Source organism: Miscanthus floridulus, chromosome 18, assembly GCF_019320115.1.
Source record: "Miscanthus floridulus cultivar M001 chromosome 18, ASM1932011v1, whole genome shotgun sequence".
Taxonomy (NCBI): Eukaryota; Viridiplantae; Streptophyta; class Magnoliopsida; order Poales; family Poaceae; genus Miscanthus; species Miscanthus floridulus.
In genome coordinates, this window is record NC_089597.1 from 64,997,777 (window position 1) to 65,068,972 (window position 71,196).

At 48.6% G+C, this 71,196-nt stretch overlaps 2 protein-coding genes and 2 non-coding genes across 6 annotated transcripts; all 4 read left to right on the top strand.

The window, feature by feature from the left end:
• The first annotated feature begins 8,543 nt into the window (after window positions 1–8,543).
• On the top strand, window positions 8,544–8,650 carry LOC136524930 (small nucleolar RNA R71). Its single transcript, XR_010776277.1, has one exon. It is a non-coding gene; the product is annotated as a small nucleolar RNA R71 (small nucleolar RNA).
• A 13,068-nt stretch (window positions 8,651–21,718) lies between these two features.
• On the top strand, window positions 21,719–21,826 carry LOC136524971 (small nucleolar RNA R71). Its single transcript, XR_010776314.1, has one exon. It is a non-coding gene; the product is annotated as a small nucleolar RNA R71 (small nucleolar RNA).
• Window positions 21,827–25,613: 3,787 nt separating this feature from the next.
• Window positions 25,614–53,303, top strand: LOC136519931 (uncharacterized exonuclease domain-containing protein At3g15140-like). Of its 2 annotated transcripts, XM_066513310.1 has the most exons (7): window positions 25,614–26,291; window positions 46,464–46,666; window positions 46,756–46,779; window positions 47,016–47,096; window positions 52,419–52,544; window positions 52,737–52,860; window positions 52,984–53,303. In XM_066513310.1, the coding sequence occupies exons 1-7, from the start codon at window positions 25,956–25,958 to the stop codon at window positions 53,179–53,181; spliced, it is 1,092 nt and encodes a 363-aa protein (XP_066369407.1). In that variant the 5' UTR covers window positions 25,614–25,955; the 3' UTR covers window positions 53,182–53,303. The 2 variants fall into 2 exon arrangements, with proteins under 2 accessions (XP_066369407.1, XP_066369408.1); XM_066513311.1 differs by lacking the exon at window positions 46,756–46,779.
• On the top strand, window positions 34,443–35,456 carry LOC136519932 (uncharacterized). Of its 2 annotated transcripts, XM_066513314.1 has the most exons (3): window positions 34,443–34,726; window positions 34,796–34,912; window positions 34,990–35,456. In XM_066513314.1, exons 1-3 carry the CDS (start codon window positions 34,456–34,458, stop codon window positions 35,430–35,432), a joined length of 831 nt encoding a protein of 276 aa, XP_066369411.1. In that variant the 5' UTR covers window positions 34,443–34,455; the 3' UTR covers window positions 35,433–35,456. The 2 variants fall into 2 exon arrangements, with proteins under 2 accessions (XP_066369411.1, XP_066369410.1); XM_066513313.1 differs by having other exon boundaries at window positions 34,443–34,912.
• Window positions 53,304–71,196: the final 17,893 nt, after the last annotated feature.

Sequence of the window (71,196 nt, forward strand, 5' to 3'; positions counted from 1 at the left end):
CCCCACTGCTTGAACTAGATTGAGGTCAAGTTATCAGCTCTACCTTTGAATGGCAGTCTTTGGTAGATTCATTAAGTTACTGATATTGCTTATTGCTTTCATTGTTTATCTAATTACAGCAATATCACTCTGTCCGATTGAGATTGATCTGGATTGGCCTTATATCTTATTTAACCCATCGTTTACTAATCTTAAACTGATCTAATCTACATCTTAAACGATGAGTTATGTTTTTATTGGCTATTTTATATCAATCTTAATCGTAAATAGTGTGCGGTTAAGGCATGTTCGATCTTGAGTAGATCTATTGGTTAGCGAGAACCGTTCCATGGCCCGTTATCACGGCCTGTGGGATTCTGCCTCTCACCCCACTGTTAGCACTGTGGAGTGGGGATCGTTAGTTGATAGATCCGTTCCTGAGAAGGCATGACCTTAACTTGCGCTATGCCTGAATCGGCTATTTAGCCGATATCGAATGCTTTCACGAACAGCTCACATCACGAGATCGTTGAAGTAGAGATAAGTTGAAAGATGTATTAGCCCCATGATCTTGTTATTGTATTACGGCCTGCATGATTCTGCCTCATGCCCCACTGATATTAGTAATGAGTTAGGGTCATCAAGTCTATTGTTGTTTCTACGGCCTGCATGATTCTACCTCATGCCCCACCGGTCATGGTGATAGATGAGGTCTAACATGTTCATTAAATTTATCTTTATTAGATGGTTGAGTGGTGTTGAATTGTTTCTTTACATAAACAGGAGTTCGGTTACTTGTAATCATTGGCTCAGTATAAACCGACCATCATCGATATCTTATTGCCATTGATTAATGTTTGCTTAAATGATATTTATTATGAATGATAACCGATTCTTCTTACACGACCCCATGAGCTCTAACTGACTTATTCTCATGAATATACTGGGATCGGCTATTTAGCCGATTTCCTTTCACATCGGCTCTCACAGCCGTACTTTCAGAACTGTCTGGCAACACCGGCAAGTTCCGCCCTTAATTACTAATGAACTTTCTCTCCTTGTCAATTGCAGGGTCAAATTGACTGGCACACCTCGAGAGGATTGCGCAGGATCAACCACCCCTGTGCTGAAGCTAGGCGGATCTGCTCCATCAAGCGGACCCTTCTGGCTTGCTGCGTGTGTCCTCGGCACGGGACGAAATTCTTTGTCGATAGGAATTTTTATAATGTTCCTAATTCTATAATATTTTTGTACTCCTTTGATCATGAATCTCTCTTTTGAAGAAATGCATTTTATTTGAAAGTATGGACTATCTTTATTTCTTTCTTTCTTTCTTTCTTTTTCTTCTCTTCATGCTCTTTGGCATGCTTTCTTTTTTTCTCTCTCATGCCTTTTGGCATGGATATTTTTTCTTTTCTCTCTCCTTTTTTTAGCATAGCCCATACTTTTCTTTTTGGCTTATGAAACTTTAGAAAGAGAGACTCATGATAAATGAATGGAGTAATTATTTGGTGGATGAAAAGACATGTTTTTTCGTAACTCTCAGTGTAAGAGTCAGCAGTTTATTTGTGGGTGTACGTGTGTCTTGATCATGGGCGCACAGTGTTCGCCTAAACGGCCTAAATGGCTGATTAAACGGCCAGTAAACGATAAATGGTGGTAAACTATTTTGTTTAGGGGGTAAATGGAAATTAAACGGTTGACCATTTAAATGGTAAAAAACGGGAAAACGGTCTAAACGACCTAAACGAAATGGAGATAAACAGCTATTAAATAGGCTAAACAATTGTTTAAACGGCTGTTTAGGCGAACACGAGGTAAATCTAGTTCAGTTTTGTATTGATAAATTTGTATACTTAAGTTTATTATATTTATAAATGTGTACACTTGATATATTACATGCATAAATATCTATATTTGGTTCTTTTCACATGCATAAATATATATACATACCAAAATAATTGATTTTTACTCGGATAAATATGTATAAATGCTAGAATACTTGATTTTCTACATGCATATATATAATTATATGTATTTTTTTTAAGTACAAAACCGTTTAGACCGTTTAACTTTGTTGAAACATCATGTAAACAGCCTAAACGCTAAACGAAGGGCGACCGTGTAAAGACCGTTTACCGTTTAAGAAAACATTGTGGGCGCATGACGAGAATCTCAACAAGGGTCACAAACAATTGGACAAAGCTCAATGCAGTAACAAGTAGTATATGACTAAGATTTTTGTATTTGAATATTGTCATATAGCCTTGGTAGGTATTCATAATCATTGAGGAACTTTTGAATTTTAGCATTTTTGAAATTAAAAACTCTGGATGTCTAGGTTTTCTTAGAACAAATTTATAGCAAATTCTATTTGTACCATATCATAACTCGCAACAACTTAGAAAAGGAGCATGGTTTGCAACCCATAAGTTTTCTAGTTTTTAAGATGAGACATTTTTAGCCAACAAACTTAAATCTTGGGGAATACTAAGTTACAGCCTAGGCACATATGATTATAGACAGAGCAACTTTTCCTCATTTCAACTTAGGAGAAACTAAATATTCCTAAAACACATATGAAGAGTAGAATTCATAATTTTTGTTGTTTTTATCATATTTCATTTTTTGGTATTTTTAATTTTTTAATTTTTTTTTAAATGCCAATAATTAAATAAATGTAGAAAATGAAAATGTGAAAAATAAAAGATACAAGTTACCTTTTGCGGGGTCCTCCCCCAAGCTAGCTCGAGGCCTATGGTCCAAGATTGCTTTGTGACGGCTCCGAGGTAAGTTATTGGTTTTTATTATGTATATTTTTATATGATTTTACTAATAAGTTTATTCCATGTCTATACTTAGTAGTTTTGGTACAATGATCAAACTAGACATAATGTTTAATTTGATTAAGGTGGGCTAATTAATCTAAGCACTATGCTTAATTTAAAAAACCTATGAAAGTATGATTGCACAAAAAATCATACCCAAAACCAAAACATACTTGTATAGAGCATGGTAGGATAGTGAGGATTTATTTAAGTGAAGTTATATGAAAGTTGAGCTAATTATTGTTATTTTTTTTCTTTTAACATGCATAACTATAGTTTTATTATCTAGAAATTATGATCATAAAAGATAACTACCGACTTACCTTCGGTAAGGGTTCATTGTTTAAAGTCTAATGAGCATGACTCTTCTCCCTTCATTTCTTGCTCGATGAAGGTACATCCGTGTCCGGAGAAGTGGACGTGGATAACTGCACTTTGTTTGGTCTCCACGCCATTTTGTTTGATTTGGGTGGTGTAGTGGTGGACTTTGGAGCTTCCTCTTTTTGTTTCCACACCGTTTTCTTCTTTGGTGGTGTGGGAACAACCTTCAGAGTTTCTTCTTTTTGCTTTGGGTTGTTCTTCTTTAGCTTCGGCCTCTTTTTATTTTCTTTATTCTTTTTGACGAGGCTGTCCACCAGTTGAGGTTGTATCTCAACCTCCTTAATGCCTTGTGGATTTGGCCCGCACTTGATTCTGATCATGGAACATTGCTCCTGTTGGGGCCGAAAGTCAAACTTTTCTTCTTTGCCATTGATATTGAAGCGGATTTCTCTTACTCCAACATCAATTTGTGCTCCCGCGATGCTTAAGAAGGGTCGCCCAAGGATGAGGGGCGACTCTTTTGTTGTTTCCATATCTAGCACTACGAAGTCGTCTGGGACAAAGTAACTCTAGATTTTCACTGGGATATCTTCAGCAATCCCTACCGGATAGAGGACTATCGAGTTCACCGGTTGGAGCATCATTGGCATTGGCGCTAAATGCATGAAGTTTAGCTTGTCAAATACGACCTTAGGCATTACACTGACGCTAGCCCCTAGATCGCACAAGGCATGATCAAACCGCTAGGCCCCGATTGAGCACGTGATTGTGGAGCACCCAGTGTCTTTCTTTTTCTCAGGTAGACGGTTGAGTATAGCTGCGCTACACTCTTCCGTCAGCTTTACGACCTTCGTGGATGGCAATGGTCGCTTGTTGTTGATGATACATTTGATGTACTTTGCGTAAGAAGGTACATGTGAGACGTCCATAAGGGGGACGCTCACATGTATCTTATCTATCATCTCGACAAAATGAGAAAATTGCTCGTCCACGGCTTGCTTTCTATTTTTTGTAGGAAACGGCAAGTAGCTGGTGTCGATGAAGTCTTGTGGTGCCATTTCCTTTTCTTCTTGATCTTTTTGTGTTTTCGTTGATGAAGAAGATCCCTCCTCCTGTTGCCCTTGTGCTTTCCCTGTTTTATTGTTAGGGTTCGGTGGATCACGAGTGGACTTACCACCCCTCGTGGTCACTACATTAACCTTTTCAAGGAAATTGTCGGGTTGCCCCTGGATCTTCCCTTCATTATTAACAGGAATAGCGACAGCAATTTGATTTAACTATGTTTCTATCATTTTATTAAAGCTCAATTGATTTTTGACAGAGGAAGATAGATCTTCTATTTTTGAGTTAATATTTTCTAGCATTTTGTCATTATATGTTAGCTTTTTAGTAAGTCTTTCATTTATTTTAACTTGACCTAGAACTAGGTCTTTCAAGGATGGTTGATTCGAATTGAAATTTGAGCTAAAATTCGAATTACCTCCTTGTGGGTATTGACGGTCACTAACACCCATTTTGACCATAAACATTTCACCCAAAAGCATGGCAAAGTAAGGTAAATCACATCACATGTGAAGAATTTTGTTTATAATTCACCTAGTTTCACTTGTACTTGTAGAATTATTTGTATGCAGGAAATATGGCAAAATTTGGCCAAAATGGTGACAAACATGGACCAAGGAAGCAAGTGGACATGGCAAGAGGCCTTGGGCCCGCTGCCTGGCACTACAAGGGAGTCGCCTGGCCCCTCAAGTGGCCCTACCACGTCACCGATCCATGGGAGCTGCTCCTAAGCCAATCACAAGCTTCCATTCAAGTCAGTTTGATCAACGGACAAGATTTGATGCCGGTGGATTCATGGGCCCATTGTCATAGACTTGGGAGCTCTCCACCGACTTACCTACCAAGTTTCACCATGTGTTGGTTTCACAACCGCATTGGAGGAGCAACCATAGCGCTACAATGCAATGGTGGTGGATCCTAGGGCTGGCCAGCGCCCCCTAGCGCCGCCCAGCTAAAAGGTCCTAATGGCTAGAGGGGCGGTGAATAGCTTATTAAAAATTCCTACAACAATACTTAACAAACTGGTTAGACAAGTCACCTACCACAATTCTAGTTTCTATTATTTCTAGCCACACAATGACTATGGCACTATACTAAGTTAGTGTGCTCTCAAAGGCTAACTAAAGAGCCACACTAACCAAACTAACAAGCCCTCACAACTAGCTACACTAAAGAGCTTGATAACTAGTTTGTGGTAATGTAAAGTGAGAGAGCAAGATAGTGATATCGCCATGTTGAGGAATGAACCAATCAATCACAAGAATGAAAACCAATGAAGACCAATCACCTTGAAGTCAAATGATGACACAATGATTTTTATCGAGGTTCACTTGCTTGCCGACAAGCTAGTCCTCGTTATAGCGATTCACTCACTTGGAGGTTCACGCACTAATTGACATCACACGCCAAACCCTCAATAGGGTGTCGCACAACCAACACAAGATGAGGATCACACAAGCCACGAGCAATTCACTAGAGTACCTTTTGGCTCTCCGCTGGGGAAAGGTCAAGAACCCCTCACAATCACCACGATAGGAGCCGGAGACAATCACCAATCTTCGCTTGACGATCCTCGCTGCTCCAAGCTGTCTAGGTGGTGGCAACCACCAAGAGTAATAAGCAAATCCCGCAGCGAAACACGAACACCAAGTGCCTCTAGATGCAAACACTCAAACAATGCACTTGGATTCACTCCTAATCTCACAAAGATGATGAATCTATGATGGAGATGAATGGGAGGGCTTTGGCTAAGCTCACAAGGTTGTTATGTCAATACAAATGGCCAAGAGAGTGAGCTAGAGCCAGCCATGGGGCTTAAATAGAAGCCCCCCACAAAATAGAGTCGTTGTACCCCTTCACTAGGCATTGCTCGGGGTGACCGGACGCTCCGGCCAGATTGACTGGACGCACCCTGCCAGCGTTCAGTCAACGGATGGCTGCCACGTCATCTCTCTCTTCAAATACTGAGCACCCGATCCCAATGGTCAAGTGATGACCAGACGTAGTATAGTGCCACGACTGGACGCAGGACCCCAGCGTCTGGTCACTTCTAGTAAGGTTCCAGCTATGACCGAACGCGTCAGTTAGATCACGACCGAACGTAGGACCCAAGCGTTCGGTAACTTCCAGTAAGCCTCCACTCATGACCAGACGTGTCCGGTCATGACCGACCGGACTCACCCAGCGTCCGGTCACTCACTTCTCCTCTGTGTGCTACCACGTCAGCAGGACCGGACGTGTCTCGCCAGCGTCTAGTCATGAAGTGACCCAGCGTCCGATCGAAGACCGACGCCAGTGTCTTCACTGCTTCCACTAACCGAACGCACCGGTCTAGTTGAGGCCAACGTCCGGTGCACTCTGTGAAACCCTATCTTTTCTGTACAGTGCGCTGGTGGCACCGTTGGACTATCTACACTCTACGGGCGGACACTCCGCCGGTGAAGTTTCTTACCCTTGCTCCCAAGTGCTAAACACAATGTGTATCACCTTTGTGTATGTGTGTTAGCATATTTTTCACAAACATTTTCAAGGGTGTTAGCACTCCACTAGATCCTAAATGCATATGCAATGAGTTAGAGCATCTAGTGGCACTTTGATAACCGTATTTTGATACGAGTTTCATTCCTCTTAATAGTATGGCTATTGAACCTAAATGTGATCACACTCACTAAGTGTCTTGATCACCGAAATGAAAAGGCTCCTACCATTTATACCTTTGCCTTGAGCCTTTTATTTTTCTTTTACTTCTTTTCCAAGTCCAAGCACTTGATCATCACCATGGCAACACCATCATCATGCCTTGATCTTCATTTGCTTCACCACTTGGAGTAGTGCTACCTATCTCATAATCACTTTGATAAACTAGATTAGCACTTAGGGTTTCATCAATTCACCAAAACCAAACTAGAGCTTTCACCAGCATCCTATGTCCTCCACTGACCTTGCCACTACCTACAAATACCCCCCTGCCTCTCTATACTATAAATAGAGGGTGTGGAGCTCGGTGGAGAAGTGCCCCATTCATTTCCAAGCTCTCTAAGCTTCTCTTAGCTTTCTAGCTTAGCTTAGCTATAGAGTAGTAGTCTAGTAGTGGAGTAGAGCAAGAGCGGAGCTACTCTCAGAGTCCAAAAGAGTCTTCTGGGTCTGGTATAGCTCCTTTGTAATTCTTTCATTTCAACATTTACTTTATTTATTTAAGTACTTTATTCTAGTATTATTGCTTTGCTTTACTTTAAGTACTTAGTCATTAGTGTCCATCATTAGTGAGCTTAGGTGCTTGTTGTTTGGCATTAGTAGCATAGGTTATCTTATAATTAGTAGTCTTTCGTTAGTACCGGTTCCACCGTCTGGTTAGGGTGCTTTGATCTTATTTCATCAGAGCTCGGATCGAAGTAGTAAGTTTATAGATTAAGCGTGGTTCTTAGGCTATAGATTACCTGTGGATACGGCTAGGCCTCGGGATAGATTGTGGTAGGTGGCAAGTGGTGACAACCTTGTTCATCCTCTGTATTCCACCAAGATAGGTCTAGTTATTAAATCGTAGGGCTCATGGCAGACCTTGCCTATTTAACTCTCCTAGTTAGTAGGCGAGCTATGCCCCAAAGTACTATCGTATTTCTCCTAGTCATTTGTTTACCTTAGTTACTAGAAAAATAAATCGCTCACTCTCCCACCTAGCTATCTCTAGGTTAGCTTGTATTTAGTAGTTAGTTTAGGTAGTTTACATTCATCCTTCACTATCGTTCACCTACCTAGAATCAACTTTAGCCTTCCTTTAGCAAATCCTAGTCCAATTATAAATTCTAGCCTTCCGCCTTTCTATGGGAAAATATAAATTCGACACTTGGTACTCACTGAGCGAAGTGCTTCGTGACAGTTCTGTGCGCTTGTGGAATCCTCCAATAGTTGTTAAGAAATATCAACATCGGGCGGGATTGATTGTTCCACCCATTGTTATTCTGTCAGAACCCATTGTTGATATATGCGGCGTCTTCACGGGTCTCGGGGCAATCATTCCCCGAGTGTTCGACTTCACCACAAACCTCACATGTCATATGTTAGTCCATGGCCTGGACGATGCTCTTCATTGCTTCTTTATCAGCGGCACGTTAGTCTAGTCTTAGCAATAGGTCCATTTTTGCGGCAAGCATATCTGTCTCCTTAATGGTATGCATGCCTTTTTGTTGTTTTCTTTCTTCCCCATAGCTTTGATTGGACACCATCTTGTCGATGAGAGCCATGGCTCTATCGATGGTGAGGGAAAGAAATGTGCCTCCAGCAGCTGCATCTATGTGCCCCTTCAACATGGGCGTCAGCCCCTCGTAGAAGTTCTGGAGCACAATCCAATTCTCTATCCCGTGGTGTAGGCAGGCTTGGATGTAATCCTATATCCTCTCCCATGCCTCAGGGATAGATTCCATGGAATTCTGCTAGAAGTTTGAAATTCTCCCCCTCAGGGCATTGGTTTTGCCCATGGGGAAGAACTTTGCGAGGAACGTCGTAGAACATTTGTCCCATGTGTTGACGGTTTTCTTGTCCTTGTAAAACCACTACTTTGCCTTCCCCACGAGGGAGAAGGGAAACAGATGGAGCCTGATGCTTGCTGGTGCGACATCTTTTATGACTGATTGTGTCGCACAGCTCAAGGAAGTGCTGAAGGTGTGCACTTGCGTCCTCACTAGGCAAACCATAGAACTAGTTTGCCTGCACCATCATTATGGGCATATTGGCAACAGTAGGGGTGGAGTAGTCGCGGAGTGACTTGGCCATGAGTGAAGTAGCGGACAGGTGCTGGGGTGACTGGTTCACTTGCCGACGGAGTAGCAGAAGAAGAAGTGGCATGGGACTGGTTCTTCCTTAGGAGTGCCTCCGGATTATCGGTGTAGTTTTTCGGCAGGTTGTAACCGGTCATACACTATCCTGTTTTCATCCACAATAGGAGAAAACAAGCAGAGTTAGCCTGCACAAACTATGGCTACCATTCATGCATATGATCATGATCATGTCCTACTAGATTCTTTTAACCTTGCCTTCCACGGCAACTGCGCCAGAAATGCTTATTGGCATTTCTTAGTGCAATCACCAAGTATGGAGATGGAATCCATTCCTAGCAACGGCACTAGAAATGCATGTTGGTATTTCTTAGCACCATCACTAAGATTTAGATAAATCTTAGCAACGCTGCCAAGGAACACCAACATGATAGTTCTTAACGATTACAGAAGCAATATCCGCAAGCACACGGATCTATCGTTGTAGCATTTCACCCGAAAGTATTCAGGGTATCATTATTTATATTTTCCCAAAGGAAGGCATGGTATAAAGCTTCTAGCATGGATATGAACAAGATTACATGCTTGCATAGTCAACCAAAGTTTATAACAGGGGTAAAAATGGTATTTTCAGGATAATGGACGCACACTTTGATTGCCTAAGGCACGAGTGAGCTCATTTACCTCCTTCTTGAGGTTCTCATTTTCCACCATTAGTGATGTATCATTCATAGGTGGAGTGGTAATGATTTTGCTACAAGAAGTATTAGTGGGAGCAACAAAAATAGATTCATCAATAAGATCACATGTTAGTCCCACATCACATGATATGGTCACTTGCTCCTTCTTGGCTTCCTCCACTTTGACTTGCTCAATGAGAGAGGAGTGAGCCTTTTCAAGCTTAGAGTGAGCTTTGTCAAGCTTCTCATGGGCTTCCATTAGCCTCTCATGAGTGGCATTGAGCTCATCAAAGGATTGCTCAAGAGATTTTAGCTTCTTGCACAATTCTTTGCACTCCTTTCTCTTCATCTCATTGCAAGCGTGCACTTGCTCACACATATCAAAGAGCTCCTACTTGGTGTACTCCTCATCATCAGCATCATCATCATCCCTACAAGAATCACTTTCACATTCATCATCACTCTCATCATATTTTACCTTGGTAGGCTTTGCCATGAGGCATGTCAATGGAGTGTCGAAGATGGATAGCTTCTTGTTGATGGCGATGCTTGCTAATGCTCTCTTGAGATGTTTCTTGTCATCATCACTAGAGCTATCATCATCCGAAGAGCCATCACTATCCCATGTGACCACATAGCCTCCACCTTTCTTCTTCTTTTGAAAGGTCATTCTCTTCTCCTTCTTTTCTTTCTTATCCTTGTTGTGCTTCTTCTTCTCATCCTCATCATTGTCACTATTGTAAGGACAATTTGCTACAACATGATCGGGGCTCTTGCAATTATAGCATCTTCTCACATATTCTTTGCTTTTAGTGTGATCTCTTCTCTTTCTTGCACCATAGCCCTTCTTCTTCATGAACTTGCCCATCTTGCGAATAAAGAGAGACATAGCTTCATCATCAATATCACTAAGATCATCATCACTTGATTCTTTCTTGGACTTGCCCTTGTTCTTTGATGATGATGAGCTAGCCTTGAATGCTATGCTTTTCTTCTTCTTGTCTTCTTCTTTTTTCTTGTCATCCTTGTCATCCCCCTCCCTTTCCACATGGTATGTCTCTTGTGTCATGACATCACCTAGTACTTGGTTGGGGGTAATGTCCTTCAATCCTCCTCTTATGATGAGCAATCTTAACATCTCAAATCTTGGAGGTAGGCACATCAAGAATAGGTGAGAGACATCATCATTCTTGATCTTTTCTCCCAAAGCCTTCAAGTCATTGACAATTACTTGTAACCGATGGAACATCTCCGGAATGCTCTCATCATCTTTCATTTTGAAGCTTGTCAACTTGTCCTTGAGAATATACGACTTGGCACTCTTCACCTCCGGTGTGCCCTCATAAGTTTCCTCCAATCTTGTCCACACCTCATTAGCTCTCTCACAATCCTTGATTTGCTCAAACACCTTGGAATCAATGGCATTGTATATGGTGTTGAGAGCCATTGTATTGCATTGCTTGTTGGTTCTATCTTGGATGGTGGGATTGTCGGGATCAATGATGGCATAATCATTTTCGGTCACTTCCCATACTTGATCATTGATTGAACCAAGATACATTTTCATCTTTCTCTTCCAATAGTCATAGCTTGTGCCATCAAAGAAAGGTGGTTTGCCCCCCACATGGTTGAACACAACTTGAGCCATAATTTGACACCGAGGTTGTTAAGTCTTCAATCAAATGGTGACCACGGCTCTGATACCACTTGAAAGGTCCTAGTATGGCTAGAGGGGGCGTGAATAGCCTATTTAAAAATCTACAAATCAACTAGAGCAATTTGATTAGTATGACAAATAGCGTAATGCAAACTTGCTCTAGCTCTACAAGGGTTGCAAGCCACCTATCCAACAATTCTAGTTGCAATGATTACTTAGGCACACAAACTTGCTATGTAATTACTCACTAAGAGCTCTCAACCTTGCTACTCTAAAGAGCTCAACTAGATGAATGTAAATAATAAAGCAAGCTCTCAATTCTAATTACACTAAAGAGCTTGTGTCAACTAGTTTGCAAGAATGTAAATAAGTGAGTAGGGTGATTATACCGACGTGTAGGGGATGAACCAATCACAAGATGAATATATAGCCAATCACCGGGAGAATGCCAAAGACAAGAGACAATCGATTTTCTCCCGAGGTTCATGTGTTTGCCAACACGCTACGTCCCCGTTGTGTCGACCAACACTTGGTGGTTCAGTGGCTAAGAGGTGTTTCACAAACCTCGTCCACACGATAGGACACCACAAGAACTGACCCACAAGTGAGGTAACTCAATGACACGAGCAATTTATTAGAGTTACCTTTCAGCGCTCCGCCGGGGAAGGTACAACTCCCCTCATAATCACCGGAGATGGCCACGAACAATCACCAACTCGTGCCTATCCTCCACCGCTGCACCGAGCCGTCTAGGTGGTGGCAACCACCAAGAGTAACAAGCGAAATCCGTAGCGCAACACGAATACCAAGTGCCTCTAGATGCAATCACTCAAGCAATGCACTTGGATTCTCTCCCAATCTCACAAAGATGATGAATCAATGATGGAGATGAGTGGGAGGACTTTGGCTAAGCTCACAAGGTTGCTATGTCAATGAAAATGTGCAAGAATTTTCCCTTGAGCCAGACATGGGGCTATAAATAGAGCCCCAGTCAAATAGAGCCGTTATACCCCTTCACTGGGTAAAATGCGCTCTGACCGGACGCTCCGGTCATACTGACTGGACCCTGGACTCAGCGTCCGGTCTCTCGATGGACGCCACGCGTCACTTGCTTCAGACATAGTTCGTCATATTCCAATGGCTATGAAACTGACCGGACGCATCCGGCCAAACTGACCGGACGCTGAAGCCTCAGCGTCCGGTCGTTTCCAGTAAGCTCCCCGAGGCGTATTTCTTCGATCGGACGCAGACCAGCGTCCGGTGCAATACCCTAGGTACTGTGCCAACTGACCAGTTCGACCGGACGCATGCTGTCAGCGTCCGGTGATTTTAGACCCAGCGTCCGGTCAGTTGACCGACGCCAGCATCTTCATGACCAACTCATTTTCACTTCTAACTTCTTCACCCTTGCTCCAATGTGCCAACCACCAAGTATATCAACTTGTGCACATGTGTTAGCATATTTTCACAAACATTTTCAAGGGTGTTAGCACTCCACTAGATCCTAAATGCATATGCAATGAGTTAGAGATTCTAGTGGCACTTTGATAACCGTATTTCGATACAAGTTTCACTCCTCTTAATAGTACGGCTATCTATCCTAAATGTGATCACACTCACTAAGTGTCTTGATCACTAAAACAAAATGGCTCCTACATTATATACCTTTGCCTTGAGCCTTTTGTTTTTCTCTTTCTTCTTTTCCATGTCCAAGCATTTGATCATCACCATGCCATCACCATCGTCATGATCTTCGCCATTGCTTCATCACTTGGAGTAGTGCTACCTATCTCATAATCACTTTGATAAACTAGGTTAGCACTTAGGGTTTCATCAATTAACCAAAACCTAAACTAGAGCTTTCAACCCCACTGCTTGAACTAGATTGAGGTCAAGTTATCAGCTCTACCTTTGAATGGCAGTCTTTGGTAGATTCATTAAGTTACCGATATTGCTTATTGCTTTCATTGTTTATCTAATTACAGCAATATCACTCTGTCCGATTGAGATTGATCTGGATTGGCCTTATATCTTATTTAACCCATCGTTTACTAATCTTAAACTGATCTAATCTACATCTTAAACGATGAGTTATGTTTTTATTGGCTATTTTATATCAATCTTAATCGTAAATAGTGTGCGGTTAAGGCATGTTCGATCTTGAGTAGATCTATTGGTTAGCGAGAACCGTTCCATGGCCCGTTATCACGGCCTGTGGGATTCTGCCTCTCACCCCACTGTTAGCACTGTGGAGTGGGGATCGTTAGTTGATAGATCCGTTCCTGAGAAGGCATGACCTTAACTTGCGCTATGCCTGAATCGGCTATTTAGCCGATATCGAATGCTTTCACGAACAGCTCACATCACGAGATCGTTGAAGTAGAGATAAGTTGAAAGATGTATTAGCCCCATGATCTTGTTATTGTATTACGGCCTGCATGATTCTGCCTCATGCCCCACTGATATTAGTAATGAGTTAGGGTCATCAAGTCTATTGTTGTTTCTACGGCCTGCATGATTCTACCTCATGCCCCACCGGTCATGGTGATAGATGAGGTCTAACATGTTCATTAAATTTATCTTTATTAGATGGTTGAGTGGTGTTGAATTGTTTCTTTACATAAACAGGAGTTCGGTTACTTGTAATCATTGGCTCAGTATAAACCGACCATCATCGATATCTTATTGCCATTGATTAATGTTTGCTTAAATGATATTTATTATGAATGATAACCGATTCTTCTTACACGACCCCATGAGCTCTAACTGACTTATTCTCATGAATATACTGGGATCGGCTATTTAGCCGATTTCCTTTCACATCGGCTCTCACAGCCGTACTTTCAGAACTGTCTGGCAACACCGGCAAGTTCCGCCCTTAATTACTAATGAACTTTCTCTCCTTGTCAATTGCAGGGTCAAATTGACTGGCACACCTCGAGAGGATTGCGCAGGATCAACCACCCCTGTGCTGAAGCTAGGCGGATCTGCTCCATCAAGCGGACCCTTCTGGCTTGCTGCGTGTGTCCTCAGGCACGGGACGAAATTCTTTGTCGATAGGAATTTTTATAATGTTCCTAATTCTATAATATTTTTGTACTCCTTTGATCATGAATCTCTCTTTTGAAGAAATGCATTTTATTTGAAAGTATGGACTATCTTATTTCTTTCTTTCTTTCTTTCTTTTTCTTCTCTTCATGCTCTTTGGCATGCTTTCTTTTTTCTCTCTCATGCCTTTTGGCATGGATATTTTTTCTTTTCTCTCTCCTTTTTTTAGCATAGCCCATACTTTTCTTTTTGGCTTATGAAACTTTAGAAAGAGAGACTCATGATAAATGAATGGAGTAATTATTTGGTGGATGAAAAGACATGTTTTTTCGTAACTCTCAGTGTAAGAGTCAGCAGTTTATTTGTGGGTGTACGTGTGTCTTGATCATGGGCGCACAGTGTTCGCCTAAACGGCCTAAATGGCTGATTAAACGGCCAGTAAACGATAAATGGTGGTAAACTATTTTGTTTAGGGGGTAAATGGAAATTAAACGGTTGACCATTTAAATGGTAAAAAACGGGAAAACGGTCTAAACGACCTAAACGAAATGGAGATAAACAGTATTAAACTAGGCTAAACAATTGTTTAAACGGCTGTTTAGGCGAACACGAGGTAAATCTAGTTCAGTTTTGTATTGATAAATTTGTATACTTAAGTTTATTATATTTATAAATGTGTACACTTGATATATTACATGCATAAATATCTATATTTGGTTCTTTTCACATGCATAAATATATATACATACCAAAATAATTGATTTTTACTCGGATAAATATGTATAAATGCTAGAATACTTGATTTTCTACATGCATATATATAATTATATGTATTTTTTTAAGTACAAAACCGTTTAGACCGTTTAACTTTGTTGAAACATCATGTAAACAGCCTAAACGCTAAACGAAGGGCGACCGTGTAAAGACCGTTTACCGTTTAAGAAAACATTGTGGGCGCATGACGAGAATCTCAACAAGGGTCACAAACAATTGGACAAAGCTCAATGCAGTAACAAGTAGTATATGACTAAGATTTTTGTATTTGAATATTGTCATATAGCCTTGGTAGGTATTCATAATCATTGAGGAACTTTTGAATTTTAGCATTTTTGAAATTAAAAACTCTGGATGTCTAGGTTTTCTTAGAACAAATTTATAGCAAATTCTATTTGTACCATATCATAACTCGCAACAACTTAGAAAAGGAGCATGGTTTGCAACCCATAAGTTTTCTAGTTTTTAAGATGAGACATTTTTAGCCAACAAACTTAAATCTTGGGGAATACTAAGTTACAGCCTAGGCACATATGATTATAGACAGAGCAACTTTTCCTCATTTCAACTTAGGAGAAACTAAATATTCCTAAAACACATATGAAGAGTAGAATTCATAATTTTTGTTGTTTTTATCATATTTCATTTTTTGGTATTTTTAATTTTTTAATTTTTTTTAAATGCCAATAATTAAATAAATGTAGAAAATGAAAATGTGAAAAATAAAAGATACAAGTTACCTTTTGCGGGGTCCTCCCCCAAGCTAGCTCGAGGCCTATGGTCCAAGATTGCTTTGTGACGGCTCCGAGGTAAGTTATTGGTTTTTATTATGTATATTTTTATATGATTTTACTAATAAGTTTATTCCATGTCTATACTTAGTAGTTTTGGTACAATGATCAAACTAGACATAATGTTTAATTTGATTAAGGTGGGCTAATTAATCTAAGCACTATGCTTAATTTAAAAAACCTATGAAAGTATGATTGCACAAAAAATCATACCCAAAACCAAAACATACTTGTATAGAGCATGGTAGGATAGTGAGGATTTATTTAAGTGAAGTTATATGAAAGTTGAGCTAATTATTGTTATTTTTTTCTTTTAACATGCATAACTATAGTTTTATTATCTAGAAATTATGATCATAAAAGATAACTACCGACTTACCTTCGGTAAGGGTTCATTGTTTAAAGTCTAATGAGCATGACTCTTCTCCCTTCATTTCTTGCTCGATGAAGGTACATCCGTGTCCGGAGAAGTGGACGTGGATAACTGCACTTTGTTTGGTCTCCACGCCATTTTGTTTGATTTGGGTGGTGTAGTGGTGGACTTTGGAGCTTCCTCTTTTTGTTTCCACACCGTTTTCTTCTTTGGTGGTGTGGGAACAACCTTCAGAGTTTCTTCTTTTTGCTTTGGGTTGTTCTTCTTTAGCTTCGGCCTCTTTTTATTTTCTTTATTCTTTTTGACGAGGCTGTCCACCAGTTGAGGTTGTATCTCAACCTCCTTAATGCCTTGTGGATTTGGCCCGCACTTGATTCTGATCATGGAACATTGCTCCTGTTGGGGCCGAAAGTCGAACTTTTCTTCTTTGCCATTGATATTGAAGCGGATTTCTCTTACTCCAACATCAATTTGTGCTCCCGCGATGCTTAAGAAGGGTCGCCCAAGGATGAGGGGCGACTCTTTTGTTGTTTCCATATCTAGCACTACGAAGTCGTCTGGGACAAAGTAACTCTAGATTTTCACTGGGATATCTTCAGCAATCCCTACCGGATAGAGGACTATCGAGTTCACCGATTGGAGCATCATTGGCATTGGCGCTAAATGCATGAAGTTTAGCTTGTCAAATACTGACCTTAGGCATTACACTGACGCTAGCCCCTAGATCGCACAAGGCATGATCAAACCGCTAGGCCCCGATTGAGCACGTGATTGTGGAGCACCCAGTGTCTTTCTTTTTCTCAGGTAGACGGTTGAGTATAGCTGCGCTACACTCTTCCGTCAGCTTTACGACCTCGTGGATGGCAATGGTCGCTTGTTGTTGATGATACATTTGATGTACTTTGCGTAAGAAGGTACATGTGAGACGTCCATAAGGGGGACGCTCACATGTATCTTATCTATCATCTCGACAAAATGAGAAAATTGCTCGTCCACGGCTTGCTTTCTATTTTTTGTAGGAAACGGACAAGTAGCTGGTGTCGATGAAGTCTTGTGGTGCCATTTCCTTTTCTTCTTGATCTTTTTGTGTTTTCGTTGATGAAGAAGATCCCTCCTCCTGTTGCCCTTGTGCTTTCCCTGTTTTATTGTTAGGGTTCGGTGGATCACGAGTGGACTTACCACCCCTCGTGGTCACTACATTAACCTTTTCAAGGAAATTGTCGGGTTGCCCCTGGATCTTCCCTTCATTATTAACAGGAATAGCGGCAGCAATTTGATTTAACTATGTTTCTATCATTTTATTAAAGCTCAATTGATTTTTGACAGAGGAAGATAGATCTTCTATTTTTGAGTTAATATTTTCTAGCATTTTGTCATTATATGTTAGCTTTTTAGTAAGTCTTTCATTTATTTTAACTTGACCTAGAACTAGGTCTTTCAAGGATGGTTGATTCGAATTGAAATTTGAGCTAAAATTCGAATTACCTCCTTGTGGGTATTGACGGTCACTAACACCCATTTTGACCATAAACATTTCACCCAAAAGCATGGCAAAGTAAGGTAAATCACATCACATGTGAAGAATTTTGTTTATAATTCACCTAGTTTCACTTGTACTTGTAGAATTATTTGTATGCAGGAAATATGGCAAAATTTGGCCAAAATGGTGACAAACATGGACCAAGGAAGCAAGTGGACGTGGCAAGAGGCCTTGGGCCTGCTGCCTGGCACTACAAGGGAGTCGCCTGGCCCCTCAAGTGGCCCTACCACGTCACCGATCCATGGGAGCTGCTCCTAAGCCAATCACAAGCTTCCATTCAAGTCAGGTTTGATCAACGGACAAGATTTGATGCCGGTGGATTCATGGGCCCATTGTCATAGACTTGGGAGCTCTCCACCGACTTACCTACCAAGTTTCACCATGTGTTGGTTTCACAACCGCATTGGAGGAGCAACCATAGCGCTACAATGCAATGGTGGTGGATCCTAGGGCTGGCCAGCGCCCCCTAGCGCCGCCCAGCTAAAAGGTCCTAATGGCTAGAGGGGCGGTGAATAGCCTATTAAAAATTCCTACAACAATACTTAACAAACTGGTTAGACAAGTCACCTACCACAATTCTAGTTTCTATTATTTCTAGCCACACAATGACTATGGCACTATACTAAGTTAGTGTGCTCTCAAAGGCTAACTAAAGAGCCACACTAACCAAACTAACAAGTCCCTCACAACTAGCTACACTAAAGAGCTTGATAACTAGTTTGTGGTAATGTAAAGTGAGAGAGCAAGATAGTGATATCGCCATGTCGAGGAATGAACCAATCAATCACAAGAATGAAAACCAATGAAGACCAATCACCTTGAAGTCAAATGATGACACAATGATTTTTATCGAGGTTCACTTGCTTGCCGACAAGCTAGTCCTCGTTATAGCGATTCACTCACTTGGAGGTTCACGCACTAATTGGACATCACACTCCAAACCCTCAATAGGGTGTCGCACAACCAACACAAGATGAGGATCACACAAGCCACGAGCAATTCACTAGAGTACCTTTTGGCTCTCCGCTGGGGAAAGGTCAAGAACCCCTCATAATCACCACGATAGGAGCCGGAGACAATCACCAATCTTCGCTTGACGATCCTCGCTGCTCCAAGCTGTCTAGGTGGTGGCAACCACCAAGAGTAATAAGCAAATCCCAGCAGCGAAACACGAACACCAAGTGCCTCTAGATGCAAACACTCAAACAATGCACTTGGATTCACTCCTAATCTCACAAAGATGATGAATCTATGATGGAGATGAATGGGAGGGCTTTGGCTAAGCTCACAAGGTTGTTATGTCAATACAAATGGCCAAGAGAGTGAGCTAGAGCCAGCCATGGGGCTTAAATAGAAGCCCCCCACAAAATAGAGTCGTTGTACCCCTTCACTAGGCATTGCTCGGGGTGACCAGGACGCTCCTGGCCAGATTGACTGGACGCACCCTGCCAGCGTTCAGTCAACTGGATGGCTGCCACGTCATCTCTCTCTTCAAATACTGAGCACCCGATCCCAATGGTCAAGTGATGACCAGACGTAGTATAGTGCCACGACTGGACGCAGGACCCCAGCGTCTGGTCACTTCTAGTAAGGTTCCAGCTATGACCGAACGCAGTCAGTTAGATCACGACCGAACGTAGGACCCAAGCGTTCGGTAACTTCCTAGTAAGCCTCCACTCATGACCTAGACGTGTCCGGTCATGACCGACCGGACTCACCCAGCGTCCGGTCACTCACTTCTCCTCTGTGTGCTACCACGTCAGCAGGACCGGACGTGTCTCGCCAGCGTCTAGTCACTGAAGTGACCCAGCGTCCGATCGAAGACCGACGCCAGTGTCTTCACTGCTTCCACTAACCGAACGCACCGGTCTAGTTGAGGCCAACGTCCGGTGCACTCTGTGAAACCCTATCTTTTCTGTACAGTGCGCTGGTGGCACCGTTGGACTATCTACACTCTACGGGCGGACACTCCGCCGGTGAAGTTTCTTACCCTTGCTCCCAAGTGCTAAACACAATGTGTATCACCTTTGTGTATGTGTGTTAGCATATTTTTCACAAACATTTTCAAGGGTGTTAGCACTCCACTAGATCCTAAATGCATATGCAATGAGTTAGAGCATCTAGTGGCACTTTGATAACCGTATTTTGATACGAGTTTCATTCCTCTTAATAGTATGGCTATTGAACCTAAATGTGATCACACTCACTAAGTGTCTTGATCACCGAAATGAAAAGGCTCCTACCATTTATACCTTTGCCTTGAGCCTTTTATTTTTCTTTTACTTCTTTTCCAAGTCCAAGCACTTGATCATCACCATGGCAACACCATCATCATGCCTTGATCTTCATTTGCTTCACCACTTGGAGTAGTGCTACCTATCTCATAATCACTTTGATAAACTAGATTAGCACTTAGGGTTTCATCAATTCACCAAAACCAAACTATAGCTTTCACCTAGCATCCTATGTCCTCCACTGACCTTGCCACTACCTACAAATACCCCCCTGCCTCTCTATACTATAAATAGAGGGTGTGGAGCTCGGTGGAGAAGTGCCCCATTCATTTCCAAGCTCTCTAAGCTTCTCTTAGCTTTCTAGCTTAGCTTAGCTATAGAGTAGTAGTCTAGTAGTGGAGTAGAGCAAGAGCGGAGCTACTCTCAGAGTCCAAAAGAGTCTTCTGGGTCTGGTATAGCTCCTTTGTAATTCTTTCATTTCAACATTTACTTTATTTATTTAAGTACTTTATTCTAGTATTATTGCTTTGCTTTACTTTAAGTACTTAGTCATTAGTGTCCATCATTAGTGAGCTTAGGTGCTTGTTGTTTGGCATTAGTAGCATAGGTTATCTTATAATTAGTAGTCTTTCGTTAGTACCGGTTCCACCGTCTGGTTAGGGTGCTTTGATCTTATTTCATCAGAGCTCGGATCGAAGTAGTAAGTTTATAGATTAAGCGTGGTTCTTAGGCTATAGATTACCTGTGGATACGGCTAGGCCTCGGGATAGATTGTGGTAGGTGGCAAGTGGTGACAACCTTGTTCATCCTCTGTATTCCACCAAGATAGGTCTAGTTATTAAATCGTAGGGCTCATGGCAGACCTTGCCTATTTAACTCTCCTAGTTAGTAGGCGAGCTATGCCCCAAAGTACTATCGTATTTCTCCTAGTCATTTGTTTACCTTAGTTACTAGAAAAATAAATCGCTCACTCTCCCACCTAGCTATCTCTAGGTTAGCTTGTATTTAGTAGTTAGTTTAGGTAGTTTACATTCATCCTTCACTATCGTTCACCTACCTAGAATCAACTTTAGCCTTCCTTTAGCAAATCCTAGTCCAATTATAAATTCTAGCCTTCCGCCTTTCTATGGGAAAATATAAATTCGACACTTGGTACTCACTGAGCGAAGTGCTTCGCTGACAGTTCTGTGCGCTTGTGGAATCCTCCAATAGTTGTTAAGAAATATCAACATCGGGCGGGATTGATTGTTCCACCCATTGTTATTCTGTCAGAACCCATTGTTGATATATGCGGCGTCTTCACGGGTCTCGGGGCAATCATTCCCCGAGTGTTCGACTTCACCACAAACCTCACATGTCATATGTTAGTCCATGGCCTGGACGATGCTCTTCATTGCTTCTTTATCAGCGGCACGTTAGTCTAGTCTTAGCAATAGGTCCATTTTTGCGGCAAGCATATCTGTCTCCTTAATGGTATGCATGCCTTTTTGTTGTTTTCTTTCTTCCCCATAGCTTTGATTGGACACCATCTTGTCGATGAGAGCCATGGCTCTATCGATGGTGAGGGAAAGAAATGTGCCTCCAGCAGCTGCATCTATGTGCCCCTTCAACATGGGCGTCAGCCCCTCGTAGAAGTTCTGGAGCACAATCCAATTCTCTATCCCGTGGTGTAGGCAGGCTTGGATGTAATCCTATATCCTCTCCCATGCCTCAGGGATAGATTCCATGGAATTCTGCTAGGAAGTTTGAAATTCTCCCCCTCAGGGCATTGGTTTTGCCCATGGGGAAGAACTTTGTGAGGAACGTCGTAGAACATTTGTCCCATGTGTTGACGGTTTTCTTGTCCTTGTAAAACCACTACTTTGCCTTCCCCACGAGGGAGAAGGGAAACAGATGGAGCCTGATGCTTGCTGGTGCGACATCTTTTATGATGATTGTGTCGCACAGCTCAAGGAAGTGCTGAAGGTGTGCACTTGCGTCCTCACTAGGCAAACCATAGAACTAGGTTTGCCTGCACCATCATTATGGGCATATTAGGCAACAGTAGGGGTGGAGTAGTCGCGGAGTGACTTGGCCATGAGTGAAGTAGCGGACAGGTGCTGGGGTGACTGGTTCACTTGCCGACGGAGTAGCAGAAGAAGAAGTGGCATGGGACTGGTTCTTCCTTAGGAGTGCCTCCGGATTATCGGTGTAGTTTTTCGGCAGGTTGTAACCGGTCATACACTATCCTGTTTTCATCCACAATAGGAGAAAACAAGCAGAGTTAGCCTGCACAAACTATGGCTACCATTCATGCATATGATCATGATCATGTCCTACTAGATTCTTTTAACCTTGCCTTCCACGGCAACTGCGCCAGAAATGCTTATTGGCATTTCTTAGTGCAATCACCAAGTATGGAGATGGAATCCATTCCTAGCAACGGCACTAGAAATGCATGTTGGTATTTCTTAGCACCATCACTAAGATTTAGATAAATCTTAGCAACGCTGCCAAGGAACACCAACATGATAGTTCTTAACGATTACAGAAGCAATATCCGCAAGCACACGGATCTATCGTTGTAGCATTTCACCCGAAAGTATTCAGGGTATCATTATTTATATTTTCCCAAAGGAAGGCATGGTATAAAGCTTCTAGCATGGATATGAACAAGATTACATGCTTGCATAGTCAACCAAAGTTTATAACAGGGGTAAAAATGGTATTTTCAGGATAATGGACGCACACTTTGGCCAACCTAAAGGATAAAAGAGAAATGGTTAGAGCTAGACCTAAGTGTAAGATAGGTCGGGAGGCCACCGAGTACTGGTCATGTCAGCAACCTCATGTAACAATTTAGACTCCTACACCCTACCCAAACATGGGGGATTACGAGGGACAGGATAGGGCTATCACCATCTGCCACCTACCCCTCAACCGTGGAGTAGGCAAATGCATTCATCTATCCCTATGTACCCGGGCACCATGCCCGATTACACAAAAACTACCCACATCCCCCGGTACTCTGACCCTACGGATAGACAAGCATAGGACATGGGCACACCCGAAGGCACGATGAACCGCCACCTCAACTTCGCTCTAATTCTAATCATACAAGTTGTATGAATGATTAAGCATAAAGTTCTACATGTTAAGATCATAACATAGAAACTATATGATAATTCATATGTCAAGATTATAACATGAAAACTATACTCTAGTTCAATAGCACAACTATATTGATAAAATGAGAGCAAGACTTTGAAAGAACTCTTCATGTTATTCATACCAAAGATCCTTTCTTCCAAGGGACCAAGCTCTCCTTGATAGCTCTTGCTAGCTCACAAAATACTACTAAAGTAAAAGAGTACAAGAATGTAGTAGTGAGGTAGAGGCTCCAAATGAGGTGTGTTGAAGGAGAGCTCCACCCATCCTTTTTATACATGCTTGAGGTCGATCGGTTAGGGCATAGGTAAATTAGGAAACCGCCCTAAACTGCCTATGCATGCCGCCATGCAACCGCCACAGCGAGGTGAGGCTGAGCGGGCTTGGGGGCCTAGGCTGGCCCACTTCGCCACCGCCTTCGTCTGGTGGGTTTCCTACGTAGCCTCGGTGGGGTTTGGCCTAGATTGCTTGGTTGGATGGGCCATCTTCTCATTCTTTGATATAGGATCTGCGTTACGCTTTCTAGATTGCGCACTTTGGCCATACTTCCCATATATTTCATGAAAAGTCCTGTAAAACACTAAGCTTCCAATACATGTGGAAATATGTCAATAATAAAAGCATATGTGTCATAAGTTTGTTTATTTCTCCTGTTTTGGATCTTATTTGGCGGTTGAATTTGGTCGTTAAGGACCGCCAACAGAGGTGGCAACCTCCAAGAGTAACAAGTAACCCGGCTTACAACTCAACCACCTAGTGTCACTCGACTGGAATCACTCAAAGCAACGCACTAGGAAACAGTCTCACTTAATCGGATGATCTCTATCAAGCGTATGTGAGTAGAGGCCCAAAGTTAAGCACAACACTTGGGCAACATATCTCCAAGGTGCTCAACCATGTCTCATGGCTGGCCACCATCTATTTGTATAGGGCACAAGCTCATCTAGCCATTATTCCCTTGGTAGTACCTCTGCGTGCCTCACGGTCCAACCACCAGCCCCCGTGGTCCAACCGCCAGGCACCAACGGTCATTGACAACAAGCAATGGCTACTTAAAACAGTGTTAGCGTATGACCCGACGCCCATGAAAGTATGGTCCGACTGTTGGATCCGACGCCCACCAGAGAGGTTCTAGAGAGGTCCAAAATGCATAGGATTTGGTTCGACGGTCCTCGCCGGACCAATAACTCGGTTCGATGCTCCCACAGCAACACTGCCCGTGCTTGCCGGTCCAACCGCTAGCACAGGGCAAATGGCCTTTTCTTATCGTTCGGTCTGTTGAACGCGTGCGCGAAGCCGTTGGCCGGTTCGACGGTTGCCCAAACACGCTTCCAAACTTTGTTTCAAACCCTTTTTCAATGTGCTAACTCCCCGAGTGTTCCACCAATTTGTGCACATGAGTTAGCCTTTCACAAATATTTTTTAAAGGATTTTCACTCTTCCCAACTGCTACTTATCCTAGCAACGTATGCAAAGTTAGATTGCTCAAGTGGTACTATAGATGACCGATATGCAAACAAGTTTGTCCTTCTTAGTAGTATGGCTGTCTATCCTATTGACGGACCAAGATCCTAAGAGTTCCTCATAGGACCTGACTACCCGGCAAAGAGACGGGCCGGCCTAAGGTCTGCCAAGAGGGCACAAAACAAGGTGGCGTGTTCTCCAAGGCTATAATGACCGACCTAGATGAATTCTTGAAAAGTCTAAATTTGTTATTAGATTACAACTCTTCTCTCATAGCCGACTAGTACTAGATCAATGCGCCTGCCCTCTGGACTATATAAAGAGAGGCATGAGCACCCCCTTGTGACACATCTTATATACAACAATCCAACGCAAGGCAATACGCCTAACTGGACGTATGGTATTATGTTAATCTAGTAGCTTGAACTAGTATAAATCGCTATCTTTGCGTTCACCATCAAGTTCGCATTCGTCGAAGCCCACCTAACATCGTTCTGGGTTGCCTCGTAACGTGTCGTCGGTCATCAGACACCGACAGCTGGTGCACTAGATAGAGGCTTTTCGGTGAATTCCCAATCGGAAGCTTGATGGACCTCAACATCAACATGACTTTGCTGATGGGATCGGCTTTCATCTTCGGTTCCTAGATCTGCACAACGGACGACTCCGACAAGCTCCAAGGTCACCTCATGGAGACCTCGGCAAATTAAGCTTCTCCAGCAACTTGCCAAGATGCGCTAGAAGATCTTGTCGAGAATTTCGGTGAAATTTCGATTTTTGATCCTACTCGGACTCGGAATCAACTCAAGCAGAAGCCTTGGACTCGACCAGGTTCTCTCTGACTCGGCTCCTAAACCGTCGGCTAACGGTGGTCCCCACCTAGCTCGACTCATACTCGGGCTCAGGAATACCGCTTCTGTCTGATAGGAGTCAGTCTTAAAGATCATGCAGTGGATTATTCGATAAACTTTCTCAAACATTCAGGTGCTGGTTGCTGGATTATTTGGTAAATTATAGTCTTTCCAGTTAACTTGTACATGAGATGGAATACATTATTTGAATAGAAGTGGTATGCGTGAATGTGAAAAATGGCTGAGAGAAAGGAGTTTCTATTAGATAGAATCTCAGCCTAAAATCCAAGGATCGAAACAGCTACTGATTTTTGCTACATAGAATCCCTATCTAAAATCCAGATTTCTAGAATCCCACCGGGATTTCAGACGGCACCTGCACAGTTCGCCCGTTCGGCTCTGCAACCGCAACTGAAGGTTGTTGGGAATTTGGGATGGCGCTGGCTAGGGTTTCACCGTCTTCCTTAGCCGGCCATCGCTCCCCCCTGCTCCAATCCTTCTTCCGCCCTTTCTCCTCGGACTTTCCCCTCCGCAGTTCCCACCGAAGAAGCTCTCCCATTGCCGCCTTCTCTCTGGCTTCACAATCTGCCTACACTGCGAGGGAGGGGCAGGTCATGGAGGCGCCCAGGCCGAGCTCCAGGCGTCTCTCCCTGGCTTCACAATCTGCCCACGCTGCGAGGGAGGGGCAGGTCATGGAGGCGCCCAGGCCGAGCTCCAGGCGTCCTTGGAAGCCCACGTGCTTGTACTACACCCAGGGCAAGTGCACAATGGTGAGATTGCTTCCCTCCTTGCAATGGTGGTCGCTTTTGGCCGTGTTGAAAACGGAGTGGTTCCTATCATATATCTTGGATTATATTAGTTTAGTGCAGATATATTCTACTATTGACATTTAGATGCCTAATGTTAGCAAATAGAGCTAAGATGGATAGAAATTGATGCTGGGAGGAGAGTTAATATTAGTCGGGGGATCCTTGTTCCAAAGAAGCATTTGGGTTTAGGTCCAAGTTTTTTTAATTGACAATAGCACTCAATAACAGAATAGTGAGGAAATTCTGTTAAAAACAAATGAAGTGTAACTGAACCAGCATTGGTGGAGTTATACCCCAATTTTGTTTAAGTTGGTAATGGTAATGGTAATGTGTTGAGCAGTATGTACGAATGCAGGAATTAGGTGTTGCTCTAGTTTCAATCAGAGGCGCATAGGATGCTAGCCAGGGAAGTATTCCTTGTCAATTTGAGTTGCTATTATAATGTGCTTTTGTATGATATAATAGTCACTAAAAGAGTTATATGGAGTGCTGACAATGTTAAGTGCCCTTTTAAATTTAAGAATGGTAGTAAATCACAATCCAACATTCAGATGAGTGAATTCTTGTATACACTGTAGGAATCTTGTACCGTATGAATTCACCAAGACAGAATAATTTGCTTGCTGTTTAAATGTCCACAAAAGTAAAAGTAAAAGCTTCTGTGACACTTCATATGAATTGCTAATGAGTCAGATAGATTTGTTACTCTTTGTTCCTGCAAGCCCAACTTATCGATTAACATTTAGATTAAACTTTGGGCAATATCTAACGACCTTGGTGACAATAAGAATGTATAATCATGTATGGGGCTCAAGTCTTAACGGCAGGCAGATGAGGACAAAGATTTGAGCCATCCGAAAATTACAGTGATGGAACCATCGAGAAGTTTGCATGCTGACTTGGAAAAAGGTAGAATTGGAAAAAGGTAGAATTCACCATGGTGAGGAACAGTGAGAAACCTTACTGTTCAACCATATAAAAGAAAACACTACAGCGCTTAGTGTTTTTTATATAGACAAGAAGATGACCCGTGACCATGATCTTGGATATACAAGCAACTCCAGCACCGAGAGGGCAGAAACCTACTGCAGGTCTGCAGCATGACCTCAGCCCCCCAAAAGTAGCAGGCCCTCAAAATCATCCCTCAAGTCTTCATTCCTGGCTCTGGAGGAGACCCCTACTTTTCAGTTTGTGGCCTTTCATCTCCCTCTCCTGTTCGCCGCTGCCGCTGCCGCCTCAGTCAGTCCCCGCCGGCTAGATTCGCCCCATTGGCCCCCGGCCACCCTCCTGCATTGGTTCTCCAGTCCTCACGCACCCTCTTGCCCGAGCACCTCCCATTGCTGTGCATGCCCCTCCCTCCGGCTGCCTCCAATGTCCGTGCAGGCCACCACCGTTTGTGTTAGCCACCACTGCCCGTGCTTCCTCCCCTGATCGACCACACATTCTCCTCCGACTGCCTCCACTGCCCGCGGTTCCTCCTCGGCTGCCTCCACTGACAAATAGCCCCTCCCCGTTGCCTAGGGCCCTTGCCTTGAGGTCCTTCCCCCACTGAGCCTGCTGAACGAGAACCTGAGCGGGGACATTGGCATGACACCACGGCCACGGGGCTCCAGGCAGCATGCAGTAGGGATAGGAGCAGGGGAATAAGAGATGGGAGAAAAAAATAAAAAAGAGTAAGAGCTATGTGACTGACAGGTGCGTCTCAGAAAAGCAGGGGTGCAGCAGGGATAGGAGCAGGGGAACAAGAGATGGCAGAAAAAAACAAAAAAGAATAAGAGCTATGTGACTGACAGGTGTGTCCCAGAAAAGTAGGTACCCTGATTTGTTGCTAGAGTTGAGACTAGAAAACTGGGCACCCAAAAGTAGAGGAAGCCTCCAAATCGAAAGTAGGGGCCCTGATTTAGGGGCTATTGCTAGAGTTGCTCTTTGTCGGCGTTTTGGACCGGCGAGCCCTCAACCAACTAGTAAATTTGTACTGCGTGTTCCTAATCCCGGATGGTGATGCAAAGAGACAAGGTTTATTCTGGTTCGGGCAATGGGTGCCCTACGTCTAGTCTGAGAGATCGATCTTGTATTCCTTGCACCGAAATGCTTGTAGTAGGGGGTTACAAGCAGGGTGAGAGAGGGAGCTAGTCCCAGGTCTCTGCGTGGAACGGGGTGAATTGCTTGAGATGTTGATCTCAGGCAGCGGGAAAGCGTGCGTATTACAGAGCGTCGAGCGTATGTTCGTCTATCTTTTGAACTTGTCTATGCCTGAGTGTGTGCGAGCGTGAGAGTCAGTCTCCCCTCTGTCCCTAGAAACGGCCCTGGTCTCTTCCTTTTATAGTTGAAGGGGGGACAGAGGTGATACATGTGTTAGCTACGTGGCGTCCTGTAAGCGGGGGCGGCGTGTCCGAGCCCTGTAGCTTGCTACTATGGCGGCATGGTCGACGGAGCGGTCTTTGTCCTCGATGCATTAGAGCGACGCACCGGTCACGCTCGATCCTGTGCGACGTGGGAGCTCCAGTGATGGCTTGACGCAGGGCATGGCGGACGATGTGCCGGTCCCTGTGTGTCGACAGCGTAAAGAGCCGGGGCTCAGTTGACGCCGAGGCCGAGCCATGTGGGGGGCTCGGCGGGCGCAAATCCCGAGGTTGCCGAGACCCTGAAGTGGGTTGCCGAGGCTTGGAGGGAGTAGTTGGTCCTGCACACTGATTCCGAGGCTACAGGGACCCGAACTTAACTCCCCACGCCGCGCTGTCCTCGGAGCAGTTGGGGTTAGGCAGCATAGTGCGGTATGGGTGTTAGTCGTGAGTACAGTGCCGAGCACAGCGGCCGGTAACCCCTGCCCCGTCCTGCGCCGGACGGCATGGCGTCGATGTGACCTACGCCGCGTCGGCCACTCCGCTATGTCGAGCCGTCGTTCGGCTGATATTGCGGGAGCGGTTGGTCGCATTAATTGGACGCGACGCTCTGTCGGAGAGATTGGTCGAGGCAGAGGCGACGGGGTTGTTTGTCCGAGCCGGTCTCGAGCGAGACGGAGAATTGATACCGCTGTCCGAGGCCTTCCGTGCGAGGCGGAGGTTCGGTAGGCCGTCCGAGGCCTTTTGTGCGAGGCCTTGAGTGAGGCGGAGAGTCGGTGGCCTCGGACAAAGTCGGGGTTTAGCCAATAGTTTGTCTCTTGGCTTTGATTTTGACGGGGTCTAAGCGATTTTTTTCGGTTTTTGCTTAGGGAACCCCGTTTTATGGTACCCGACAGTAGCCCCCGAGCCTCAGGGAGAGCGTGGGCGCTCTTCTTGAGGTTTTGACGGGACTCGGCAGCTCCTGGCGGGATGGTGCTTCGTACTCGAGGCCTCGGTGGGTGTAGCCCCCGAGGCCCTGGAGGAGTGGATTTATTCCTCCAGGGGTTTTTCTTACGTCGTGCGAGGGGTTACATTGCGTTTGCCGAGCCCATGAGTGCGAGTTCGGGTCGCTGAGCCTTGGCTTAGTCGCAGGAAGAGCCCCCGAGCCTCTGCGCGGAGCAAGAGGTTGATCAGGAGTTTCCCTGTCTTTTTTGTGCGGCCCTCGCGCATCCTTTTCGTTCGGAAGGAGGGGTGGAGGATGCCATGCTACCCTCGGTGGGCGCGAGCAGTGACACCTCCGGTGAGCTGTTATCGGGTAAGTTCGAGTGGAGGCCTGTGCCCCGTTCGCTAGGGGTCGGCTAGCGGTCCAGAGACGCACTCCAAAAGTACTAGAGGGTTTCTCTAGCCCATCCCAGGGCCGTTCGATGGGCCCTGGTGGCTCAATGCCTCCCTACGGTGGGATCCCATTCGGAGACCTCCCTGTCGGTCTCGGACACGACTTAGGGCGTCCCGAGCGATCGCTTGCTCGGGCCTCGGCCATGTACGGGCTCGCCCATAGTTGTCCCTGACTCTGTTGCCCTGGGGCGGCTGTCGAAACCTTTGGGGGCCTAGCCTTCGAACCCCTGGACCGTAACGGGCTCAATGTCCTTTATCGCGTTTTTCCGAGCCTCCGAGCGTGAGATTGTCTTCGTTCTGGGTGCAGGAAGAGCCCCCGAGCCTCCGCGCGGAGCGAGAGGGTGGTCAGGAGTTCCCCTGGCTTTTTATGCGACCCTCGCACGTCCTTTTCGTTTGGACGGAGGGGTTGTTTGCCGAGCCCTCGAGTACGAGCCTGGGTCGCTGGGTCTCGGCAAGGTTGCAGGAAGAGCCCCCTAGCCTCTGCACGGAGCGAGAGGGCGGTCAGGAGTTCCCCTGGCTTTTTGTGCGACCCTCGCGCATCATTTTCGTTCGGAAGGAGGGGTTGTTTGCTGAGCCCTCGCGTGCGAGCCTGGGTCGCTGGGTCTCGGCAAGGTTGCAGGAAGAGCCCCCTAGCCTCTGCACGGAGCGAGAGGGCGGTCAGGAGCTCCCCTGGCTTTTTGTGCGACCCTCGCGCATCCTTTTCGTTCGGAAGGAGGGGTTGTTTGCCGAGCCCTCGCATAGCGAGCCTAGGTCGCTGGGTCTCGACAAGGTTGCAGGAAGAGCCCCCGAGCCTCTGCACGGAGAGAGGGCGATCAGGAGTTCCCTTGGCTTTTTGTGCGACCCTCGCGTATCCTTTTCGTTCGGAAGGAGGGGTGAAATATGCCAGGTTACCCTCGGTGGGCGCAAGCGGTGACACTTCCGGTGAGCTGTTATCGGGTAAGTCTGAGTGGAGGCCCGTGCCCCATTCGATAGGGGTCGGCTACCGGTCCAGAGACGCGCTTCAAAAGTACTAGAGGGCTTCTCTAGTGGGTCCCAGGGCCGTTCGATGGGCCCTGGGGGCTCGATGCCTCCCTACGGTGGTCTCCCATTCGGAGACCTCCCTGCCGGTCTCGGACAGGACTTAGGGCATCCCAAGCGTTTCGCTTGCTTGGGCCTCGGCCACGTACGGGCTCGCCCATAGTCGTCCTTGACTCTGTTGCCCTGCGGCGGCTGTCGAAACCCTCGAGGGCCCAGCCTTCGAACCACTGGACCGTAACGGGCTCGGTGCCCAGTTCCTTCGTCTGAAAGGAATCGGGTGGGGGATATCCCCCCATCGGCTTGACAACGGTAGGCACGCCTTTTGAGGCGGTTTTCTCGGGGAGGCGGAACGGCGCCTGCCGCTGCTGCGGTCGGACGCGACGCTGTGTCAGCGGATGGGACATAACTGTTCACGCGATTAATAAGGAAAAGGTGGGCGCGTGGGCGGTAAAATCGGATCCGGATTAACTGTGTCCGGATCTATGGGAAACTTCCCCGATTTCGTCGCCCGCCCGTTTCGCCCCCTTCCCGCATAAATACGTGACTGAGCCTCGTCCCTCTCCTCCTTACATTGCCTGCCTTTGCTTTTGCTGCCCTCGAGCCGTTGCTAGGAACAGAGAGCGCCGGGGAGAAGAAGGGAGAAGGGCGAGAAAGAAAGAGAGCAAGAGAGGCTTACCGCCGTAGTCGCATTCTCCATCGCACTCATTGCCGACGCTGTTGTCATTGAGGCGGATCCTTGGGGTCGGTCCGACGTATCCGTGGAGACGCTCCAGTCGCTCGTCGACGACGGCCTTCTCCGTCCGGTTACCGACCCCAACAGGCCGGAGTGGATTGCTCCCGGCCATCTTCGTCGCCGTCTGCGAAGGGTACCTGGGGATTGCCCCCCATTGGGAGCTGTGGCTCCACCTCTTCCGGGCGGGACATACCACCAAGGCCGACGGGCACGACGGGCACGAGGAAGGCGGTGAGGGACGGTGGCTGCACTCTCCAAGTGCGCCAGGACCGGCAGCACCTTTACATCCCGGCCCAGCTCGCGTCAACCAATCGCCGCTGGTACACCAGATGGTTCTAACTCCGCAACTGACGACGGCGGACTTCCCCCCTACACCGGGCGGATCGTGGAGAGCTGTCCGAAGAAGTGGAGGTATGGCGTCCCGAAGGAGGACCAGCCCAAGCTGCAGCCGCTCCTGGATGGGCTGGAGAGGCTGCGGAACCGTAGCCTTACGACGGCTGTGGTCGTGGCTGCCTTCCACCGTCGGAGGGTGCTGCCGCTGATGGCTCGGCGGCGGCCCCTGTTCGAGATGAGACCGGATGAGCCGATCGAGGGCATCCGGATGTCTGCCTCCGCCCTCCTTGACGAGGAGATTCTTCGTCGGGTGAGAGAGACGGTGGAGGGGCGGCTGAAGATCGGTGGTTTGACCCCGTTCGCGATGCGCCCATCGCGGGGGTACCTTTCTCTGGTAAGTCACACGCTGCTGCGGCCCTCGAGGCCTCCTTATTCCTCACCGCTTTCCGGTCCCTTATTTGTGTTCGCCGTCCCCGCAGGGGATGAGGGACGTGCGAGCCTCCCCGCCGCCCGTTCCCGAGGAAGCAGAGCGGCGGGCGGTGAACCGGGCGCACGCCGAGGCGCAGAAGAGGCGGAAGGACGCCAAGGAGGCAAAGCGCACGAGGAAGATCCTTGAGCACGAGGGACTGGAGAAGCGCCGCCGGCAGCAGAGGCAGGACGGTCTCCCGGTGGAGTCGTCTTCGTCGCCGTCACTGTCGACGGATGCTTCGGATGGAGACTGACGAGAGCGAGATGGGGCGGGGTCCCCTGGACCATCTCCCTGACGTCGGGGAGACAGCGCTCGGGGCGTCAGCGAGCAGCCCGACGCTTCCAGGAGGAGGAGGAGAAGACGCCTCGGGGCCGGCAATCGCCCGCCCCGAGGTCGAGGCCGACACGCCCGAGGCACGGGCGTTTGGGGAAGCGCGCCGTCAGCCCGGTGGGCTCGAAGGCCGGGGTAGAGCAGGCGGCGGTGGGGGTGACGCAACTACCCCCGCAGAGGGTTGAGGGGGCGCCGGAGTCCGGCGAGGACCGACCGGCACTGGCGGATATAGAGGCCGTGCCTCTGCCGCCGCCACCGCCTTTGCTGAGGAGGGTCGCCGTGCCGAAGCGGTTGCATCCCCGCTTGAGGTGAGTGTTTTGTCGGTGGAGTTGCAGTACCTCCCGCTCATCCCTTGGCCGCATGCTGACCTTGTGAATCTGTACCTTCAGCCGGAAGCGTCACGTGGAAGTGCCCGCCCTGGCACCACGTAAGGTGCTCAAGGTGAGCGCCGGCTCCACCGCCCAATGGGTGACGGAGGCGCAGACCGCCACACAGCGTGGCGCGGCCTCGGTCAGGGCCGACCCGAAGGAGCCGGGCGCCCAAGGAGAGGCGGCCGAGGCGGCCATGGAGCAAGCGGAGGAGGAGGGGCCTACGCCTCGCGAGGCCGAGGCCCACGAGTCAGCTGGAGCCGAGGCCGTCGAGGGCGAGGCCGATGCCCCCCGGATTCCCGAGGCCGAGGCGACGGAGGCCGGGGCGCCCAGGACCACCGAGGCCGAGGTGGCGGGGGCCGGAGCCCCCGGAACCACCGAGGTCGAGGTGGCGGAGGCCAGAGCCCCCGGGACCATCGAGGCCGAGGTGGCGGAGGCCAGAGCCCCCGGGACCACTGAGGCCAGGGTGGTGGAGATCGATGTGAGCGCGGTGAGGCCGGCTGCCCAGGAAGTGGAGATGGGGGCGGGGCAAGCTTCAACACTGCCCCCGATCCCAGGCCCGCCGCCGTCGCGGGAGAGCGCCCAGGAAAGTGGAGGTCTATTCGATCTCCTCCGCTGATACTTCCCGGGAGAAGGAGGTGGCGGATGCCGAGGCGGCCAACACCGTGGGGCAGCCTGCTCCGACCTTTGGCGAGGGAAGCTCGGCCCTCGTGCGGGTACAACCCGAGCCCCGCGGGTGGGATCATCCCCGTGTCTTGTGGCGGAGCCGGGACGACCCTGAGGGGGAGCCTCTGTTCGCCCTTGAGGACGCGGCCGAGGGGGGGTGCTGGGACACCTTCGAGCAATACTGCCAGTTGGCGGAGCGGTCGCTGCGGACAGCGCTGTCCGTCGTGGCCGACAATCTGCCCGGGGTCGCCTAGGTACGCGCCTTCTTTTCTCGTGCGGTGTTGTCTTTTTCTGAGTTTTCTCGCAGTGCATGACCCCTGTTCTGCCTATCCAGGAGCTCGAGGACCGGTCCCTCGGGAAGTCGCTGTTCCTCCGGCGGGAGAGGGGCGTCTGGGACTAGCTCCAGCAGCAGAAGGACCTGCTTGCTGGTGCCAACGAGCTTCTGTCAGCGCGGAGCGCGGAGGTGGAGGACCTCCGCCTTCGTTGTGCCGATATGAAGGCCGAGGCGGCCATGGCTCAGGAGCAGGTCGCCCCTTTGGTGGCGCGGGTCAAGGAGCTGGAGGAGGAGCTGACCCGGGTGGCCGGCGATCGGGACACCTTCCGGTCCCGGGCTGAAGAAGCGACGGCCTCTGCCAAGGCCCTCGCTGGACAGCTAGGAGCGGAACAGGGTGCGCACCTGCTGACGAAAGGCGCCCTGGCGGAGGCCCTCGAGGTGGCCGAGGCGTCCCGGACCGAGGCTCTGGTCTGGAAAGGAAAGGTCGATGGTGAGTCCTATTCCCCTTGTTTTATTTGTTTTTCTTGTGTTCGGCCCCTAACTCCCTGGTGTGATGCAGAGCTGGGGAAGGAGGCTTCCAGGGCGGCTGAGGCTTCTCGAGTCGAGGTCCAGCGCTGGAAAGAGAAAGCCGAGGCCTCTTGGGTCGAGGCCCAGCGCTGGAAAGAGAAAACCGAGGGTGAGTCCCGTAGGCCTCTGCCCCTGTTTGGCTTATTTTCTTTTGCGCTTGACCCCATCCTACTTGTCTTGGCGTAGGGTTGGAGAAGGAGGTCTCCCGGGTCGCCGAGGCTTCCGTCGCGGTGCAGGCGGTGCTCGAGGCCGAGGTCGAGGGGCACAACGTGCTGCAGAGCGCCGCCCGTACTGCCTGTGAGGCCCTGGAGGTTGAGGGGGTCCAGTCGGGCAGCTCCCTTGGGAGCCGCTTGATCGCGTTGAGCGGCCAAGTGCACGAGCGACTCCGAGGGGCGCTACACACGAGCGTCAAGCGTGCCCTGGCCGTCGTCGCCTCGCACTACGTCGGTGTCGACCTTGAGGTCGTCAGCGATGGCTATGTCCTGGCCGAGGATGACGAGGAGGCCGATGAGGAGGTCGCGAAGCTGACGGAGGCGGCTGAGGGCCCCGGCACGGCGCTGGCTAAGCTGTTCGAAGAGGAGGTGGTCCCTCCCACGCCGTCTGCCGACGCTGGAGACCCTGAGCCTTGACCTAGGCCCAAGAGGCCATGTAAATAGATTAGAGATTATTTTTGTATCGTAACGCTTGTGGCCGTCGAGGCCTTTTTAAAGTACTCGTGCTTCTTAATCGTTTTTATTGTATTTCCGAGCCTCTGCCCTCTGTCTCGTCTTTGAACATATCTTTTGCAAAAAACTTCCTCGGAGCCTAAGCTGCCCCTCGGGCAAAAGGTGGTGAGGGAGTGCCGTAGCCCGGAGGCAGTAGGCTGTCTCGCGACTCGGCCGACCTTTTGGCCTTGAGACAGTCTTTCGGTCCTTAGGTTTTTTACAATCGATTTGTCAAAGTTCGCTAGAGAGTTTGGCGTAGAAATGTTTTCGAAAAACGACTAAAAAATAGTACGTGGGACTTAGGGGGGGAGTCCCCCCTTCTAGCTCCTGAGGGAGGCTCGGTTCTGCAGAGGCAGAGCCGTGTCCTATTCGAGCCCCGCAGTGGGCACCTCTGCAGAGGCAGAGCTGAGTCTCCCTTATGGTGTTATCGTAATGCCGAGACCCGCGATGGGCTCGGGGGGTTTCTCGAAAAATTAGAACAACTAAAGAACGTTTCTTAATTGTATTTCGAGAAACAATGCATACAATGCTTGGAAATTTAAGGGTAAAAGCGACGTAGCTGTTCTATGTTCCAAGCGTTGGTGAGGATTTCGCCCTTCTCGTTAGCTAGCTTGTAGGTCCCGGGCTTTAGCACTTGGGCGACGATGTATGGTCCTTCCCATGGCGGGGTCAGCTTGTGGCGGCCCTTGTTGCTCTGCCTTAGCCTCAGCACCAGGTCGCCCACCTTCAGGTCTCGGCTTCGAATGCACCGGGCTTGATAGCGTCGTAGGGCTTGCTGGTACTTGGCCGAATGTAGCAGCGCAACGTCTCGGGCTTCCTCCAATTGGTCGAGGGCGTCTTCACGGGCGGTGCGGTTACTTTGCTCGTTGTAGGCCTGTAGCCTCGGGGAACCGTACTCCAAGTCAGTGGGGAGGATAGCCTAGGCTCAATAGACCAGGAAGAACGGTGTGAACCCCGTGGCTCGGCTCGGAGTGTTCCTCAGGCTCCAGATGACTGACGGGAGTTTGGCGAGCCATTTCTTGCCAAACTTCTTCAACCGGTTGTATATTCTTGGCTTGAGGCCTTGTAGGATCATGCCGTTGGCACGTTCTACTTGGCCATTTGTCCTAGGGTGTCCTACGGCCGACCAGGCCACGCGGATGTGTTGGTCGTTGCAGAACGTCAGGAACTTGTGGCCGGTGAATCATGTCCCGTTGTCAGTGATGATGGTGTTCGGAACTCCGAACCTATGGATGATATTAGTGAAGAACAGCACCGCTTGCTCGGATTTGATTTGGTTGATCGGACGAGCCTCGATCCACTTGGAGAACTTATCGATTGCTACCAACAGATGGGTGTAGCCCCCAGGGGCCTTCTGCAGAGGCCCAACCATGTCCAGCCCCCACACGGCGAAGGGCCATGTAATGGGGATGGTCTGGAGGGCTTGAGCCGGGAGGTGTGTTTGCCGCGCATAGTACTGGCATCCCTCGCAGGAGTGTACTAGCTTGGTGGCGTCGGCAACCGCCGTCGGCCAGTAGAACCCTTGGCGGAAGGCATTTCCGACGAGTGTCCGAGGCGCTACGTGGTGCCCGCAGGCTCCCGCGTGCAAGTCCCCAAGTAGGGCTTGACCTGCCTCGGTAGTGATGCATCGTTGGAGGACGCCAGATGGGCTTCGCCTGTACAACTCACCGTTGCTGAGGACGTAAGTCTTGGCTCGGCGAGCAAGTCGTCGGGCTTCGGTCCTGTCTGCGGGAAGCTCTCCTCGGATGAGGCAATCAAGGAACGGGACTCGCCAGTCTATGCCCTGGTTGGCCTCGGGAGGCTCCGCGTTGACTTCCATGACCTCGGGCTCGGTCGAAGAAGTCTCGGCGACAGAGGGGGCTTCGAGCCCTACAGTGGGCTCGACTGGTGGGTCCTCTTCTGCTGCCGAGGCGTAGTCGATGGAGGGCTTGTGGAGATCTCTGGCGAAGACGTTCGGGGGACCGGGGCCCGCGCCGACACCATTTTTGCCAGTTCGTCCGCGGCCTCGTTGAATATACGCGCGATGTGGTTGAGTTCGAGACTGTCGAACTTGTCTTCAAGGCGACGTACCAGCTTGCAGTACGCCTCCATCTTGGGATCATAGCAGTTCGACTCCTTCATCACTTGATCGACAACGAGCTGCGAGTCGCCCCGTACGTCGAGGCGCCGTACTCCAAGTTCGATGGTGATCTGCAAGCCGTTGACGAGGGCTTCGTACTCGGCTGCGTTGTTGGAGGCTGCGAAGTGGAGCCGAATCATGTAGCGCATGTGCACTCCGAGGGGTGAGATAAAGAGCAGACCCGCGCCTGCCCCGGTCTTCATCAGGGACCCGTCGAAGTACATGGTCCAGCATTCCGCCTGGACTTGAGCAGGTGGCAGTTGGGTGTCGGTCCATTTAGCCACGAAATCGGCCAAGACCTGAGATTTGATTGCTTTCTGAGGCGCAAAAGACAGGGCTTCCCCCATGAGTTCGACGGCTCACTTGGCTATCCTACCCGAGGCCTCCCGGTTATGGATTATCTCTCCCAGGGGGAAAGATGACACCACGGTCACCGGGTGGGACTCGAAGTAGTGACGCAGCTTGCGTCGAGTCAAGACTACAGGCGTAGATCAGTTTCTGGATGTGGGGGTAGCGTGTCTTAGTCTCGGAGAGCACTTCGCTGATGAAGTAAACAGGTCGTTGGATGGGTAGGGCACGCCCCTCTTCCTGCCTCTCGACTACCACGGCCGCGCTGACCACTTGGGTCGTTACGGCGACGTAGAGTAAGAGGGCTTCGCCTTCGGCTGGCGGTATTAGGGCGGGAGGATTGGTGAGCAGTGCCTTGAGCTTGACGAGGGCCTCTTCGGCCTCGGGGGTCCAAGAAAAGCGTTCGGATTTCCTCAAGAGGCGGTACAGAGGCAAGCCTTTTTCGCCAAGGCGCAAGATGAAGCGGCTCAGGGCCGCAAGGCATCCCATGACCCTCTGTACTCCCTTGAGGTCTCTGCCGAAACCTTCTCCGAGTTAGCCTCGATGCCGCGTTTCGAGACTATGAACCCCAGGAGGATGCCTCGGGGAACCCCGAAGACACACTTCTCGGGGTTGAGCTTGATGCCCTTCTCTTTGAGGCATTTGAAGGCTATCTCCAGGTCATGGACGAGATTGCTGGCCTTCCTGGACTTGACCACGATGTCGTCCACGTAGGCCTCGACGGTTCGCCTGATGTGCTCGCCGAAGACTTGGGTCATGCACCGCTGGTATGTGGCCCCTGCGTTTCTGAGGCTGAACGACATAGTCACATAGCGGTACATGCCGAATGGGGGTGATGAAGGAAGTCGCGAGCTGGTCGGACTCTTTCATCTTGATTTGATGGTAACCGGAATACGCATCAAGGAAGGATAGGATTTTGCATCTTGCAGTGGAGTCAACGATTTGGTCAATTCAAGGTAATGGGAAAGGGACTTTTGGACATGCCTTATTTAGACCGGTGTAGTCTACGCACATTCTCCACTTTCCATTTTTCTTCTTAACTAACACAGGATTAGCTAACCACTCCGGATGGGACACTTGCTTGATGAATTCGGCCGCCAAAAGCTTCTGTACTTCCTCGCCGATGGCCCTGCGCTTTTCCTCGTCGAATCGGCGCAGGCGCTGCTTCACTGGTCTGGAACCGGCCCGGATGTCCAAGGCGTGCTCGGCGACCTCCCTCGGTATGCCCGGCATGTTCGAGGGACTCCGCGCGAATAGATTGGCATTCGCGCGGAGAAAGTCGACGAGCACGGCTTCCTATTTGATGTCGAGGGTGGCGCTGATCCTCAGCGCCTGATCGTCGGGGCAGGTGGGGTCGACCGGGACGAGCTTGACGGCCTCCGTGGGCTCGAAAGTCCCGGCGCGACGCTTGGAGTCAGGCGCCTCGCTACCAAGCCGGTCGAGGTTGACGATGAGGGTCTCGGCTTCCACGAGAGCCTCGGCGTACTCGATGCATTCGACGTCGCAGTCGTAGGCATGTTCGTACGTGGACTCGACTGTGATGACGCCGTTGGGACCCGACATCTTGAGCTTGAGGTAGGTGTAGTTAGGGACCGCCATGAACTTGGCGTAGCACGGCCCCCCCAGGATGGCGTGGTACGTTCCCTTGAACCCGACCACCTCGAAGGTGAGAACTTCCTTGCGGTAGTTGGAGGGAGTGCCTGAAGCAGACGGGCAGGTCGATGCGCCCGAGGGGTCGCGTGCGTTTCCCCGGCACGATGCCGTGGAAAGGCGCGGCATCACCCCGGAGCTGCGACTTGGTCGAGCTCAAGGAGCTCTAGGGTGTTGGCGTAGAGGATGTTGAGGCCGCTGTCTCCGTCCATCAACACCTTAGTGAGCTGGGTGTTACCGATGATGGGGTCGACGACGAGTGGGTACTGCCCGGGGTTTGGGACATGATCGGGGTGGTCATCCCGATCAAAGGTGATCGCCTCCCGAGACCAGTCGAGGTATCGGGGAGCGGCTACCTTAACCGAGAAGACCTCCCGGCGTTCCCTCTTTCGCTGGCGCGCCGTGAGGAACGCGGAAGGCCCGCCGAAGATCATGAAAGCGTTGTGCACCTCGGGGAACCCGTCGTCCTTGTCGTCGTCCCTGTCGTCGGCGCTCCTCTTCTTGGCATCGTCGTCGGGAGCCCGAGCCTGGCGTAGTAATGCCGGAGCATGGTGCACTCCTCGAGGGCGTGCCTCACCGGGCCCTGGTGGTAAGGGCAGGGCTTCTTCAGCATGTCGTCGAAGAGCCCAGGGCCTCTGGGGCCTCGGGGATTTTTGCGTTCCGCGGCCGCGACTAGGCCGGCCTCGAGGACCTCCTGCTTCCTCTGGCGATCCTTTTTCTTTTTCTTGGGGAGGTGGGGGGCCGAGGCCTCGGTGGCCTCGTCCTTCCTGCTTCCCCTTGTCGTCGATGTCGGGGAAGATGGCTCCGATAGCCTCTTCGCCCGAGGCGAAGTTGGTGGCGACGTCGAGGAGCGCGGCCGCCGAGGTCGGTATGTTCCGGCCTAACTCCTGGACCAGGTCTCGGCAGGTGGTGCCGGAGAGGAAAGCCTGGACGATTTTCGAGTCGCCAACGCTTGGCAACTTGGTGCATTGCTTGGAAAAGCAGTCGGATGAAGTCTCTGAGAGACTCGCCCGGCTTCTGGCGACAACTTTTAAGGTCCTAGGAGTTCCTGGGGCATATGTATGTGCCCTGGAAATTCCCGACGAAGACTCTGACCAAGTCGCGCCAGTCGTGGATCTGCGAGGGAGGGAGGTGTTCGAGCCAGGCTCGCGCCGAGTCTGACAGGAACAGCGGGAGGTTACGGATGATGAGCAGGTCATCGTCCGCGCCGCCTAGCTGAGAAGCCAGGCGGTAATCGGCCAGCCAAAGTTCGGGATTGGTCTCGCCGCTATACTTCGTGAGGTTGGTAGGTTGCCGAAACCGGGCCGGGAAATGAGCAGCGCGGATGGCTCTGCTAAAAACCCGAGGGCCAGGCGGTTCGGGAGAAGGACTGCGGTCTTTCCCACTGTCGTAGCGGCCACCTCGGTGCGGTTGGTAGCCTCGGGCGGGCCCCTCATTGTCGTGGCGCCGTCGCCTGCTGACCACCTCGTGGTCGCCCTGCGCCTCGCGTCGGTTGCCGAGGCGGTCGTGCAGCAAGGGGACCCTATTGGCTGTCGGTGCCCGAGCGGGCTCGGGACGAACCGAGGCCTCCCTGTCCTGCCGAGTCGGTGCCGTGTGAAGCCCCGAGGCTCCTTCGCGCCGTCGGGAGGCGGAACTCTCGGCCTACTGCACCGCGGCGGTCTCGAGGAGATCCTGGAGCTCGCCGCGGACCCGTCGCCCCTCCGTGGTAGAGGGCTCGGGCATCGTTCGGACTAACATCGCCGCAGCCACGATGTTCTGGCTAGCGCGATTGAAGATTGGGGGTTGCTCACCCCCTTCGTCGTCGTTGATGCGGTGGTGGACGTCGCGGGCCCTCCGCCGGGCTCCTCCGCCATCACCGCGACCTCGCTGCTCCTGCTCGAGAGTGTCTCGAAGCTGTTGCAGAAGGAGTCTGGTCTTGTTCGACCTTGGCCTGAAGCTCACGGAGCTGCTCTAGGTCCGGGCGTTGAAGTTGTCCGGGGGCAAGGTTCACGTTCCGCGCTGCCGGTGGGACAACGCGTGGAGGTGTGGCGTCGCCTGCCCCCTGGCGAAGCGGGGAACGGTTGCCTGCTCCCTCGTCCTCATTGCCTGTGCTCGGCATCCCGAGTCCGACGTGGAAGCACTCACGAGTGGGGTCGTAAGTGCTTTCGTCGTCAGAGTCGGAGTAGCCGAAGCAGTAGTCGCTCGCGGCCAGGAAGCGGCGCATGGCTTCAGGGTCACGAAGTCCGGAGAAGTCCGCTCCGGTCCACGCCTCGTCCTCCTCCGAGGAGTCAGCGTGGGTGTGGGTCGAAGTCGCGGTGTCGAAGTCGAGAGCAAAGCGTTGGTGGCGTCCTGAGGGCTCCGCATGAGCGGAAGCGTAGGCGGAAGCATAGGTGGCCGCGGCATTTCTCAACCCGAAGGGGTACGGGGACGGTGCCATTGCCAGGCTTTGCTCCGCCGAAGTCGACTCCTCAGGAGGTGGCGGGGCAAAGCTTGATGACGGGGCGTCGCCGCATGCCACCGGCGTCTTTCCCTTTTGTCCAGGCTCAGGCTAGACAGGTCCCCAACCAGGGACCTTGTGCCAACAGCTGGGCGTGGGATACTGGTGGAGCGCGGCGCCTCGCCCTGAGCTTGCGCGGTGTCGAGGTGGTCCCGCCCGTGCCGTGCCTGGCGAGCGTGACTGAGAGCGGCGGCCTGGGCGCCGCCTGCGCCTAGGCTGCTGGGGCGTGACGTCGTCGACGGTCAGTGGGACTCTGGGTGAGAGGAGTACCATATCGTACTCATGTCCTAGAGACATGAACTCTAGGCTCCCGAACCAGATTATCGTGCCGAGGCGCAGTGGTCGCACGGGGTCTGTCATCTGGAACTTGTCGGGATGATGAAGATGACACGTAGTAGCCCCCCTACCTGGCGCGCCAACTGTCGGCGTTTTGGACCGGCGAGCGCTCAACCAACTAGTAAATTTGTAATGCGTGTTCCTAATCCCGGATGGTGATGCAAAGAGACACAAGGTTTATATTGGTTCGGGCAATGGGTGCCCTACGTCCAGTCTGAGAGATCGATCTTGTATTCCTTGCACCGAAGTGCTTGTAGTAGGGGGTTACAAGCAGGGCGAGAGAGGGAGCTAGTTCCAGGTCTCTGCGTGGAACGGGGTGAATTGCTTGAGATGTTGATCTCAGGCAGCGGGAAAGCGTGCGTATTACAGAGCGTCGAGCGTATGTTCGTCTATCTTTTGAACTTGTCTATGCCTGAGTGTGTGCGAGCGTGAGAGTCAGTCTCCCCTTTGTCCCTAGAAACGGCCTCGGTCTCTCCCTTTTATAGTTGAAGGGGGGACAGAGGTGATACATGTGTTAGCTACGTGGCGTCCTGTAAGCGGGGGCGGCGTGTCCGAGCCCTGTAGCTTGCTACTGTGGCGGCATGGTCGACGGAGCGGTCTTTGTCCTCGATGCACTGGAGCGACGCTGCCGGTCACGCCCGATTCCTGTGCGACGTGGGAGCTCCAGTGATGGCTTGACGCAGGGCATGGCGGACGATGTGACGGTCGCTGTGTGTCGACAGCGTAAAGAGCCGGGGCTCAGTTGACGCCGAGGCCGAGCCATGTGGGGGGCTCGGCGGGCGCAAATCCCGAGGTTGCCGAGACCCTGAAGTGGGTTGCCGAGGCTTGGAGGGAGTAGTTGGTCCTGCACACTGATTCCGAGGCTACAGGGACCCGAACTTAACTCCCCACGCCGCGCTGTCCTCGGAGCAGTTGGGGTTAGGCAGCATAGTGCGGTATGGGTGTCAGTCGTGGGTACAGTGCTGAGCACAGCGGCCGGTAACCCCTGCCCCGTCCTGCGCCGGACGGCATGGCGTCGATGTGACCTACGTCGCGTCGGCCACTCCGCTGTGTCGAGCCGTCGTTCGGCTGATATTGCGGGAGCGGTTGGTCGCATTAATTGGACGCGACGCTCTGTCGGAGAGATTGGTCGAGGCAGAGGCAACGGGGTTGTTTGCCGAGCCGGCCTCGAGCGAGACGGAGAATTGATACCGCGTCCGAGGCCTTCCGTGCGTGGCCTCGAGCGAGGCGGAGGTTCGGTAGGCCGTCCGAGGCCTTTCGTGCGAGGCCTTGAGCGAGGCGGAGAGTCGGTGGCCTCGGACAAAGCCGGGGTTTAGCCAATAGTTTGTCTCTTGGCTTTGATTTTGACGGGCTCTAAGCGATTTTTTCGGTTTTTGCTTAGAGGACCCCGTTTTATGGTACCCGACACTCTTAATCACGGAGGAAACCAAAAGTTTCTTGTATAATGGGTTTTGAGTTTCAGCAGGACTGAAGACTTCTTTAAAAAAATCAATATATTTATAGGCTTATCAATCTCTTGTTATTTTCAAACCATAGCTGCATTTATGATTATGCCATGAAAATTGTTTCCTACCAGTATTTTTTATATTTCTTTTATGGAACTAAAAGGCTTGTTGTAGTGACAGAAATGTCTAGTTTTATATTTTTGAAGCATACGTTTTGTTATTGATCCTGCTCTAGAGTTATAATTCTCAACATTTGAGGGAAAGGAATTAAGCCAAAGAAATAAATCACCTGACCTACAAAATGGTATTGACTGTGGCTTGGCTTTAGTGCATGGCTATGTGTGTTTGATGTTTGGACATGTATATGGGGAGTTATTTGTAACGTTATAAAATTTTGTCCATTTTACTCATTCCACTGACAAGACAAAGAGTTTATAGTCAAGAGTGGAGTAAATGGAGATTTTGGACCTTCCACTTTACATTTTGGTTCGTTTTTTGCCTCTATTGTAAAGAGCACATGTTAATCTCGAAGTTCCTCTTAATGGTTTGACATGATGGGAAGCTATGTGACTACTTTATTATCATACAACCATAATGCATATGCATGCTTAGTTATGCATAGGTTATCATAAGACCTTACTGCTAATGGAAGTATGTCACCATGAATCCTGTTTTAAAACTCAACTCACAAGTATAATGCATATTGTTCTATAAAACAAGTACAATGCATATTGTTCTAAACCTTACAAATCTAGATGTTTGGATGGGTATAAAAAACAATGTTATCAGGTCGTCCGGTTGATCCTAGTTGCCATGGGACCGACTAGGCGACTAGTCGCGATTAGTCGTCGACCAAGGCGAGGTCAGTCCTAGTCATCCTATAAATGTCAGGACTAATATACCAAATATGTGCTAATATACTATATGTTCTAGAGCACAAATCAAGCATGAAGATAACTCTAGGGTGGTGGCTGCATGTAGGGTTGCAAATTGGGCTGAGAAACATGAGCCCAAGTGGCCTAAGCCATCCCAGATGCAGCCCATGTCGTAAGCTGCCCAGCAATTCCATTCTGTTCTGGTGGTCCAGCCCCAGTCGTCCGACTAATGTGATTAATCAACGACTAATCGGATGACCAGAAAACTAATTGGCCTAATCGAGTCTAGCCCTTAGTTGAGTCCAGGATACTGACTAGGACGACTAAATGTGATTAATTGGACGACTTGATAACAATGATAAAAAACAATAATCTTATTGTGTAGTAGTTCTACAATTTGGTTCAGGCATTCAAATATCAGTTCAGCCATCCAAATATTGCTATCTGATTTGGAACATATATGTGTGCGGTGTGCCAGGACCCACCTCCACAATGTGAGGTGATAGATATCTCTCAACCTTATATATATATACTACATAGATTTAGTGAACTTAGCCGTCTTAAACAAATTACTCAGCTTCTCATTGTTGTTAAACCATTAATGGAACTTTCTAAACAAAAAGATGCTTAAAGTGGAGGGACCAAAACGTTGTTTTACTTTTGCAAATATTAATTAATATGTTTTTCAATGTAAAACAATAGATAGAAACAATCAGTCTATATTAAATATGTTATACCATTCGTTATGAAGATGTAGCACTTGTAATGTATTTGACAAGTACTGTTGGTGCATGGTCTCCTATAATTGATGTTAGCTGTTTGAGGAACCAGTGAGTAAAATGTCACTGGTCGAATCTCTGGAGTAATATCTGAGGTTAGGTAACTCATGCACCTCCTTCATGTCATTTTGATAAGTAAAGCAGAGATAAAGCTAGGCAAGAATAGTCCTGGAAACCACTAAATTTGTAGAAGCCATGCTTCATTTTATGTTTGGAAGTGACAAACACAAATATGAAAAGATCACATAGGAAGAGAGATATGAGTTGATCTCTTAGAAACTCAAGATGGTTGATATTGTTAACTTTGAGCTTCATAGAACCATGAAACATATTTTAAATTAGTTTTGAACTTGGTGGCACTTTATAATTTTGTTGCCTTTAAGTAACGAAATTCAGGCATGGCCCGTGGTGGGGAGAATGTTTAATTTCTCAATTACTTCTGCATTCTTGATAATGTGATCTATGTGCACCTTAAATAGTATATATTATTTTCTTAAATGCCTGATTAATCACGATTACTGTCCAAGGCTACACTTTACAACTGTTCTTACCTTGTATAACATGACTATCATTTGGACATGCTTTTTGAGCACGAATAGAACAAGTATATTGAGATAATTTTGGCTTTGTTACATATTTTTATATTATTTTTGTTGGTTTACAAAGACACTACCTCTTACCTGTTAACTGTTACGATAAAATGATTTTAGACACTTTGGTAACTTTCTGTTTTCGGTCCTTTTGCAGTTAAATATTTTTATCCTCGTCTTATTGATTGAAGCATTGTTGTTTTAGTTCTTAAATGTTACATTAATGCTTTTGGGCACTTCGGTCACCTTTGTTTTTATAGGTCTTCTGCAGTTAAAGATTTTAATACTTGTTTTAACTACCAAAGCACTATTTGTAACTAAATATTTTAGTTCTTCAGATGAATGATGCTATGCATCTGGAGAAGTTCGGTCACAATTTGAAGATGGACCTTCCAGTGAATGCATCAGCCACAGATAAATTCAAGCCTCAGAAACTGGATTATTTTTTGATTCTTGATTTGGAGGGTAGGGTTGAAATTCTTGAGTTCCCGGTCGTGATGATTGATGCTCAAAGCACAGAATTTATTGATTCATTTCACAGGTATCACCTCATTTGTAATTACTGATAAGAGATTGCCACTGTTACTCGTGCAGTATATAACTTTTATACAAATGATTTTCACTATGCAGACCATATGCAAGGTTTGAAGGCTTGTAAGTTGTAACATTATTCTCTCTATTGTTTTTGTATAAATGATTTGGTAGTATGATCTCAGTTTGTTCAAGAATGTAAGGTCCAAACTTAACAATTAATGCACATCCTCATATATATATATATATATATATAGTCAGTCCACTCCCTATTGTACTTAAGTGGATTCTGATATTATTGCTGTACTTCTATTATTTTTCTGAATTGGCCTCTCTCCTCTCTTGTATGTTGATCATAGGTTTGTGCGTCCAACTGCAATGAGTGAGCAAAGAACAACAGAATACATAGAAGGGAAATATGGAAAATTTGGGGTTGACCGGTATGTTTAGCATCTGTTACTATTATGTTGCTCTGTTCAGTGTGATTTATATGATTCAAAACAATTTCAACAAGTGACACATCGACTTATTCTGTTAAACTAATGGTCAAGGAATTTTGTTCAAATTAGTTAACTTGGTTCACTTAAGAATAACTCCATCCTAGAACGATCTTAGTATTTGGTTTTGAAAAAAAAAACAAATTCAAGATTGATCTTTTCATAACATTTGGAATCGTGAGCAGACATTGGCTTTCGGCTGTAGTGAATGGCAGTCACATGATCCAATTAGCCTCAACTATGTGCATACATCTCTTCTCTCTCCTACAGCACGACCAATCATTTCCTATGCTGTAGTAAATGGCTAGGAGAGAAAATAGAGGTATGCAAGGTTTGGTATGCAAGCCATCATTCTCCCTTTACATACATCTCTTTTCTCTCTAGCCCACACAACTAGTCCATTAAATGGAGAATGATGGCTTTTCACTTCGCCATGGTATCTGGGTGAAACCAAATATGATGATCTTTGCTGGATGGATGGAGTATTATCAGTTTAGCCAATGATTGTTGGGCTTGAGTAATTTTGTTTCTATCAATTGTGACTTTTGAACTTCAGTTTGGTATTTTGTAAACTAAGATCTATTTTGATTGCAGGTTTTCTTTTCTATCTATACCTAATATTAAAGAGCCAAAATATCTCCCCCATTTTTCTTCCTTCTGGCCCACTCTCTGAGTCACGAATGCGCGTACGCTCCCTAATCCCAGGTTTGTTGCTGGTTCCATGCCCATGTCGGACACTTCGCCGCAACCTCCTTTCCCGTGTCATACAAATCCCCAACTTAAACAAAATCAAATGCTCCAAATTGAATTGAAATGAATACAAGAATACTACAAATTGAATTGAATGTCAGAACAAAAATCAGATGATAAATTCTCCACTTTATAGCCCTGCCCCAGTCCCAAATTGAAGAACGGGGAGAGTCTAACCTCAGGCTCGAATTAGCCCTGGCTCATCACGCAAGGTTTGGAAAAACACAAATCCAAGGACAAAGATTGCATCTTGGATCAGGTCCTTCCCAGAGTCTCGCCAATCCCCGAGGCCATGTGGCAGCCGCCGCACTCTAGCCTCCTGGAGAGGTTGCAGCCGTGAGGGGGGATGTGAGCCCGCACTCACCTTCGTAGATCTGGGCCCATCCTCACTGATTTTAGGCTAGACCTGCTGTGGTTGCCGCGTATAGAGAGGAAGGAGACATCGCTGCTCTCTCCCTAGTGCCAGGTGTTGCCGCCATTACTGGTACAGGAAGAGAAGGGGGCAAGCCAGCAACCATCACATTGATGATGAAGAGTCTTGCCCACAGAGGATATGCAGTTGAGGCCGTTGACTGAAGAATTGGAGCTGCCCCCACAAATATTTGGTCTCAGCGAAGCCATGGATGACCTGCAAGAACGGAGTAGGGCGAAGGTGATAGAGATCAGGATTGAACTTGGTCGTCCGGAGGTGAAAAAAGAGGAAGAAGAATAGCCTTACTTGGGTCTTGACTTCGCGTGGAGGAGTTTAGGGCCACAGTGGAGCTCACCACCGGCGAAGACTCCAGCAAGGCACGGCTAGGTAGCAAAGCAGGAGCAAGACGAATTGGGTCAGCTCAGTTGTTTTTTTTTATTGAAAATAAATACAGCAGGGGAGGCCCCCACTGTTAGCATTTTTTAAAAGCAAAACAAAACAACTGTACAGTTGTGCAAAGAGCACAAGAAGGGGAAACTAAACAGGCAAGAAAACGAGGCCAGAGAGCTAAAAAACAAGAGCAGCCCGGGTGAAGATCCACCAATATCATCGCAGGGAGGCTAAAAAGACAAAAAGACTGAACGTTTAGAGTTGCAAAATCGAACAGCTTGCATTTTAGCTTCATCTAAAAAAACTTTGCTTCCAGAAGTTGAAGGAAGAGCGGCCTCGATCAAAGATAAAGTTGTTCCTTTGCTTCCAAATTTGCCAAGCTCCTATGATGAAGACCTCCATGAAGGGACTTCGGAGATGCTGTTTAGCCTGAATTATCATCTGGAAGAAGTCCATGGAAAAATCCCATTGGATGCCAAGGTATTCCCAACAAGCTTGGCTGAAAGGGCATCCAAAGAAGAGGTGGAAGGCAGTTTCTTCCAAGTTAGAGTTACAAAGGACACAATTGTAGTTGTTCCCTTCTAGCTTGTGCTTTTTCCTTTTGATGATGTTTCTTGTATTTAGCCTATCTATTAGAAATCTTCGGGCACCTAGGCACCACGTGTGGGCATCGTGCGCGCGGCTTCTAGCCATGTTGCGCCGCGACGGTTGTCCCTCCGTCTTTGTTGCCGCACCTAGGGTACTTGCGCCCGCACATGACATCTCTCCCTTCTGTGCAAACAGCTCGTCCTCGAGCTGGAACTTAGGGGTAGAGCTGCTGGAAATTGGACAGCAGCATCCATGGCGTGCTTGAAGCTTCCTGTCCTTTCCACTGCACTAGGACCTATTGAACTCCTCTTGCCAAACGACCTTTGAGCACTGACTCTGGCTCAGTGCACACATGTCCATGGCTGATTGCTGGCAGCTGCGGTTGTGTGGCCGGTGGTGTTCCCTTGAATGGCTTCGACAACCCGACATGGAAGACATTGTGTAGCTTTGCTCCAGCCAGTAGTTCAATGCGATAGGCGACCTCCCCAATCTTTTCCAGGACCATGAAAGGACCGTAGAAGCGAGGCCCAAGCTTGCTGTGCCCTTTGTTGTCCATGGAAGCCAAAGGACGGTGTAAAAGGCGCAACCAAACAAGTCCCCTACCTGAAAGTCCACTTCACAGTGCCTCTTGTCATACTGAGATTTGTGATACCGCTGGGCTTGCTCTAGATGCTCTCTAATCTCCACCAGAACTCATCTCGCTCCTTAAGATGCTCAGCGACGGCCGGTAAACGTGTTTCTCCTGGCTCATAAGCTCTCAGTGATGGTGGGTCACACCCATAGACAACTCTGATTGGAGTGGTGCCCAGTGACGCTTGAAATGAATTTGTAACAAAACTCAGCCCATGGAAGCCATTGCAGCTAGTTTCGAGTTTGATCACCTGTCAGGCAGCGAAGATACATGGTTATAATCTTATTGGTAGCCTCCGATTGACCATCCGTTTGCGGGTGGAACGCAGAAGACATGTTGAGTTGCACCCCTGACAACCTGAACAGCTCCCGCCAGAAATTGCTTGTGAAAACAGGTCCCGATCACTTACTATAGAGCTTGGGATGCCATGAAGTCATACGATGTCCGTGAAGAAAACTCTTGCAACTGATGTAGCAGTGTATGGATGTCCCAACGCGATGAAGTGCGCTGATTTGGAGAACCGATCAACCACTGTAAAGAACGGATCACAGATTTGCCGTTCACCCTTGGCAGTCCCTCAACAAAGTCCATTGCAATGTCTGCCCAAACTGAAGTTGGAACCTCCAGGCTCTGTAGCAACCCCGCTGGATGCAGCTGTTCTGTCTTGTTCTGTTGGCATGTACAGCAAGCACTGTCTCGTGGAATACAAAAATCAGCCCGAACTCTATGTAGCGTTTTCTAGATACCTTCATGACCAACCTCATGTGCAGCAGCAATTACTGCTTGTGCCCAGGAAGATATCTCAGGCACAAACACCTTTCCGTCCTTGAGCAGTAGGCCATCAGCCATACTCCAGCCGTCCAGACCTTCCTGAGCTTTGTTCCTGACCGCGTCCAGTGTGCTGTCCTCTTGGAGAGCAGCTCTGATTTCTTCAAACACCATGAGCCGCCATGAAACCTCACGGCGAGAGGGCATCGGTCTGCCATGGTTTTCCGATACTCCAAGCAGGGCAACCGTGAATCGCGTTGCCGCTGCCTTTCTCCGATGTAGGCTGCTGGTGGCTTGTTTTCGCTGGCTTCAGTTGCGCCAAGTCCATGCCACGATGCATCGATTCTGCCAGTAACTGACGCATCTCAATGGACAGCACCATCATTGGCGGCAGTTGCGGTGATTCTTACGGAGCTGGGCGTGTTGGATGCGAGGTTGTGTTGGGTGTTGAGATGCCACATCGACAACTTCAAGGGGGTGGGCCTGTTGCTGGCTGAATGGATGGAGTGGACGAACCGTGTAGGCCTCTTGCTGCCTGGCAGGCTACAAGCCTACAACTCATATGAAGTCCATGCCCGTGGCATTTCAATGGGATCCAGGAGGCGCCTGTCATGCATCTGCCTGCAGTGTAAGTTGTTTTCGTCTGGGGTGCTTTCCCTCAGTCCGTTCTGAAATGCTGCAGCGGACAACGCGATCTGCGGTGTGCAGCGCGTCTGTGGATACGGTTCCCAGTTCGTCAGTGAGGAGATGCTGCCTTAGGCGGCTTGATCTGCAAGCGCAACTTGCGTTCATGTGCTCAAAGGGCAACATGTGTGACAATGCAGTTCAGGAACGTGCCATACATGCACATGTCCTTCCATGGGATCCTGGATGAACATACGTCATGCATTTGCTGGTGGATTGATCTGCAGGTTGCTTTTCTGGAGGATCACATAAAGATTCGGTCACTTTTTTTAAGTCACAAATAAGGAAATGAGCTGAGATGTAAAAGGCTTGTTTTAATATGTGATAGGTTTATGTCCAGTCAAGTCGAGTCATTGTATGTTATTACTTATTAGTTATGCTGCAGCTCGAGGACGAGCTGCTCAAAAAGGGCGGAGTAATGTCATGGGTAGTCGGCAAGGCCTATTGGACTGGGTTCAGCAGTTTGTCCCATTAGTATTAGAGTTAATTAGAGATAAGGTCTCTTGCTTACGGGAGTAAAGCCTATCTATATAAAGAGAGGAGATGTATCCATCTAATAAAGCAAGAAGAACAGAGTTGTACCCGATCAAAAAAAAAAAAAAGCAAGAACAGATCTATTATCCCAGTCCCTTCTGCCTATTGGCTGCTGATGTCGGGCTGCTAGGGCTAGGGCCATCCAGATCAGATCAACATCCATAACATGTAATGTCTTAGGAAATTCTGAAAGAGAAGGCCCAAATTGTTGACCCCCTTGTGGCTCTGGATGGTCAGTGCCATGCCCTCCACAGCTCCACGCAGCACGTGCATGAGACCCTGCACAAGGAATTGCTAGGATTTATTATCATAGTATTGATGAGCAGGGCAATATCACCCAATAAAAAAGCTAGAAGAATTTTAAAAGCAAAAAAATAATATAAATCACAACCATAGAATTTTTTTTTATATGAGCGCTTGCACCAAAATAATCTGGAAGTGGAATGTATTCCGTAACTCTGGTTATTTTTTATCAATGCACACTAACAGCTCCGTTGTTACATAACAGTGTCTGGCATGACACTGCTATCCCTTTCAAGGAAGTGCTGCAAGAGTTTGAGGACTGGCTTGGAAATCACAACCTGTGGAAAAAGGAGCAAGGTGGATCACTCAACCGTGGAGCATTTTGTACTTGGTAACTTAATACATCTGTAGCTACATTGAAGCAAATTACTCATGAACTTTTGTTAACTATCTCTTGAAATTCTGCCCATCAAATCATTCAATAAAATATATGTTTGAGTTGGCTAATTGTTTTTTTTTGAAGTGGCTAATTGTTTCAATGTTCCAGACTTTAGAGACTAAACTTCTCATGCTCGAATGGCAGTGGGAACTGGGATTTGAAAACAAAGGTCCCTGAGCAGTGCAAGGTTTCAAAAATAAAGTTACCTACCTATTTTATGGAGTGGATTAACTTAAAGGATATCTACCTCAACTTCTATAGCAGAAGGGTAATTAAATTGTGCCATGTAGTGCTTTTACCTATGTTGACCAGAACTTGATAACTCATGTGCAGTTCATCTTTAAACTGAATCGTGAATCTTATAGATTATTGCTGACTTTCGTTTTTCCAGGCAACTGGAATGATGACAATGATGAGGGAACTTCAACTGCCAATTATTGGAAACCACCATCTCGGCATAGACGATTCAAAAAATATAGCAAGAGTGGTTCAGCGCATGCTTGCTGATGGCGCTGTGATTCAAATCACTGCTAAGAGGCAGTCAGCTAGTGGCGATGTGAAATTTCTGTTCAAGGACCGAATTAGGTGATTGAAAAGTGTGACATACCCCCAATTCATAATGGTGCTGATACTATAGTTGGCCGAAAGGCATTTCAAGATTTTGGAGCAACGAGAGACCAAGCTGAGAACGCTGAATCAACATACAAATCTGCCAAGAAATTTCAGTGCCCTAACCAAACAAGATCAAATTACTTTGCCGTCAAGCTCATCTTAGAGTTCCAACCAAATCACATAAATACTTCAAATTTGTGGGCAAAATTAAGGGAGGGGGATACCTTGTTCTTGCAGATCCCAACTCAAATTAAGGCTCACATCCTTTAGAGCATACCTACCAGATATCATATCACCACTTCTATCCTGACTTAAATTAAGAGTGTCTCGTGCGGTAGTGTGCCGCATTGCCGAACGTGACTCGAGGGTGACAGTGCCCAGAGGCATCACCTGTCGGCCTGGGACAATTTTGTGGATCGAAGCCTGCTGGGGGCGCATCCTCTCGATTCCAATCTTCAGCTCCTTGAAAGCGTCCTATTAGAGGAGGTTGATGTTGCTTCCTTCGTCCATGAAGATTTTGGTCATATGCACGGTATTGACCATTGCGCTGACTACCAGAGGGAATCGACTGGCCTCGACGATGTGATCGGGGTGGTTGCTTTTGTCGAAGGTGATTAGCCTTGTAGGAGACCATGACGCCTAGGAGGGGAGGGTGAATTAGGCAACTTAAAAATCTAACTCTCAACTATAGCCTTTTTAACCTTAGTAAAACTTATACAAAAGATAAACTATCTAAATGTGTAACTACGGTGAAAATGAGATCTTGGATTTGAATGGGCACACCCTTGATATTGAGCCTTTGGATCATCTTCTCCACCTTGTTGATTAGCTTGATTGATTCTTCATCAAGGTCGGAGGTGGAGGAAGATTTATCATCTTCACTTGAATCTTCATCATCATCATCATCATCATCGTCCTCATCTTTTTCTTCATCTTTACTGGAGGAGCTTGAGCTTGAGCTTGTCTCAACTTTCTTGCCCTTTATTTTCTTTTTCTCGCTACATGCGAGAGCTTTGCCTTTGCTCGATGAAGAGGCTTCATCTTGACCCATCTTACGTGACATTTCAAATGCCACTATCTTGCCAATGACTATGCTCGGGGTCATGGTGCTTAAGTTCTCCATGTTGTGATGGATGGTGATGATGCTTGCATATTTCTTTTGTGGTAGCATGGAGATGATCTTTCTCACAATGTCCGCATCATCTAGCTTTGTTAATCCTATTGAATGGAGCTCATTGATAATTAGATTCAAACGAGAATACATATCACGAATAAGCTCATCATTATTCATTGTAAAGGAATCATAATTTTGTTTAGCTAGACAATGTTTTTGCTCATGGACATTTGATGTGCTATCATGGAGCTCTTGAAGTTTCAACCAAATTTCATGTGCCGTATTTAAAGTGAACACTTGGTTAAACACATTCATACTAAATGATTCAAACAAACAATTTTTAGCTCTAGCATTGAAATGAATTTCCTTTTCTTCACTCTTGGTGGGTTTATCGGGATTCTTAATGGGTTTCATCCCATCACGAGTGACTCTCCAAACTCCCAAATCAACCGCCTTAAGATAGCAAGTCATTCTAGCTTTATAGTAGGAGAAGTTAGTGCCGTCAAAGTGTAGAGGCCTAGAGGTATCCATCCCAACCACTCTAAATAGCGTCGGCTCAACGGCGGTTAAGCCAAAGGTCCAAATTGAGCCAACCGGCTCTGATACCACTTGTAGGGAACTGTGACGCCTAAGAGGGGGGGAGGTGAATTAGGCAACTTAAAAATCTAACTCTCAACTATGGCCACTTTTTCTAACCTTAGCAAAACCTATGCAAAAGATAAACTATCTAATTGTGCAACTACGATTTTGCTAGTGTGTTGCTATCTCTACCGCAAAAGGAGTAATACAATCAATGTAAATGCGGAAGCTAAAGAGCAAGGTAGAGATATACAAACTCCCATCGACGACTCCGATATTTTTACCTGAGGTATCGAGAAGCAAGCAAGCTTCCCCCTAGTCCTCGTTGGAGCCCCTCGCAAGGAATCCCTCGCAAGGGCCAAGCTCCTGGTTGGGTAACTCTATGGATAGCTATGGCAGAACCGCCTGAAATAACACGCTTATGGAGGTGCTCGTCTTCCACCAGACACTAAGCACCTCGAAAGCAAGCTATAGCGGGCGGTATCTGTCGGGCACACCCCAAGGGAGAACCCTGAAAGATCCATATTTTCCCTAAGGATCCAATAGTGAGAATGAGTTACAATACTTGTCCATTTCATACATCAGAGTTTCTTAAAAGTACATTATTACAATACCAAATATCAGAGTGTGGAATGATAAACAGTGGAATTTAAAATAAACATCTAGCGATAAGAACGAGGATCCGTCTGAGCCCACCAGAAGAATCCTCCACACAAAGGTACTTCTCATGCATCACCTGCAACAGGGGTAAATAAATCCTGAGTACATAATATACTCGCAAGACTTATCCGACTAGTGGGAGTAATTTCTCGACTCCAAGGAATATGAGAAGCTTTATGGTTTGCTGGTTTTCTTTTAGCGAAAAGCAATACTAATAGTGAGTCCTTATTTATGTTATTATTATCAGTCGTATTAAGTTATTATCTATCTAGTCTATATAAGCACATGTTCTACTTTCAAGCAAGAGTTGAGCAATCAGTTCCATTTCATCATCTTCCATCTTTCAGTTCTTACTACTGGTGCTAGACCCAAAAACAAGCCGTATAGGATCGCTCGGCGATTCACGAATCAATGCCCCTAGCTGGGTACCCCAAAAACACACGCCCACTTGTACCCTAGGCACAAGCAGGACTAACCCATCACCCTCCTATCCTAGGTGTCTAGGTCCCTAGTCCAAACTTGGACTCCAAGCCCCCACTCCTAAGTCCCGGACTCAGTGCGGTACAAGGGCCTCCACCATCTCCGCCTCCAATCAGTCGGTCCGAAAAGAGCCAGATCCACAACAGGAGAGCAATGTAACACCCTAGGTGTTAGCCTTGCATAACTTGACTTGCATAGCATGAGCATGATCATCAAGCATTCATATATAAGCATTTACACTTGAAACATTTAATTGAAACATATGCAACATTTCTTATTATTTCATGTTTCCATGTGTATAGGCATATGATCATGAGTGTAAACATGTACTTGGTGGATGTGAGTCACAAAAACATGTAGCAACACTTAGGTTAGCAAATAGGACATTGTTCATGAAGGTCACCTTTCATGACCAAACACTTAAGATTACATGTGTTAACCTAGATAGCACTATGAGTGACTAATACATGAAATGATTGTATGACCTTGCAATTAGCTTAAACATGTTTAGAGTATCATTATGAATAACTTTGATATTCATGGTTAGGGGTAAATAGGTCATTAGGCCCTAGTTTGAATGTAGACCATCAATTGAATGTGACATGTTTGACCAAGTTTGAACTATGTGTTAGAGACCTTGCATGGAGGTGGTCACTAAAGCAAAGTTGTAGTATTTGATATAGGGAACAACTTTTATTTTTGGGTCATTGACTGGTTTAGCTCCTAACATGCTTGAAATTAGCTCACAAGAATCAGTAAAATAAACATTTCAACACTTAACATTATTTTTCTAAGTCCGGATGATGAACAGCCTGACAAGCTGACCTTTAGGGTGATATAACTTGGTTTTGGTTGTGAATTAGCATGAGTTCATTGAATATGAATTGGAGCTGGTACATAGGTCTACCAATTCGGTTTAGGATGTTTGCACAACGGAGCCACGGATTTTCAATTAATTTGATTGCAAAACCCGCTTGTCAGACTTGCATCGCGACTCTGAATCGACTGAAGCGAACGGTGTCAATGGCCGACCGTCGCTAAGGCTCGCGCGCCGCGTGGTGGCCAGCGACTGGCCACGCGTCACCTGGCGCCCTGCCCAGCGCGGCCAAGGCGAGCCAACGCGTGCTACTTCACTCCCAGCAACCACCCACACTCAGCCACGCACTCCATTTGCCTTGCCTCGGCCTCCTTCCTTCGCTCGCAGCAGCAACCGCCTCTGCACCAAGCGCCGCCGTAGCCATCTCCGGCGCCAGCTCGCCCTCAGCCGCTTCTCCACCACCGCAGCTGCACCACCAGCACCCCCGTGACCCACCGCGTCCACCCGTGTCCGCTGACCTGTGCTCGGTAAGCTCCAGCACCGTGCACAAGCTCGCTGGAGCCCTGCCGCTGAGTTTGTCGTCGTGGCCACGCCGTCATAGTCCACCATTCCACGCGATAGCTTGTGCGCTAGGTTCGCCTGAGTCCGTAGAAGCTCGTCAGCGCTTGAGCTTGCTTCACCATGGCCTCCACCGGCTTAGCGCCGCCGTCCCGCTCCTCCGAGCCGCCATGGCCGCCGCCGTCGTCGCTAGCGCCGACGAGAGGCCCAGCCAAGTGGTGCAATCAATGCGTTAGGTCGTAAGGGTCGTCGCATGTTGATGTCACCGTCGACGAACTCGCCGTCGTCGAGCACTGGCCGTGCAAGCCTCGCGCAGCGCCACTGCTCTGCTTCTGGGTCGCTGACGAGTGGGATCCTCTGTCAGGTGGGACCCAGCTGTCAGCGGCAGTTAGAGAGTAGGATAGTTCATTTGATTCAGGATTTCATGCTGTTTTGCAATATTTATATCTCCAGTTGTATAGCTTCAAAAATTGTGAAATAAATTTGGTAGTGTTCCTTAGGAAGTGTAGTATTTAATAAAAATATGATCTTGACACTTACAGCAGAATTTTTGGAAGATTTAAATTGAAACTTGAAATGTGATTTTGAATGCATGCAAACTTGTTTATTTTATATCTAGAGTTCCTGTGCACCAAAAATTATGAACTTTTTGTGGTAAGCTATTCTTGACATGTATGAGCTCTGGTAAAAATTTTAGGATCAGTGCATGTGTAGATTTGTAGTTATAGATTTTTTTAGATATAAGTAATCCTTGTATGAATTTTTATAAATTATTTATGAATCCATTATTCATGAAATTTGTTGGAGGTTATCCTAGTACCATATGGATGATGAGAAAAATAGGAAATCTATTGCTTGACACTTTTCACTAGGGTTTTCTATTTTTGCTATTGTAAGCCTTTCTGTCTTGTCATTTTTATATAGAATGTTCTACTTAGTAAAATGGCATGAAACTTTTACAGTAGTCTTTTGGTAGCATTAGAAAGGCACTGTAAATTTTGGGGAATTTATGATGCATATTTAGTATATGTTTATTATTTAACCTAAGTACATAAATAAAATGATAAATGCTTTTAAATAAATATTTTGGACTTCACCATTATGTTTTCTTGAGTGTATTAGGCATGCTTGCACTGTTGGTAGACTTTATGTTGTAAAAATTTGAATACTTATATGAAGTAGAAGTATTGTTGCTTTATAATTCGAATTGAGCGGGTTTTCGGACAGATTTGGTAGTTTGGTAAGTTGCATGGTGAGAATGGTGTTTTCTGTAAAAATGGTTAATAACAAAGTTGTAGAGAACTTCTTCATGTATCTTGTGTTAAAATTTCAGAGTAATAGGCCAAAGGGTTTAGGAGTTATGGCTGTTCAAAGTTAGTGTTTCCGAATTTGCTTGCTCTCTGGAATTTCTGGACAGCACTGAGTTGCTTGTCTGTTTTGGTTAAGATAAAATGTGAGTTAGCTTTTGATGATTAAATAAGCGTTGTAGGCAATTTTATAAGCTTTCCAAAAAGTCCAAGATCACCATATTTGGATAAGTAGAACTTCAGTTATGAGTAAAACAATTAGCTGCTGTTTTGTAGTGTGGTACATGAGCTGCTGAAGTGTTTGATTGAATCATTAAGAAGAGATATGCACCTATTCAGTAAAAACATGATACACTTGTTATTACTTCAGCACCATGATGTTAAGAATACTTACAAGAATGCATTCGTCACATGTCATTATATTATATTGGTCATGCATACATCCGCAATACCTTATGCCATATTCCTGCATCTAGGATCGAAGGAAGAAATAACGTTGCTGGAATTCGACGAAGTAGAGGAAGGGGACCAGCAGGAGAATCCTCAAGTTGCAGCTCCCGAAGGCGAGGAGCAGAACCCTGAAGAGCTTCCGGAGTGCCCTGATCACCGCCCCACTTTCTTTCTGAGAGGCAAGCCCCGGAGCATTTTAAGTCTCCCAGTATTTTACAAATGATTACTTAAGTACTTATGATTGATGCATTAGGTTATAAGAGTTGAATGGAACCACTTGATGCGTATAAATTCCTTGTCCAGATATTACACCCTTAACCCTGTGTAGGTCCAGGATCGAACATATGCTTAGCCATGCTTAGACCGGTAGAAGTCGGGTGATTTCCTGTCACCTGCGAGATATAGGTGGATACCGGAGCACGGTTGGCTATATTTGCTATCGTGGAACAGAACCATGGGGTGATGTAAATCGAGGCTGGGCGGAGTCTATGCGTAGGCTGACTCATGTGATTCCGTCTGTGCTAGTTAAGGACCGTACCGTTGTTGGCGCTTCTGACAAGATTGAACGCATGCCTATCATTTAGCTGGCTAGATAAGTCATTCCGACCGTGAAGCCGAGTAGCTCAACTCAGGCCGGGCCCCGTTCTGTTGTGCGCTCCTTGCAGGGGCGATTAGACTGAGCCCAAGGGACAGGCTAGGCCTGAACATCCTAGCATTTGGTGTCCCTGATTGTGCGGCGCGGTACGAGCCCGCGAAATGTGTACCTGAGTTGTACCAAAGGTGACCTAAGGCTGCCTTCATGTGGCATGCCTGGGTTTATGTTAGGAATAAATTCTCAGCTGGTTGAAATAAATTCGAATCGCCATCTCTCCCGGATAGTGAGAAACTTGGCTAGTCCCAACATCGTAGTAATTGTGTATGGAACATGATGGTTCGGATGAATATGGAATTACAATACCTGCTATGGTTACTATTGTATGCTTTTTAAATTGATATACCACATGTTTGGCACAGGATAGTTGCTAATCTAGAGATGGATAGTTATAATCAATTTGATAAAAGGGATCGTAATTGTATAACTAAGTCAATCACTTTTATGCAAATGTTGTCAATCTATCTCCACTTATACAACCTTGCATGATCCGTTGGAGTCAATTTATTTCTGGTTTATGACGGGTGAATCTAGCTGAGTACCTTCTCGTACTCAGGGTTTTATTTCCCATTGTTGCAGATGGCACTATGTATCATGGTTATTGCAAGAGTTGCTTCTATCCCGCCGTGGATGAGGAGTAAGCCTTGGGCAGGCTTCTTTATTAATCCCTCTCTTTGCTTTTAGTGGACTGTGATCCTACTTCGGCACTGTACTAAACTATGTTGGAAACTTTACTTTCAAACTTAATTTGCTTCCGCTTTTATCTATCAAACTCGGTTTATAATAACTTGGTTTCATACTCTGATGATGAAAATGTATCTGTGAACTTTATGTAATATGTGACATGTATGTTGAATCATGTACGATCTTGGTTGTTGTAAATCGTTTATCGAGACCCGTTGTGGTACTCGACGGACTACCGGGTTTATATGGGTTCAAGTATGATAGTGCGACCGCTTGCGGGCTGCCATTGTACTTGTACTCTTATAAATTGGTCGGTTCTACGACAAGCAACGAGTCTTCCCTACGCCCATACACAAGTATGCGCTCGAGATAATAGATCTGTGACTTGCCTCGAGACATGCAACGACCGGTCCTTAATTGACACAGACAGGGAAAAAGTGTAACCGAGCTATGCCCTGTTGGCCGCAGGACACAACCTTTTACACCCACCAGAACCCAACCATATCCCTGCCCGATCACCATTTTCCTTTCCACCATTTTATCAGGAGTGATCATATATATCACCTATTTGTGAGCAACGATAGGTTACCCATGCTACCGACATCCTGAGTGAAAGCATCTAGGCCCCTAGTTGGGTTTCGGCGATTAATGACATTACGTGATTACTATGACTAACGTGTATTTTACAGAGGCAAATAAGTTAGGTCACGGTAATGGAGATCGATTGGGCTATCATGGTGGTCATGCCCCTACGATGGAAATCGTTTTGGTTTTCCAAGGATGGACGACAAGGTTAAGGATGGACTAGTTCTAAGTGTCGTTTGGTGTTGAAGAGACACATAGAGTAGTTTAGAACTTTGTTTTTCCTTTGGCCATACTATTAAGGGGGGGGTATGGATGGGTAGCTTGACCTAGGTGAGTCTAGTGAGTTAGGTGTGGTGCACACTTGCTAAACCTAGCACTAGGTAGCTCCTAAAAGCCCTTAGATCCATTGGAGCAATCTTCATTCACGTATGATCGAAAGTTGGAAGTGAATGGAGGGTCAAATGCTGATCGGACGCTGGCTTCGGTGTGACCGGATGCTGGCGTAGAGTTCGGTCAGTTCATTTGATCAAGGTGAAGTCCTCTAGAAGTGACCGGACACTGAGAGGTGAAGTGATCGGATGCTGAGGGCTAGCGTCCGGTCGACTCCAGTAAGGTTCCAGAGAGGGGAAATCATGACCGGACGTGTCCGATTAGTGCTGACCGAATGTTGTCCAGCGTTCGGTCACCATTTGATCACTGGAATTTAGGGTGAACTGACCGGAGCATTCGGTCACCCCGTAGAGGCACATAACGATTTGTTTTTCAGCCCATGCTATAAATACTTCATCCATTCATGTGTGGGGGTACTTTTGCTCATTCCAACAGCTAAGAAACACCTTTGTGAGTGCCAAGAAGAGCAAGGTCCTAGTGAGGTGATTGAGATTTAAGAATCCCAAAGAGAGCCCTCATTAGTGAGATCAAGAGTAGCAAAGTGTGCATCCACCCTTCTCATTAGGCTTGTCGTGGTCAAGTGAGAGTTCGTGCTTGTTACTCTTGGTGATCGCCATCATCGAGACGGCTTGGTGGTGATTGGGAGCTTGGTGATCATCCGGCAGAGCTTGTGGATGACCCAACTCAAGTTGTGAGCGGTTGTGGGTGATTCACCGTGACATAGTGTCGAAGAATCAACCCGTAGAGAGCACTTGATCTTTGTGCGGATCAAGGGGGAGCTACACCCTTGCGCAGGTGCTCCAACGAGGACTAGTGGGGAGTGGCGACTCTCTGATACCTCGGCAAAACATCACCGCATTTCTCCTTCTCTCTTTACTTTGAGCAATTCAATACTTGTCTTTACATTCATAGAATTGCCATGCTAGAGTAGGATTAGAACTTAGGTTGCAAGACTTTTTGTGTGGTAGAACATTAGAAACACTTTCTAGGCACAAGGGGTTAATTGGGCTAACCATAGGATTTAATTATTGTAAAGAAATTTAGAATTAGCCCAATTCACCCCCCTCTTGGGCATCTTGATCCTTTCAATTGGTATCAGAGCCTCATGCTCACGTATTTAGGCTTAACCGCCTAGAGAAAGATGTCTCACGGGGATGGACCTTCTCCTATCTTTGAGGGGGATGATTTTCCATATTGGAAATTTTGCATGGAGGCATACTTAGAAGCTCTAGATGTTGGAATACTTAGAGCCGCCTCACAAGGCTTCCCAAAACCTCAGGATGCTACCAACCTACAAGGCAATGAGGTGAATTACAAGAAATGGAATGCAAAGGCTCGAAACACCATCTTTACAGGCCTTTGCAAAGATGTGTTTAACCGGGTGAGGAACCACAAACACGCCCATGCACTATGGTCGGACGTTTGTGCGCCCCATGAGGGAACAAAGAGTGAGCATGAGGAACGCTATCATCTTGTCATGAAAAAGCTTAACTCTTTTGAGATGTGTCGGGTACCATAAAACAGGGGTACCCCGAGCGTACACCAAAAGAGTCACTTAAACCCCATCAACAACGAAGCCAGAAGGTAAGCCATGGTTTCACCACCGGCCCTGTCCGAGCCCACCGGCTCTCCGCCTCGCCTTAGGCCTCGCACGGGAGGTCTCGACGCCCTAACGAAATCTCCGCCTCGCGTGAGGCCTCTCGCACGAGGCCTCGGCAAGGAGCCCAATCTCCGTCTCGCCCGAGGCCTCGTGCGTACAGCCTCGAATGAGACAGCTATTCTCCGTATCGCTCGAGGCTGGCTTGTCAATAACCCATCGCTCCCGCCTCGACCAGTCTTCCCGACAGCATGTCACGTCCAATTAATGCGTCAACCACTCCCGCAATCTGAGCCGGACGATGGCTCGACACCACGGAGTGGCCGACGGGACAAGGAGTTGCATCAATGCCATACCGGCTAAGACAAGGCGCGGCGGGGATTACCGGCCACTATGTTCTGGCGCTGTGCCCACGATCAGCGCCGGCACTCTGCTGTGCCCCGTAACACCCGCCCCGAAGACAACGCGGCATGGGAAGTCTGGCCCAGGTCATCATTGCCTCCGAACCAGCATACCAGATCGACTGCTCCCTCCGAGCCTCGGCACTCTACGTTAGGGCCTCGGCCATCTCGAGATTCACGTCTGCCGAGACCCCCACCACGGTTCGGCCTCGGCACCAACCGAGCCTCGACCTCGCACGCAGTCAACCCACAGCGACCCGCATGCTGACCGCCGTGCCCGCTTCGAGGCAGCCCTAGATCTCCCATGATGCACAGGATCGGATGTGACCAGCACATCGCCCCAACGCTTCAAGGACGGACCACTCCGACGACCATGCCACCATAGGAACAGGCTACAGGGCTCGGACACGCCGCCTCCATTCGCACGACGCCATATAGTTAGCACACGTACTACCCTTGTCCTCCCTTCAACTATAAAAGGAAAGGACTTGGGCCATTTCTAAAGGGAGGAACACACGCACACATAAAAACAACACCCTATAACACGCATACTCCCCCGCTGCCTGAGAGCAACGTCTCAAGCAGCCCACATCACTCCGCGCCGAGACCTAGGACTAGCTCCCTCTCTCACCTAGCTTGTAACCCCCTACTACAAGCACTTCGGTGCAAGGAATACAAGATCGATCTCTCAGACTGGATATAGGGCACCGATTGCCTAAACCAGTATAAGCCTTATGTCTCTTTGCATCACCATCTAGGATCGGGAACACACAGTACAAATTTACTAGTTGGTTGAGGACCCCCTGGTCCAAAACACCGATAGTTGGTGCGCCAGGTAGGGGCGTCTGCGTGTCAGTTTCGTCATCCCAACAAGTTCTGGATGACAGACCTCGTACGACCACTGTGTCTCGGCATGGTGGTCTAGTTTGGGAGCCTAGAGTTCATGTCTCTAGGGCACGAGTACGACATGGTACTCCTCACACCCCGAGCCCCGCCTGCCGACGATGACGTCACGCACCGGCAGCCCAGGCGCAGGCGGCGCCCGGGCGGCCGCTCTCACCGCACTCGCCAGGCACGACGCGAGCAGGATCACCCCGATGCTACGCGAACCCAGGGTGACTCACCGCTCTCCACCGGTATCCTATGACCAGTTGTTGGCACAAGGTCCCTGGCTAGGGACCTGTCTAGCCTGAGCCTAGACAAGGGAAAAACGCCGGTGGCACCCGGCGATGCCCTGACATCAAGCTCCGCTCCACCACTCCCTAAGGAGCCAACTCTGGCGGAGCAAAGCCTAGCGACGGCACCATCCCCATACCCCTTCGGGTTGAGAAATGCTGCCACCTCCTACACTTATGCCTACGCTTCCATTCACGCGGAGCCCTCAGGACACCACCAATGCTTTGCTCTCGACTTTGACACTACCGCGCCGACCCACACTCATGCTGACTCCTCGAAGGAGGACGAGACATGGGCTAGAGCGGATTTCTTTGGCCTCCACGACCATGAAACCATGCGCCGCTTCTTGGCCACAAGTGACTATTGCTTTGGCTACTCTGATTCTGACGATGAAGGCGCTTACGATCCCTCTCGTGAGTGCTTCCACGTCGGACTTGGGATGCCAAGAACGGGCGATGAGGACGAGGGGGTGGGCAACCGTACCCTGCTTCATCAGGGAATGGGCGATGCCATGCCCTCACGCATTGTCCCACCGGCAGCACGGAACAAGAACCTTGCCCTCGGACAAGTTCGACACCCAGACCTGGAGCAGCTTCGTGAACTTCAGGCCAAGGTCGAGCAAGATCAACTCCTTCTGCAACAGCTCTGAAACACTCTCGAGCAGGAGCAGCAGGGCCGCGGTGACGGCGGAGGAGCCCGACGGCGGGGCCGCGATGTGCACCACCGCATCAACGACGACGAAGGGGACGATTGTCCCCCAATATTCAATCACGCTAGCCAGAATGTCACGGCTGCAGCGATGCTATTGCGCACGATGCCTGAGCCCTCTACCACAGAAGGGCGACGGGTTCACGACGAGCTCCGGGATCTCCTAGAGACCGCCGTGGTGCAGCAGGCCGAGAGTTCTGCCTCCTGGCGGTGTGGAGCCGCCTCGGACCTCCCCTCGGCACCGCATCGATAGGATAAGGAGGCCTCAGTTCGTCCCGAGCCCGCTCGGGCACCAATAGCCCACGGGGTCCCCTTGCGGCTCGATCGCCTCGGCAACCAACGCGAGGTGCAGGCAGACCATGAGGTGGTCAGCAGGCGACGACGCCACGATAATGAGGGGCCCGCCCGGGGCTACCATCCACATCGGGGTGTTCGTTATGATAGTGAGGAGGACCACAGTCCTTCTCCTGAACTGCCTGGTCCTCGGGTCTTCAGTAGAGCCATCCGCGCTGCACATTTCCCAGCCTGGTTTCGACAACCAGCCAACCTCACGAAGTATAGCGGCGAGACCAATCCCAAACTCTGGCTTGCCGATTACCGTCTGGCTTGTCAGCTAGGTGGCATGGACGATGACCTGCACATCATCCACAACCTCCCCTTACTCTTGTCAGACTCGACGTGAGCCTGGCTCGAGCACCTTCCTCCCTCTCAGATCCACGACTGGCGCGACTTGGTTAGGATCTTCGTTGGGAATTTCCAGGGCACATACGTGCGCCCTAGAAACTCCTAGGACCTTAAGAGCTGTCGCCAGAAACTGAACAAGTCTCTCCGAGACTTCATTCGGTGCTTCTCTAAACAGTGCACCGAGTTGCCCAGCGTCGGCAACTCAGAGATCGTCCAGGCTTTCCTCTCTGGCACCACCTGCCGAGACTTGGTCCGAGAGTTAGGCCGGAACATGCCGCGCTCGGCTGCCGAGCTCCTCGACATCACCACCAACTTCGCCTCGGGCGAAGAGGCTGTAGGGGCCATCTTCCCTGAGAACGACGCCAAGGGGAAGCGGAGGGATGAGGCCCCCGAGGCCTCGGTTCCCCACCTCCCCAAAAGAAAGAAAAAGGGTCACCAGGGGAAGCAGGCCATCCTCGAGGCCGATCTGGTCGCGGCCGCAGAATGCAAGAATCCCCGAGGCCCCAAGGGCCCTAGGCCCTTCGACGACATGCTTAAGAAACCCTGCCCTTACCACCAGGGCCTAGTAAAGCACGCCCTTGAGGATTGCTCCATGCTGCGGCGTTACTATGCTAGGCTCGGACTCCCCGACGACGATGCCAAACAGAAAGGCACCGGTGACCGGGACGATGACAAGGATGACGGGTTCCCCAAGGTGCACAATGCCTTCATGATCTTTGGTGGACCCTCGGCGTGCCTTATGGCGCAACAGCGAAAGAGGGAACGCCGAGAAGTCTTCTCGGTCAAGGTGGCCACTCCCCGGTACCTCGACTAGTCTCGGGAGGCGATCACCTTTGATCGAGATGACCACCCCAACCATGTCCCGAATCCCAGGCAGTACCCGCTCATCGTCGACCCGATCGTGGGCAACACCTGGCTCATTAAGGTGTTGATGGACGGAGGCAGCGACCTCAACATCCTCTACGCCAGCACCCTAGAGCTCTTAGAGATCGACCGGTCGAGGCTCCGAGGCGACGCCGCACCTTTCCACGGCATCGTGCTAGGGAAACGCACGTGACCCCTCGGGCGCATCGACCTTCCCGTTTGCTTCGGCACCCCCTCCAACTACCGCAAGGAGGTCCTTACCTTCGAGGTGGTCGGGTTCAGGGGAACCTACCATGCCATCCTAGGGGCGGCCGTGCTACGCCAAGTTCATGGTAGTCCCCAACTACACCTACCTCAAGCTCAAGATGCTGGGTCCCAACGGTGTCATCATGATTGAGTCCACGTACGAACATGCATACGACTGCGATGTCGAGTGCATCGAGTACGCCGAGGCTCTCGCGAAGGTTCGAGACCCTCATCGCCAACCTCGACCAACTCGGTGGTGAGGCGCCTGACTCCAAGCATCATGCAGAGGCATTCGAGCCCGTGGAGGCCATCAAGCTCGTCCTGGTCGACCCCGCCTGCCCCGACGACCTGGGCGCTGAGGATCAGCGCCACCCTCGACATCAAATAGGAGGCCGTGCTCGTCGACTTCCTCCGTATGAATGCTGACATGTTCGCATGGAGTCCCTTGAACATGCTGGGCATACCGAGGGAGGTCACTGAGCACGCCTTGGACATCCGGGTCGGCTCTAGACCGGTGAAGCAACGCCTACGCCAATTCGACGAGGAAAAGCATAGGGCCATCGGCGAGGAGGTGTAGAAACTCTTGGCGGCCGGGTTCATCAAGGAAGTGTCCCACCTAGAGTGGTTGACTAACCCCATGTTAGTTAAGAAGAAAAATGGGAAATGGAGGATGTGTGTAGACTACACCGGTTTGAATGAAGCTTGTCCAAAAGTCCCCTTCCCATTACCTCGAATCGATCAGATCATTGACTCCACTGCGGGGTGCGAGACCCTATCTTTCCTTGATGCGTATTCTAGTTACCATCAAATCAAGATGAAAGAATCTGACCAGCTTGCGACTTCTTTCATCACCCCATTCAGCATGTATTGCTATGTGACTATGCCTTTCAGCCTCAGAAACGCAGGGGCCATGTACCAGCGGTGCATGACCTAGGTCTTTGGCGACCACATTGGGCGAACCGTCGAGGCCTATGTGGACGACATCGTGGTCAAGTCCAGAAAGGCCAAGGATCTCATCGACGACTTGAAGATAGCCTTCAAATGCCTTAGAGAGAAGGGCATCAAGCTCAATCCCGAGAAGTGTGTGTTCAGGGTCCCCCGAGGCATGCTCTTGGGATTCATAGTCTCAGAATGCGGCATCGAAGGCAACCCGGAGAAGGTCTCGGCTGTAACCAGCATGGGACCAATCAGAGACCTCAAGGGAGTGCAAAGGGTCATGGGATGCCTTGCGGCCCTGAGCCGCTTCATCTCGCACCTCAGTGAAAAAGGCTTGCCTCTGTACCGCCTCTTGAGAAAATCCGAATGCTTTTCTTGGACCCCCAAGGCCGAAGAAGCCCTTGCTAAGCTCAAAGCACTGCTCACCAATCCTCCCGTCCTAGTACCGCTGGCCAGAGACGAGGCCCTCTTACTCTACGTTGCCGCAACGACCCAAGTGGCTAGCGCTGCCATAGTAGTAGAGAGGCAGGAAGAGGGGCATGCTCTACCCATCCAATGACCTATCTACTTCATCAGCAAAGTGCTCTCTGAGACCAAAACACGATACCCCCACATCTAGAAGTTGATCTACGCCATAGTCTTGGCTCAGCGCAAGCTGTGTCACTACTTCGAGTCTCACCCAGTAACCGTGGTTTCATCTTTCCCCCTAGGAGAGATAATCCATAATCGGGAGGCTTCGGGTAGGATAGCCAAGTGGGCCGTCGAACTCATGGGGGAAGCCCTGACCTTTGCGCCTCGGAAAGCAATAAAGTCTCAGGTCTTGGCCGATTTTGTGGCTGAGTGGACCGACACCCAATTGCCACCTGCTCAAGTCCAGACAGAATGCTGGACCATGTACTTCGACTGGGTCTCTGACGAAGACTAGGGCAGGCGTGGGTCTGCTCTTCATCTCGCCCCTCGGAGTACACATGCTGCTACATGGTTCGGCTCCATTTTGTCCGCCTCCAACAACGCAGCTGAATATGAGGCCCTCGTCAACGGCCTACAGATCGCCATCAAACTTGGGGTACGACGTCTCGACATCTGGGGCGACTCGTAGCTCGTCGTCGATCAAGTCATGAAGGAGTCAAACTGCCTCGACCCCAAAATGGAGGCGTACTACAAGCTGGTATGCCGCCTAGAAGATAGGTTCGACGGTCTCGAGCTCAACCACATCGCAGTGGAAATACAATGAGGCCGCAGACAAACTGGCAAAGATGGCCTCGGCACGGGCTCCGGTCCCCCTGAATGTCTTTGCCAGGGACCTCCACAAGCCTTCCATCAACTACGCCTCAGCAGCGGAAGAGGGTCCACCGCCCGAAACCACCACGGGGCTCGACACCCCCTCTGCTGCTGAGACTCTCTCGACCAAGCCCGAGGTCATGGAAGTCAACACCTGAGCCTCCCCAGACCGACCAGGACGCGGACTGGCGAATCCTGTTCCTTGATTGGCTTGCTCGGGGAGAGCTTCCTAGTGATAGGACCAAAGCCCGATGGCTTGCGCGGCGCGCCAAGACTTACGTCCTCTGCAATGGCGAATTGTACAGGCGAAGTCCCTTCGGTGTCCTCCAACGATGCATCACCGCCGAGGCAGGCCGAGCCCTGCTTTGGGACTTGCATGCAGGGGCCTGCGGGCACCACACGGCACCTCGGACGCTCATCGGAAACGCTTTCCACCAAGGGTTCTACTGGCCGATGGCGGTTGTCGACGCCACCAAGCTAGTACGCTCCTACGAAGGATGTCAGTACTATGCTCGGCAGACACACCTCCCAGCCCTGGCCCTCCAAACCATCCCCATTATGTGGCCATTCAGCCGTGTGGGGGCTCGACATGGTCGGGCCTCTGCAAAAGGCCCCCGGGGGCTACACCCATCTACTGGTAGCAATCGATAAGTTCTCCAAATGGATCGAGGCTCATCCGATCAATCGAATCAAATCCAAGCAAGTAGTGCTATTCTTCACTGACATTATCCACAGGTTTGGGGTCCCTAACACCATCATCACCGACAATGGGACACAATTCATCGGCAAAAAATTCTTGACGTTCTGCGATGACCACCACATCCGTGTGGCCTGGTCGGTCGTAGGACACCCAAGGACCAATGGCCAAGTAGAACGTGCCAACGGCATGATCCTACAAGGCCTCAAGCCAAGAATTTACAACCGGTTGAAGAAGTTTGGCAAGAAATGGCTCGCCGAACTCCCATCGGTCATCTGGAGCCTGAAGAACACTCTAAGCCGAGCCACGGGGTTCATGCCTTTCTTCCTGGTCTATGGAGCTGAGGCCATCCTCCCCACTGACTTGGAATATGGTTCCCCGAGGCTACAGGCCTATAACGAACAAAGCAACCGCACCACCTAAGAGGATGCCCTCGACCAACTGGAGGAAGCCCGAGACGTCGCACTGCTGCACTCGGCTAAATACCAACAAACCCTACGGCGCTATCAGGCCTGGCGTATCCAAAGCCGAGACTTGAAGGTAGGCGACCTGGTGTTGAGGCTGGCGTAGAGCAACAAGGGTCGCCACAAGCTGACCCCGCCATGGGAAGGACCGTACATCATCGCCCAAGTGCTGAGCCTGGGACCTACAAGCTAGCCAACAAGAAGGGCGAAATCTTCACCAACGCTTGGAATATAGAACAGCTACGTCGCTTTTACCCTTAAAATCCCAAGCATTGTATATATTGTTTCTCTAAATACAATTGAAAAGCGTTCTTTAGTTGTTCTAATTTTTCAAGAAACCCCCCTGAGCCCATCATGGGTCTCGGCAATACGATGACACTATAAGGGAGACTCGGCTCTGCCTCCGCAGAACTGAATCTCCCTTGGGGGCTAGATGGGGGATTCCCCCCTAAGTCCCACGCACCATTTTTTAGTCGTTTTTCAAAAAAATTCCTACGCCAAACCCTCTAGCACGCTCTGACAAATCGGTTGCGAAAAACCCAAGGACCGAAAGCTCGTCTCAGGGCCAGAAGGCCGGTAGAGTCGAGAGACGGCCTAAGCCTCCAGGCTACGGCGCTCCCTCACCACCTTTTGCCTAGGGGATGGCTTAGGCTCCAAGGAAG

Bases quoted from the DNA above. Each gene is read 5' to 3' on its own strand.
- LOC136519931 (XM_066513310.1), top strand. From the start codon at position 25,956: ATGGCGCTGGCTAGGGTTTCACCGTCTTCCTTAGCCGGCCATCGCTCC. The intron at 46,780-47,015 runs GTAAGTTGTAAC...TGTTGATCATAG, and splicing joins TATGCAAGGTTTGAAGGCTT to GTTTGTGCGTCCAACTGCAA. The intron at 47,097-52,418 runs GTATGTTTAGCA...GTTACATAACAG, and splicing joins GGAAAATTTGGGGTTGACCG to TGTCTGGCATGACACTGCTA.
- LOC136519932 (XM_066513313.1), top strand. From the start codon at position 34,456: ATGAAGGCCGAGGCGGCCATGGCTCAGGAGCAGGTCGCCCCTTTGGTG. The intron at 34,913-34,989 runs GTGAGTCCCGTA...GTCTTGGCGTAG, and splicing joins CTGGAAAGAGAAAACCGAGG to GGTTGGAGAAGGAGGTCTCC.